The 72089-nt window shown below is 30.7% G+C and overlaps 1 protein-coding gene across 1 annotated transcript; it reads right to left on the bottom strand.

Annotated features, from left to right (window-relative positions):
* Positions 1-13730: 13730 nt before the first annotated feature.
* Positions 13731-71104, bottom strand: LOC148275450 (uncharacterized). Its single transcript, XM_088235698.1, has 6 exons — positions 70821-71104; positions 48782-49340; positions 37713-37748; positions 24402-24553; positions 15359-15420; positions 13731-15256 (listed from the first exon to the last, which is right to left on the bottom strand). Exons 2-6 carry the CDS (start codon positions 48875-48877, stop codon positions 13731-13733), a joined length of 1872 nt encoding a protein of 623 aa, XP_088091824.1. The 5' UTR covers positions 48878-49340; positions 70821-71104.
* Between the last annotated feature and the right edge of the window lie 985 nt (positions 71105-72089).

Raw genomic sequence — 72089 nt, 5'->3', positions numbered from 1 at the left:
CAGTATGATTTTAATCGCATCCCATTATTTCTGTTTATATTTCCGGAACTCTTTGAACCTAAGATTACCGGTTCTAATAAAAACTTATGCCCCGTTTCTGTGAGGTGTTCGATTTTTCGGGGTTACCATCAGAATGAAAAAGTCCGGTTGTTTTTTTCGTTTTTTTATTTGTTAATACACTATCAAACTGAGCCAAAAACAAACGTATTTTTATTATCATCGCTACGGTTTTTAAAAGTTTTTTTTTTTTTAATTCTCCGCACGTGACGTCACTACTTCTCTTCGGCAAGTTAACCTGATTGGTTGGTTGGCTTCCAGGAAATCGAAAACCTATCGCAACAGTCTATTATTAGTTGATTTACAAGAACTTAATACGTAGTTCAAAGTAGTTCATTTTTATTAATTTTATCATACATTTTCAAGAAACTTCGCTGTACAATTGAACGTCGTTATGCCGAAAGCAGCCATTCCACATCTTTTAAAAATAAAGATATTAGTGTTATTGGGTGCAGTAAAGTCAATTCTAGGTTCTGATAAAAACGTCCAGACCACATCTATACAAAAAACTGTAATAATTACAAATAGTGTCGATCACAAAAACGGCATTTCTTAATTTGCAAAAAATACCCCCAGCACTCAAAAAATCTGACGGTCGTTCAAATATCATTAAAAATAGTCAAACACATAATTGGATTCTTGTTTGTAATTTTAAACAACTAATTTATTTATTGTTTATATTTTGTCAAAAACATTCTAACTGTTAACTGTTGTGTAAATTTGATTATTCACTCGTTTCATAAAGGTGCTATTACTTTTTGTTTCATTTTTATATGGCTGGCTGCTTCACCACAATTTTTACCGCACGCGCACGTAAAAGAAAACGTAAGAAAACATTTTTTATATCAAATTTTTCGTTGCTCTTAACTTCCTCGTTGTTATGAGAGATAAAACCGAGTACCATAATTCGGCAGTCAGATGGCAGAAGGGACCATCTGTAATTTTCAAAAATGTTCAGGAGAGCTGAAATACGTCTCAATTTCAATACCACAATCCACAAACTGAAATATTTTAGTGTTGTTTTTCAATAATAAATTACCATTCTAAATGACGCTATTTTTTATTTTTTTTACTGCGTGTATTTACTGAAATATTAATTAAAACATTTGAAAACTAAAACATAGACAAAAATACAGATGGTCCCTTCTAACATCTGATTACCGAATGTAAATAATTTTCCCTGCTTGGCATATTACAGTTATTCTAAATCAATGTTTGCCTGGATAAATTGCCAGTTCAATAAAATAATGCAACTCACGAATCCTCATTATTTCAATGATTCCGAGAATTACTTTGTTATTTTCGTCAACAACGACACCGCCTGAAAACCTCTCGTCCTCTAAATTCCGTCAGATAAAAAATCCTTCCGTTTTAAGGACACTCTAATCCGCTAGAAATGCCGCCATCTCCGGGCCACTAGACGCTACCGTCAGATGATTTTTTATTTTTCGCGACTAGTTTTTAAATTCCTATCGTGGGTTGATCTTTTTCTAAAAACGGGACATTTCAGCGTCCCAAAGCTGTGCTTGGGGACAATGGGACAGATTACCTAAAAACGCGAAGATCCCGTTGAAAACGGGACGTATAGTCACGTATAGTATCTGATGTGTATATTTACATACCAAGATCGTGGGAAAGAACGAATTAAACTGGTTTTCATCTCGCAAATTATCGGTTAAATTGTATAAAATTTTCAATGTGTGAACCAGTATCGCAAAAATTTTTAGAGTCTTTTGGTTTTGTTTACAGTGACGACATACACAAACTATATAATCTACAGCATGGTAAAGATATATAAATACCACAGTTAAGGTTTTTGATTGTCTGACGGCCAATGATACCTACCAAAAAAGATATCCTAAAAAAGTTTCAAGTCAACAAAGTGTTACGTTTTCGACGCATTGCATTTTTTTAAACTATTCTCTTAAATCCCATTTTGTTGGTTTAGACAAAAAACAACAATTATTTGACAGATTTTTTAAAAAACTTTTCTTTTTTTTAAATCATTTTTTGGTGCAACTGCCTCTTAGAACGAGGTTTACAATTAGTTAGCATCAAATGATACAGTATTATCATATCTACACTAATTTTTGTAATGTACCGTCAACCGAAGAGAGATTTCCAATAAGGGGCTTTAGCTTTTTTGTAAACGTAATGACATCATTAATTACCGTTGTCACCATAAAACAACCTTTGTATCTAGATACGATTAAAAACAATATAACGATTTAAAATTAATTTTTAAAATTGAACGTCGCCACAAGATGCGGTGTATTATTGCTCTTGTATTATTTATTGTGAAAACATGTTTATATATTTATTTTTAAATAAAATATACGTTTTCATCGGGTTGAGTGCATTTTTGTTCTTTAAGTAAATAAATACCGTGCCGAGTAGAAATCTTTTGGGAGCATAAGAAAAAACAAACAATAATGATATTATACTTGTAAATCAATCAAAATGACAATACCTAATAATTAAAATAAAAATATGCATTTTCCTAATATCTTTAACATTAAAAACATAAAAAAGCTTTAGCTGAATTGTTTGTATAAATTTACAAATAATAGTAAAAAACTAAACTTTGAACAAAATACAATTTTGGCATCAATAATAAAGCAAAAATGTTAATTAATCTGTATTTTTTAAGAAAATACTATAATTTTTTTATTATTTTGATATCTGGATTGAAATGAAATATTTTGTAATGTATGTAAATATAAACAATTAAAACACAAATAATAAATAAATATACTTTTTTCACATTAACTATAGTTGCAATTTTATGGGTACGTATTTATAATAATTTATATGTAGGTGTAACCTACACTCACATCTGAACATAAAATAAACGACTTTATAGTGGTATAGCGCGGTTCAAAACTCGAAATTTCGATAATCAATGATAAATAAAAATAATTTTAAATCACAAACTTACGAAGAGTAGTGGTATGACCGGATGGCCCATAAAATACAGTCACGCATGATAAAGTATGCACCACACCCTACATTCATTATTGAGCCGATTATTCCGTGATGTGAAACGTTCCTGCTCACAATTAAGCATTCTGCCAACAATATTATGCTCTGTTGTGCAATTTCAAACATGAAATTATTTCGGTTAAAGGCCCATAAAGTTTCAACCTTGAGAAAAGGAAATATAAATTAATTAAAATGTATGTAAATTCGTCAAATTGTGGTGGATTAATTGTCCATGCGGATAACAAAAAACAGTTAAATGTGTTAAGTATTAGGTGTCAACATAAGATCTTTTAATTTTTTCCAAATTTAAATATTACCACCAAAAGTTTGGTAAATAATTCATTTGCGCGCGGTGATGTAATATCGCATTACCACAAGTAAAAGAGGGAATATTCTAAAGATATATTTTCAAAAATCCTTTACCATAACTTCATTCAAAAAAAATCTTTACTATTAAATTCAATCTAAGACTTTAAAAAAACTACGGTGTTTCAATAATTTATTCTACTCTAAGTTAATGATTATGATAAGATTATAAATAAACTTATGAATGAAACTTCTTGGTATAGTTTTACTTTTTATTATTTTGACCAACGAGCGCTTTCGCCTAAGTAGGCATCTTCAAGACTGGTGAATTGTTTACAACATCTACAGTTTTCATACTATTCTTAACATATTTTGGAGATAAGATCAAATAAATATTTTAACAGGGGGCAGAAACGTAAATATTTATAACTAGTTTGCTAAACAGTTCAGTTTTGGGAGTTTTTGGACCGAAATTGGGATTAAGCTTTTATTATTTAAAAGATGGGAAAAGAACAGATGGCGAAATACAACAGAGTGGTAAAAACACATTTAAACATATAAAGTTTGCACAATACTTAATTTTTGACAGGGAAGTTTACATACCTATAGATAATAATCATTAACTATTGAGTTTTATTAAGAAATATCAACAAAAAACATCAATAATCTAAGTTAGTTCTCTAGTTCGTCACCTTTTTTTTTAAACGCGTAATATATATTTTTAACCCTAGTTTAAGAGAAGTTTTGACGTATTTTAATCACAAATATTTATGAATACCAACAAATAATAAAAAAAAAACTAAAAAAATAGAGTTTTGAATTTTTTAAGGTAAAATTTTGGAAAAATCTCAATAAAGTATAAAAATTACATATCTCCCAAACTATAAAACTTTATACTGGGAAATTAAGGTCCAATAAATAGCAAATGATCTCCTCTACATGCGAATCTGCTATGGCAGGTTCAGTTCCAGTCACTCTGTATATCTACGAATATGTACTCAAATCTACCAATAGCAAAGCATTACCAGGTGCAGCTCGTAAATACTGATTATGACGTTTTCCAGCAGAAGCAGGCAGAAATATTATAATGATTTATTATTTACGTTCACACACTTTGCTTCCTCCACGTTCGTGAATCTGCATAGGAAGTCATTACTTTTTCCAAGAACAGTAATGGCGCGCTAAAATTCGTCGCGGCATATGAATTTATGTTATTCTTGTCGCCAGAGGCAAAATTAGCAGCACGCAACAGATTCCTAGATTTCACCCATTATTTTGGTTTAACAGAGAAACATTGGCATTCTGAAGATTATCCCAAATGTTTTATTTTTAATGGGCAAAAAAAAAAAATTGCTATTGGAGAATGGGAATCAGGTTGCGGTAGAGCGGGGTTCGAACCCCGGACCTCCGATCCGTGAGCCCTGGACCCACAACCCAGTTCTTATAAAATTTATCACATCATCATCATCATTCCCCTTTCCGCACTAGTTGAGCATAGGGCACTGCATTTGTTAACAAAATGCGACCTAATTCGATCATCTGTTTCATTAATGTGGGTGGTCAGTCTTACGCTTCAGGTATCAGCCCAGGAACAATGAAATATTGTTTTTTTTAATAACCTTCAAAAGTAATTGTTCACGTTCACCATGTTTTGAAATCAATTACTACACAGCAAGACGGATTTAGCTCCACTCGATTTCCCTACTTAAGACTTTTATCTGAGGGCAGTCATCGAGTCAAAAACACTCGTCCAGGGTTTAAGATATATTTTACACGCAGAACTGTTTTCTTTATTCGCCTTAAGAAAGAATTTAATATAATGTCTATGCATTTTTTTTTCTGTACAAATTAGCAGCTAACCCATCATAAACACCATTGCACACCGCATCTGAGGACAAAAGTCTCCTTGGCGGTGCCCACAGACACAGAAAAATTGCTTGTTGCCGAACGTGAAAAATTGCCCCAGGAAGTTCTGTGTAATCTGATCTTTGCTTCTGATCTGATCTAGCCTTGCCATCTTTATGCCGAAAGAAAGTAATCCAAAAGTACATAATATGCATTTTATTGGATTGTGGAAAAGAGGGCAGCAAATTCTTCACTGAATAGGATTAAATTGATTGGACATAATCAATTTACCGAAATGATAACAGAACTTTTTAAAAGCGACGAAATTATTTTTGGAATACACCAGATCTGTATATCCGACATGACCTATAACAGGGTCACGGATAATAGCAAAAAGCTCTATTCAGTATTCATGGATAGGAGGAAACGGATACGACCACATGATGTGTTCAGGAGATTTATGAGAATATCAGCAGCAGCACGAAGGGGAATCAATATAAAAAATAAAAAAAACATAAAATTTACCATGACCTGATAAAAACTAGGTAGTCCATTGATTAGGGATAACTTAGAAGATTTTAAGCGCTGATATGAATTAATAATTAACGTTGTAATGAATTTCTCGTAGCTACAAAAGTATAATTTTAATAATTAGTTTTTGTACGGTTTTTAAAGACTTATTATGACTCATTCAAATTTAATAATTAATAATACGCATTTGTGTATCATTTACATGTGGACATATACAATAGATATGACAATTTTGTCTTGTTCTAGCATCGTGGACAACTTCGATCGCGCACGACAGAACGCTGGGACAATACGAAAATTCGGCTACAGTTCGCACGTGAGCGCTGCGAAAATGAATACACGACGGCGGTTATTAAGAAAAAAAAAGATTATTTATTTTATATCAAGACGTATTGGAATTGTTAAAGAACAAACTAAATAACAAAAATAATATTTTTCTTCCTACATTTTCGGCAGAAAAAATACGCAGAAGTGACGCGCACACGTCTAGCAAATCGCTATAGTCATAAGGTCCTGTCCATGCGCGTTTACACGAGGATAATGCGGCCACGGGCCACCGCCCTTGGGGATAATCATTGTTCCGCGGAGAAAGCCTGCCCGTCTATCTCGATGACAATGACTCGGAACAATGTTTTGAACTTGCTGTTTACTTAAACAATGGTCGAGTCCTGGGACAAAAGAACATTGTATTTTCCATATGAAAACGGCTTTTTAAGAAAGCAAATTATAGTATCACAATTCCTTTTATAATATCGTCAGTATTTACATTTCAATAACTCTGAAGAAGCTACAGTACATCACAAAATCGATACCTTACAATTTAGAAGAATTATCAATAAGTTTTTCTTTACAAAATATGCAATAACAACTTAGATTGCCTTCAACTGCTTGAGAAAATTAAAATTCGTATCCCAAAACGTACAACTCGGCTGCAACAATTATTTCATGTTGGTATTTCAAGCACGAATAATAATAAGAATGGATCTTTGCCCAGAATTGTAAATAATTATAACACGTTTTTTGCTGAAATAAATATATATTTTCTCACTTTTTACACATTAATATTGTAATTATTTTCTCTTGTTTGAAAGCAGAAAGAAGGGAGAACTGATAGCTCCGTATGGATCCGCCGGCGAAAGGATTTTTATGTTTGAGTAAACAAAAAACTTTATTTTTATTTTTATTGATTCATTATTATTGTAATATTTTATTTATTCTTTACGTGTGGTATGATGCGGAGTGGCTATTTCAATGTACGCTTGTTATGAGATTGTATTTAGTATTGTATAAAAAAACTATAACTAGCCTATCATTATGGTTTATTTGTAAATATTTATTTTTTTGTTGTAATGGCTGTTCTTTTCTTTTATTGAATAAAATAAATAAATAAATATCAAGTCAATAAAGTAAAGAACGAATCCTTTGAAAATAAAATGATATGATAAATTTCAATCCATTAAATACTTATATCACATTTTGTTTTCAGTATAATATGGTAGTTAGTTTTGAATTTGAGTACGGTAAATCTTAATTGCATGCATGAAATATTTAGTCAGCTTACCTTGGTAATTAAACCACCAGCTAGCTTCCGGGTAGCCCAAAACTTTACAGTGGTAGCAACTTTCGTAGTACGAATTTCCCGGGAATCTATTATTCACACTTTCCAATGTTTTGCAGTTTTGCTTCGAATCTCCCTTCACAGATGTCGCGGAAAGTTTTCTAAAAGCTCTGGCGAACTTTCGGCCTAGCGAGGAACTGAACCTTTTTCTTTTTATCAATGAGGACGGATAAGTATTGCGACAGTCTGTCGAAGAAAAATATTTTTTTAAAATCCCTTTTTTTTTGCTTTCACAGTCAGAAGTATCGGTCGTTTCGGAATTTGTGGAATACGAAGGAAAAAAATCTGGCGATTTCCGTCGAATGCACAAGTTGCAGGGATAAAATTTCATGTTTACAGATTAAAACTCATGAAAATAATTGTAAACACTCAGTTTATCCGCCATTTTAATTGATTATGCGTCACTTGCTTTTGTTATACATATATTGTGAGTGCCGCGTTATAAAGAATACAATCTCGATTGTAAATGAAATGGAACTGAAGGAAATCTTCCTTTGTACCTTAGCAGACAGAAGTTTTGGGTCAGACATTTTACAGTTGACTGGATTCCGATTTACTGAGCATGTCAAATGCCATTGTTTCTTATTGTCTTAGGAAGTTCAGTGTGTGGGAACAAAGCGAAATCAATTATTACAATGTCGAGATTGAAATTACGCAGCGGAACTCAATACTAGTTATAAAATATGTTTACCTATCATTGAAAAATTCCAGTTAAAAATGAAGTAAACTTTGAGTTTAGCCTAACTTTTTTTACTAGCATAATTGCCAGAAATATACGCTAAGCAGATTTGAATGCTTATTATGTATTATATAATGAATGTACTGTTTTAAGATGACCAAAATAAAAAAGCAAAATAAATCAATTCAAATAATTGCTGTGTACTTTTGTGTTTTAAACATAACTTGTTTTGATCTAATTTAAATAGAAAAACTATAAATCCGCTTCTCAGAAGAAAATCAAAATTAATTTAAATGTTTTTTATAAGTTTTGATGAACATGTAAAGTTCTCCAAAACGTAAGCTATTTTCAGTAGTGTTCAAGTTTGGATTTTGTCTACGGAAAGAGACCATTGCAGGAGACTGCTGCGAGAAATAGCATAGATTAACATAGTACTTTTAAGCGTGTGGTCCAGATGTTTATTAAAATTTACAACAAAAAAATATATTTGCAGTATTCTTTATTGATATGTTGCATTCCAACTTAACACAGGGCTCTTGGGCTTATAGAGTTAGGGATACGTTATAATTTTTTTGAAACAAGTATCTTTTTATCAAAGTATATAATGAAATTAATTATATAAACAAAAAAAATATATAAAAAAGGTTTAAGCTCTTTAACTTCACAAACATCAACAGATGAAAGAATTGAAGGAACATAGATGTTCAAATATGAGCGGAATGATTAATGTTACACAGTGTGTAAAGTCGCCACTTAAACTAGCCAATGACAGGTCATAAGCCCTGTAGATGCCTAGACTTCTATATTACCTTCTCTAAAATTTCCTTCATCTCTGTTGTAATATGTTTTTTTTAATGAAATAATAGTGTACATAAAACAGTAGATAACTGTTGCATCCTGATAAATTATATTATTTAATATTTGTGTACGTCATTCTATCAATTAAATACGAATGAAAAATTTAAAAATAAATCCTTATACTATTTGACAAACCGGTTATTATCTACACTATCATAAGTGATAATTGTTTTTATTTTCTTGATTAGTAGAATTACAAACATATTAAATTACCAAATACGGTGGTTAGAATTCTTCAGTGTTTGAATCTAGTTCAAACAATGAGTGTTTTAAAACTAGCTCGAAACTTTATAGAATCTTTATCGTTGTATTTTATTTAGTTAAGTTATTACTTTGTTGTGGTGTACTTATAAAACTTATTACTTATTTAGTTCATATGTTATCTTGGAAGTCTTTGAAGAACAAACTTTTATATTTACAGGAACCTGGCAGTCTTTAGATTCTTCATTGAACTTAGAACACGTAAAGTTGGGAGTTGGAACATTAAGACGGTACATGTCTAAGTTTCTACTTACAAGTTTACCATTTTGTTTGTACGTGTGTACCGTTTGGCATGTGAGGATTTGAAAAACAGAGATGTTTAGTAAACACGAAGAAACCACAGAACCCAAAAGAAAATATAAAGTTAATCAAACAAGATCAGTAATTTATAGAAAAATGTTTTAGTTTCGATAGCTGTTTTGCCATGTTACCTGCTTGCACTTAGGTTTAATAATAAATCATCATCAGCATTCCCTTTCCGCACCTAATGATACATAGGGCAATGTATTGGTGCACCAATCGCAGCGTATCTTGATTATTTTTGTTACATGAAGGTAAGATGATCAGCCTTACGCTTCAGATGCCAGTCCAAGGACTTTAAAGTATTCTAGTGTAAAACACCCTTTTATTATTTTTTATTTATTTAATTCTACAATACGCCCAAGGGGCATTTACAAAAATTATACAGGTAAGTACAAATATGGTAAGTAATAATTTATTTTTTTAAATATTTTTTTTTGTTTACTAGTGGTAATAAAAAAACATGCTGCAATGCAAAATACAAAGTGAAACTTTGCAAAGTAAAAAAGAAGAAAATATGTTTATTAGAAAAATGTTAGAATTAAAAAGCAAATTGTTAACAACTTATAAAGAATTTAAACCAAAAATAATTTTAATTGTAATACGAGTATATACGTATAAATATGTATACATGAAAAAATGGTATTAACAAATTAATGTTAAAAACAAATATAAAAAATTAGTTAACAGTAAGAATAAATAAATTAATATTATAATTAAGGGTAAACAAAAATATTTAAATTAATTTCAGAAAGAGATAAGATAATAATACACGTCAAAAACAGAGAAAAAATTGCACAAAAAGGAAATTTTATTACGACTTTAATAAATAGTTATAATATTTTATATATTATAAAAAGTGATGCATTTAAAAAAGTTTTAAAATGAATAATTTCTGTATTAAAAATGTCTAAATCACAAGTAAATTGTTGGCTAAGGAATGTAAACACGGAATCAGCGAGTGTCGTGCATAGCTAGTACCTACGTATGTGCAAACAACTTAAAACTTTTAGTAACTCGATTCGGTATTTTGAAGTTAATAAAATTCAGCAGTTTACAACAATCGAGCTCCGAATTTAAAATTTAGAATAAAAAAAAGAAGGTCATTTATTTTTCTACGATCTTCTAGTAAAATTAAATTTAAAGTGTCTAATAGATACGTTATTTATGTTTTCTAAGGGAATAATATTGAATTTAAAATTTACGAATCCCAAATACTTTCTTTGAATTCTCTCTATGTTCCTTAAGTGTAATTTATACTGACGAGACCACACAGTGGAATTATATTCTAACTGACAATGAACTAGTGCTACATAAAAAATATTTATTACTTTAACCGAATTAAAGTATTTGACAATGCGAACCACGATACCTAATGTTTTCATGCTTTTGTTTGTTATGTTGTTAATATGGTTAACGAAATCTAGTTTAGGTCTATTATTTCGCTCACTCTTTCAAGCAATATGTAATTTATAGTGTATTCATACATAATAGGGGTTTTTTTCGACGGAAAGTAATTGATTTGCACTTACTTACTTTCAAAAATAAATTATTTTGTATGCATAAATAAAAGTAAATATTTAAAATATTAACCATGTCGGGAATCGAACCCGAGACCTATTGCATGGTAGGCAAACGCGCTGACCATCACATCACGAGGCTGACGTAATATTAATAATATATGGAATTACATAGGTATGTTTGCATGCAACGACGTATATAATATGATTATTTGGAAGATGCAATTAAATAAATAAAATGAATTAAATGTAAATAATGAAAGCAGTAGACACCATAATGTTATATAATTTTATAGATTGTGTTTTCTGAACCTTTTTTGTTTTTTTTTTATATTTCAATTTATTTTTAATTATTATTGTATTTTTCGTTTGTTTTTTGTCAGGCTGTAAGAAATTACTAGTGGCAATAAGTCCGCCATTTAACTATGTATACAAATGTTTGGTTTTGTATTTATCACATTGTATATTATGGTTAGTAAATATTATTATTATATATTAGGAGTATAGATTGTTCATAACTCCCCCATCGAAAAGTATTTTACACTAGATACAACGAATTTTGAAAACCCCACAAGCCATTTCTATCAATTTTTGACCTAAGCATTAATAATATGAGATTTCTTAAAAATGAAAATCGATGGGAATACAAGGTTTTTCATAGATTATAGCAATCTTTATAATTTTATAACACCCAGTGTAGTATAAGGCATTGCATTTGTAAACCAAAGGCAGCGTATTTCGATCATCTGGTACTAGAAGATAATGTGATAAGAAACATTACAGTTTAAACCAGCCTGCTAGGAATAGAACCCAAGAATGGTCGACAAACCGGCCGACTACTACACAACGAAGCGAATTTATTTCCACTCGATTTCCTTACGCAGGATTTTTACCTGAGAGCTGCCATCGCATCGAGTAGAAAACACTCGTCCATGGTTTCGGTTTAATTGCACACATAGGACTGTATTCTTTATCCGCATGAACACGAAGAAGTTCCTGACGAGCCTTTTATATTAATTTTTCTAGAACACCCTCCTTGTGAAAGCTATAAATACGTCGATGTTTTCATGTAATGAATAACTTCTGCCCTACGAGAAATTGGATACAAAAAATGTTTTCTTGCGCGCCGTAAAAATTAGAGCATTCAATTTTATAGTAAAACTTATTTAAAATATACGAAAAAAATAATAAAAAATATTTTAATAAAAACGCACTACTTTGAATGACGTCACTGGTTCATATGAACCATTCAATGATACGAGGACTTTAAAGGATATCCGGTTTGGTCACCGTAAACTCATAGAACAACTTCTGACGTCACACGCGGAGATATTTCAAAAATACAAAACTTTAAAAAAAATCATAACGCTGATAATAAAGATATATAAAAATTTTAAATAAAAATATTTGGCTTAGTTTAATATTCTATTAACAAATAAAAAAAAAAAAAAAACACTGAACTTCCTCATTGTGAAAAACGATAACTCCCCGTAGGGTTTTAATTAAAAATACATTACTAGTAAAATCATTAGCTTTTGAAACCGGTAAGATATAAATATAAATAAATACGGGGTGAATTTATAATTAATAATCTTTTTACATGCACACTACTACCTAATTTATATTTTTTCGCATTTTCTAATTTTAAAAAAAACCTTTAGGTTATGCATAAAGGCTTTATGAATTTTACATAGGTAAAAAAAAAAAACAAAAATACGAGAGTTCATTTTTGTATCTTATTAAAAATGTTTATTTAGTACCTTATTTATAACAGCGCAACTTTAAAAATTTGAAATGAAAAATGCTTTGTTTTATACTCATATAGTAATTATTATGAAAGAATATTTAAAACAAACTTATAAAAGCCATATTTTAAAAAATGATTTTGAAATCAGTATTCCTGTTAATTAATTTGAACTTTAGTGTATTTTCCATGGTAAATATTTCAAATGAACGTATACGATCATTAATTCTAACCGGTTTTTGTAATTAGGCACCTCGTACAATTAAACAAAATATTCTTCGGTAATTAAGTGTGACGAATGATACTAATGGCCGTTGAAAATTCAATATCAATTGATACTATGTGATCTCATCTTCATGAGATATCATGTGCTTGATCAATAAAGAGATAAGTCATAATTTAAGTGCTTGACTTTACCCATGGCATATATTGCAACAGTCTTGCTAAACGACCAATTCTGTCTTGTAAAATAACTTTATTTACTACTTAGTTCCATTTTACGAAGCTTACAAAGTTTCACAAGAATAACATTTTCAAATCATTCAATTTGATATATTAAACATGTTTACATTAATTTCATTAACGTGCACCATCCACGAGCAGCCCAGGCGAGAAAAAATGTAAACATGTGGATTAAAATTAAAATACATCTGCCTCCAAAAACTATTCTTACAATGAACCTATTAAATCGAAAAACAAAGTTTTTACATAAAAAACAGATATTGTGACATTTTACGCTTTTCGGTAAAAAAATTGTTAAACTCTTAATGTTGTTGATATTTCGAAACCAGTCCACGTATAACTCAAAATTCAAGTAGTTTATACAAATTTATGAACAAAAAACTGTAAAAAAAATCTACCAAATAAGGTATGTTTTTTTTTACTTTTTTATGTCACGTTTATGTATAGTTTATTGAAAATAATATGCGTGATGCTGGTAACGTGCTCAGAATTATAAAACTCATTTACCTAAAATGTTTGGTTAATTTTAAAACACGTTCAAGTTAAGATTTGTAAACATGAATAAAATTAACGTAACTTACCATTACAGCCCCCGTTCATCCTCAATGCACTCAGCGCCTTATCGAATGCTTGAGATGATGGCTCTTCGTATCCATTTAGAGACATCTTTTTGGTAGTAGTTACCTCTTCGGTTTCTGTAATGGACTGTTCTGATATCTCTGTTTTCGTAACTAAATACTCATTGGTGATGAACGGATTGGTAGATTTAATAGTAGTCGTCGGGGTAGAATATAAAAGGTAGTGAGGAAACTGCATCGAAGATAAGGAGCTTTTAGGATTCGATGGAGTCGAAGTCAAACCAATAGAGCTCTGTTTATTATTTGAAGCGTTCGAGACGTTAAATGGAGAAGATTGCCTATTAGTCTTAGTCGTTAGTGTAGAAGATATAGGCGCAGAATTAATAGTAGGTAAAGTATTAGGATAAGCGAATGGTGAGGTAGAGGCTGTTGTATTTAAAGGCTTGTGAGAATTAGTAACTGAAGAATTATTACTACTTAGTGGGAAGTATGAAGAAAATTGATTATGAACTAGATCTTTCGAAGGTGAATGAGATGCGTTAGTTGAATATCCATTATTTATTGCAAGCGTCGAATTCGAAGACACTGGTAAAGAAACCGTGCTCTTCGACCAAACATTCGTTGAAGACGTTTGACCACTTGCGGGTATGTACGGCATGGAGCTTATCGGAGAACGGGGAGACGTTTTAAAATCGGTATTATATGTTGGTATGTATCCTAAACTAGTATGCGTAGTATTCAAATCGGCATTAGAGAATGCCAAGTTAGGAGATGTTTGCAAAGATGTTGGGAATGGAGACGACGTAGAAGAATTCAATAAATTATGAGCATTGTATTGTTGAGAACTTATTCTATTACAATCCGATTCACTTGAAGCATAAGCAGGAAAAGATATAGTGGGAGGCGTTATGGTAGGCATTGTTATACTTGGTCGAATCGATGATTTCACAAAAGAAGTTGATTCTAATGACGCGAATGGAGAAACCTTTCTTATTGGAGAGACATGAGTTTTACTTGGAGAAGATCCAGAAATTGGTGGAGATCGCAAAGTAAGAGTTGCAGAAAAAGATGAAGGGCTTAATTTAGATTCAGTTAAAATATTTTGAGAAGATGAAAACGTATTAAGCTCGTTTTCAAATGGAGAAGATCTAAATGCAGTAGGCGAATGGTCAAATTTAGAAGGAGATATTTGTTGAATTAAACCGTTTTGTTGGGATACTAAGGAAGAATAATTTGGCGAGATGTTATTTAAGCTTTGGTTAGATAAAGAGAAAGGCGAAGCTGTAGAAGGAACTGTTTGAGATATATTTTGAGATGTAAAATGAGGAGGAATCTCTCGAAATACACTGTTGCTAGACGAAGTAAACGGAGAAGAGGAATTATGCATTAAAGCTGTTTGCGGTGGATATTCTATATTGGGTGTTGTCGGAAAGGAAGGTTTTGATTCAGGTCTTGTCAGTACGGGTGTTTGAGGAGTGGATTTTCCTTGAGTTTCGGCAATAATCTGTGATGGTCCTGTGAAAAAAAAACGAAATTAGTTTTGCTAATTTATGATACAATTTAACCTCATCAAAGGAAGGTTATTTATAAAAGCTAGATTAGTCAACGATTACGTACTTTTTAATTCTAATCCGTTTGATTTGCCAACACTTCTTCTTCGGGGTGAACCAACAGAATCTCTGCAAAAAAGACATTTCAAAATAAGACATCTTATTACGGGCAAAGGAATTACAAGGGTTTATATGGTAGTCTAGACATTTACGAAAAACGTTTCATTGCCTGGTTTAAGTTAGCACTTTACGCAGAAAGTGAAGTTCAGCATTTATGCTTTATCAATCAGTGTTTTTCAATTTTCGAAAGTTGCATAGATAAATAATGAACAGTAAAATTTTAACGAGCTTTTTTGTTTTTATTTATTTGACATATTAAAAAAAAACAACTACATAATTTTATTGTATAAAAAACTCATGTGTTAAATCTTAACTCCTCAGTGCTGTAGGTTTGTGTAATATCTATGTATTTTTTTTTGTGTAAACGTATTTTGTATCTTACAGTAAACTCGTAAATACTTCGTCTTCGAGGGAATTAAATCAAACTTCCAAACTCATTATCTGATCCCACATTTCTCATCATTTCATATGCATAACATAATGTACTTTTTTTATATTTTTATTGATGTTAATATGTCCAAGCCTTATCTTCCAATTAAACATAGCCGTTATCTTCTTTATTTTATTTTTTATTTTTTATTTTATTTTCACATACGTATGTATCTTTTGATATTTATGGTTTTTCAATACAAAATTATGACCGATCTCTTATTTTGACCAGTATGTGTTTTGGTTGGCTGGAAGATATTGCTTTTAGCAATTAGTCCGTTAAAATACTTATTTTTTGTATTTAAAGTCTTAAATGAATTAATACCAGTTTAAAAATTGGTTTCTTACAAATCGAATTTCAAATTTCATTCCCTATATTTTAAAATAAAAAACTATATTTTTACCATCTAAATTTGTTGCAACTGAGAGGGAAAACATTTTAAAAAAGAGAATAGAGAAGTCTTGGCCTTTACAAGGCTTATGACATGTCATTTGTTGTTTTTTAGTAGCCACTTTACTCACTATGTAATATTTACCTTTGTGCCTATGTTTAAACACGCACATTTCCTCAACCCTTATATTTGTTAACTTTTGCGAAGTAAAAGAGCTGAAACCTTTATCGTGTGGGTGAGATTCATATTATATCTTTTATATAAATATCATATAACCGTCATTATTATAATCGTTGTAAAAATGATAGGATTCTTTTTCAAAATACATAATAAAATCTCAAATATTAGAGTAGCTTTTATGCAACAAAGGGTAAGAACAGCTTTCTTTAAAACCATAAAAGTCTTTCTAAGCATGTTATCGATAGGAAGGTCCCAGTATCTTGTATCTTCGTACGAAATTCCTAAAAAGGCGTCGCGTAGGTGTGCGTATGAAACCTATGTGTATCGTGTAGAATGAGAAAACGGAAGCCTGGAATGTCTAAAGGCCTAAAGCCTAGACAACGAGTACTCCTTACCTATACATTATACATATTATTATAAACAGTTTAGCACAGTTTGCAAAACATGTCACAGCACCTAGATTGTTGCGCTAGTTCACAGCGACCTCCGAGAAGTATGCCCTCAATCTAAATACATAAATAAATACAGGAAAACCATAAAAATCCTACAAATAATCAAAAACTTTAATAAAAAATCTTGGTTTATTCATTTATGTGAAAGCTTTTTACTTTGTTGAAGCAATTAAATATGTTGAACAGTCGTAACTAATTTATTACTGTCAAACAGTAGAAAAATATGTGACTTTTTTTCATTTTTTTTTTAATGCATAAATTTCATTAGCATATTACAACAGAGATAAAAAACATTTTAGAGAAGGTAATACAGAAGTCTAGGCATCTACAGGGCTTATGATTTGTCATTGGCTGGTTGAAGTGGCCATTTTACACATTGTGTAACATTCACAATTCTGCCCATATTTGAACATCTTTACTCTTTCATTTGTTGATGTTTGTGAAGTTAAAGAGTTGAAACCTTTATTTATGCGGGTGAGATTCATCGCGACAACTACTATACAATTAGGCAGACTTATCTCCACTTATTATTCTCTAATAAATTCTAAAAACAATATTATATTCAAAAGGCGTGTTCATTGGTTAATGCAATTGGTTAATGCAGAGCAATAGAGAAAATTTTGAGTCTTAATTGTTTTAAATTGTGCACTAAGGGTAATTTTTAATTTAAACTTGTATTTTGAGAATACATTATCTATATATCTTGATTTATTTAACGATATCTTTTGTATGTATGTTTTTCTGGATTTTTATTCTATTGAATCACGTGTTATTATAATTCAATTAATTTTTGTTCACGTTTTATTTTTTATTGTTAATTATTATGGCTTAACACGGGCACAGCCTAAAAGCCTTAATAAGCTCATAAATATGTAAACGAATATAATTTTGAATGAATAGAAAATATATGAAAAAAAAATTCTAGATTTTTACGTGAGAGTAGCGATCGAGTCAGAAATGCTTTTTTATATATTTATTTGACGGACTTATGCAGTCCATTCTAACGATGGTAAATCCTTTTTTTTAATAATAAATACAGGTGCTGATAAAATAAAATCTACTAAATAAAATTAAAGCTAGGGCCGAAAAAATAAAAATTACTACCTCAAGACAAGATCCAGTCTATCTTAGTGATTTTTTAAATCTATAAAGACTTCAAAAAAGTCCAGATCTTGTCTCGAGTTTAAAATACGACACAATTGGAACATTGGTGCATGCAAGCCATAGTTTGTGCTGTGTTGATCAAGGAACAGGACATTATTATTTCGCAACCGGTGGATTGGAACATTGAATGCCACTCGTTCCAGTAACGATGGCACATCAATTAAGGATTATGGTTATTATTATCCAGGATTGTGGTTCTTTTTCACACTCGTGTTTTTTATCTGTCCGGAGACATATCTTTACTTATCGTCATTCCCCTTTCTGCACCCAATGGTGCATAGGATACTGCATTAGTACACCAACCGCAGCCTATCTTGATAACTTTTTTTGTACATGAGGGTAAGATGCTCAGTCTTACGCTTTAGGTGCCAGTCCAGGAACCAAGAAATATTATTGTGTAAAAACACATTTTTACACAAGAATATTTCATTTCAACCATGTCTGGAATCGAACCCGAGACCACTTGCATGGTAGGCAAACGCCCTGACCATTACAACCACATACAACATACTTTACTTACAGTAAATATATTCACAAAAGTCAACAGATGGAAGAGTTGAGGAAATATAGATGTTAGAACATGGGCATAATGGTGACTGTTACAAAGCGTGTAAAGTGGCTACTTAAACCAGCCAATGACAGATCATAAGCCCTGTAAATGCCGAGACTTCCATATTCCCTTCTCAAAAACGTTTTCCCTCTCTGTTGCAATAAATTTAAATATATGTGGATTTCACCCCCTCGGGAGTCATTGAGATTAACAAATTACAACAGGGATGGAAAATACCTTAAATGAGGGAATATGGAAGTCAAGGCATTTATAGGGCTTATGACCTGTCATTGGCTAGTTTAAGTGGCAAAATCAACAAATGGAACAATCGAAGAAATGTGGATGTTCAAACATAGGCAAAATGGTGAATGTTACACAGTGTGTAAAGTGGCCACTTAAACCAGCCAATGACAGGTCATAAGCCCTGTAAATGCCTTGACTTCCATATTTCCTTATTTAAGGTATTTTCCATCCCTGTTGTAATTTGTTCAATATATGTATTTATGGCATATAACTGACCTTAATGTTTTACGTTTAATTAACACACTATTTTGTTAAAGCAGGTTTTCTTTATTATTAAAATATTTCATTGTCTGTATTCTAACTAATAACCTTAATTCATTATAAATACATATACAAAATCTGAATATATGTACTTTATAAACATTGCGTATAAGCTGTCTTTCTGAGCAAAGTATCGTTCAAAGTTTATGCATATAAATAACTCTAATTTGTGGATACCATGAAATGCTGAAACAAGGGTGTACATATGCGTTCACTTACACTCCTCTTATTTAGAAAATTATCGTTGATAAGATGTACATCAAATAATATAATACACACTTGTTTTTAGCACTTTGCAACGGAATGAAGCCGACGCGATGTATTAAAAATGGGTTTGGCCAATTAATTGACAGAGCTCAAATCTTTGAATAAAGTAGCATTCGAAAGTTATTTGAAAAAAACAAATTTGGACGTTTGTTGCAGAACGGGGACGATATTATATCATTTTGTGATCACTTGAGCCAGAAATAGTAACAGGCCATGATTACAATTTCCCTGCACTGCTTTGGTTGTGCTACGATTGCAACGAATTTTGAGGATTTTTTACATGGAAGATGATGTGATTAGTCTTAGGTTTTAGATACAATTCCGGGAACGATGATATATTTATATTAGTCATAATTATTTTGTATTAAAATTTGTATATTTTATTTATTTATTTCTTAAGTAAGCTAATTTAGTTTACTTAGTACTTACTTAGTACATAAACTAATATTATTTTTTTTAAATTTATTTTTATTTTTTATTAATCAATATATTTTTTCATAAATGTTACATGTTTTTTTAATCTACAGAAATCTCTTTTTATAGATCTAGTAAATGTTATAACTTCAACTCACCAAAAAAAGAAACTAACTCTTATGCTTGGAGAGTGATTTACACTGTTATAGTTATTTATTAATTGGAATTTATATAATTTTGAATATACGAGTAAATAAGAAGAAAAAAACTTGTAGGAATTAAAAGAAAAATCAGAAAATAATAAAACATTCACATTATTTACATAATCTCACAGTAAACATAACATTTCGTTTTAAATTTACATAAACTTTTTTCATTCTTCATACATTCAGGCATTCCTTCATACATTTTTAAACCTTTATACATAATACAATTTTGGGATTCTTTTTTTAATTTCAGCTTTATTTCTAGTTATACACTTGTAGAAAAAACTTACGTCATATTATCAATTAAATATTTGGGCATTCGATTGTTCAAAAACAAGCATAAATAATATATATGTCTCATATTAATTGCTATCCAATCGAGTTCTTCTCGCATATTTTTATATTTTATAATACCTTTCTTTAGCGCTATTTTAATGGCTCTATTTATAAACGTTATTAAAATAAATGTTATTATTTTGTTATTTTAAATCATTCGATTTTTTTTTAATAAGAAACATTTGCGTTCTTATGATTTACCAGAATATTTAATTTTGAAGGCCATTTTCAACGAGTTGTAAATAACTCACTATTAGAAAATGGGAATCGAGTTGGGGCAGAGTGGGATTCGAACCACAGACCTTCAGTCCGTAAGTCCAATACACTAGCCACAGGACCACGACCCTTTCTTTCCGCATCTTTTTTTGTCAATTATAAGTTTTATTACAAAACGGTTATTTTTAAGAAAAAGCTAAGTTTTAAATCTCAGCTTTTCATGGAAACTGTTGGTTGATTCAATTTACCTTTTTATCACATACGTAGATATTTTTTTTTTTTACAGATGTTACTTTTCATTATAATTTTATATTTATGTTTACTTTTGTTTAAAAAAAAAATTTAAATACATATTACGTTTTTTGTTGTAATTTTTTCACCGCTGTTTATATAAATTTAGTAAATGATTAATTTAAAAGTAAATAAATAAACAGTCATAAATCTTAGAAAGTAATGCATTTAATAAAATTCTGTTTTGTTTTACTTGAATACCCTTGGCATAACCCTGCAGCCGCAGGTATACTGGGTGGTGGCCCGTACATTGTGCAGTGTGACGCTTTGGCATTTAGTCGATTATTTATTCCCTGGGAGTAGCGACAACTTCCGCTCGCCTAGCGCAAGCCGCGTACACGAATCTCACCGTGGGTTGACAAATTAACTATGTCGAATGTCCAATGCTCATGTTAAAATACACGAAGCCGGGCTGTAGCTAGAGGCGCATCGTTTACAGCTAAGAGTAATAATACGCCACCCGCTGACGGAGAAAAACCATTCCATGATTACGAAGCTAGCTACAGTTTACAGCAATACAACGGGCCGTAGGTACTCACGCCAAGAATATCTAGGAAGGTTTTTTTTTTATTTCAAAGTACTTGTTTCGATTGATTTATTTTATTTGACACTTTATATACATATACAATTTATATTCATATAAGGGCGGGCATATTGCCTTAAGGCAATTTTTTCCTACCCACCCAAACCGTTCAGTTTGAGAAAATTATAAATACATGGACATATTGAATCTTACAATTTTGTACAAAAATTAAAAGCAAAGATTAACAAAAATAAATTTATATTTTAAAAAATTAACACTATACTATGAAGAGAGGAGAGGGGATGGAAAGGAAAGAAGAAGGATAAAGGAACAATTTAAATATTTAGATAGTGACATCTCAATATTGACTTAAATGTAAATAAAGAAGGGGTCTCTAACATTAGTGGGTAGATTATTCCACACTCGAGCGGCTACTACTGTGAAAGAGGAGGCAAGAAAATTAGATTGATTTCTATTTCTCCGTTACATATACTTTTAAGTATTTATCTATTTTCTTTTTTTTCTCCATCTACATAATACGAAGGTGCGTAGATTTTCACAGTTACTGTTATCAACATTTATATTTTTTGGTGATCCTGTATAAGTTGGATCCGTTCTAACGTTTCGGCTACCATTGCATGAGTTTTAGGGTAAATTTTGCATAAAAATTAAAAAATACATTAAAAAAATATCTACTAAGACGAAAAACGGGATCACAAATGTAGAATAACGAATTTTTACAACTCTTTTTGTAAAAATAAAAAACAATTCAAATTGATTTATTTTTCAGGTCATAAGCCTTGTAAATGCCTTGACTTCCATATTTCCTTCTGAAAAATGTTTTCCCTCTCTGTTGCAACAAAGTTTTATATGCATAACTCCCTAATGAGGAAATCCAGCCAGTCTGCAAGCATTTGAACATACTCAAAACATTGTTGAAAGTAGAAACTATTGTTATCAATTTACCATTATAGTAGCTCAATCACAAATAACTGTCGACTTGCTTAAAAACATGCTAAGCATTTGAGCGATCACAATGAACAATAATAACATGCTTAAGTTATCGTAGTCATAAGTCAACGCGTGTGTAATCTCTAAGTCAACGCTCGTGTCGGTTTGTTTTTTTTCCTCGTAAATAAATACAGTTCACTGGCGAAAAATCAGCTTTTACTATAAAAAAATAATACAATATATTGCATTTGCAAAAAAGTAAGTAGTATCAAATACATAAATGCAATAAATAGCATGATAAACAATAAATTAATTAATAAAAATAGCAATATTGGAATATTTTTCATATTTACACCGGTGAAATTCAAATATGTGATTGCGCAGCAGGATTATACGTCGCAAACGTAAAGATTTTGACATTTAATATTAGGCGTTCACGGATGTTCCATTGTGATCGCGAATACGGTAAAAAACAATAGTGAGACATTTTAATCACGTCGCCTATTACCACGTCGATAGTTACTTGTGATTAAGCTACTGAATATGCATGCACAAGCGAAAGCACTTTTGAACAAAAAAACTTAACAAAGGAATTTTATTGGTAGTTATATAAAAATGGTTTTCTTTTTAAAAAAGCTCCCGAAAACGAAAATCGAGGGAGATTAGTTCTATATTACTTTTTTACCTAATGCTAAATTATCATTTTTTTCTAACACTACAGCTACGTGATGAATGGGGCGTGGTACTTGTAAGTACAAAGTACTAGTAGTAAACACACTAGTATTATACTATAGGAGACAGCGTGACTAATATTTCACAGGAATATTATAATAACCTGGATTTTTCACGGTGCTTAAAGACAGTAGTCGACAGTTAAATTATTCAATATTGGATTATAAAGGTTAAGTTAAATGTCAAAGGTTTGTACGCTTATTATTTTGGTGGTCTCAATTAGTTAAAGACAATGTGATATAATGGCCGTACAATGTACATGCACAGTTTAAAGCACAGTACAGTATTGTTTTAAGGTTCTGAGGAATTTTTTACTGATTGTTTTTTATTTACTTTTCAGGTAACTACATTGTAAAAATTTAGGACGAATATGAATGTAGCATAAGGAAGGGAAAGGAGAGTTTAAAAATGTACATTTTCAGTATTATTAAAAATACTAAAAACTGAACCAATGAACTAAAAACTATTTAAAATAATTTATCAATAAATAAATTTAAAGTTAATCTAAAGAAATTTTTTGAACACGTGTAAAAACAACATTAAATTTTAATTAGTATGAATTTATTATTGTTTTATGTTTTTTTTATATATCCTATGTTTTTTTTTTTCCATGTACTCGTATTTAAAATTATATAAACTCCTATAAATAAACAACTAAAACAGTGTAAGTCACTCTCCAAGCACAAGAGTTGGTCTCTTTTTTTGGAGAGTTACAGTAATAACATTAACTAGATGTGTAATAGTAGATATGTTTAGAATTTCACAAAAACATGTACTTTTATGAAATTTATTAATAAAAAATAAAAATAAATATACACGTAAATATGGTACACAACAGTACCCATACAAAAGTAAACATAGAAAGCACTATAATCTAAAAAATATAAATTACCGTTCACCATCTTTAATTGTGTAGTTAATTATAAACATTAAATAAACAAACAAAAAAAACACATTTCTAACAAACTGCTCAATTAGTTTAAAGTGTTAATTTTAGTGCTAACAGGGTGATATTTGTATTGTCTAAATCTTCCAATGTACCATAAACAAATAAACGTAAAATGTCGTACTATAAAGTAAAAAATATATTTATGTAATTTTTTAAAATATTTTGTTTGAACCCTGTCTCGGTTGCAAAGAGTATAATTTTGGATACATCTTTTTTATTGTCATGATCTCTGATCAGTGTAGTGAATTACGGGATCACAAGCAGGTTCAATTATTTATGATGAATCACGATTATGTTTACAATACGATGATCAATCTTACGCTTCAGAAGTAAACCCTTAGTTAAGATTAACATAATTATTAATATTTTCTTACTCATTTAGTCCAAGTTTAAGTATGTCCCCCGAGTTCTTGAGCATTGCGTGCGCCTGCGCATTGGTCAAGCTTTTGGCGGGAACGTTGTTTATTGAGGATATGACGTCACCTTCCCTTATTCCTGAAAGTGCTGCTTTTCTTCCTGGGTTTACCTGGGAACAGACAAAAATGTTATGAACCACAATGTAAAAAAATGTATATACAAATACATAAGAAGACTAATATCATTAAGACTGTAGTTTGATAAAATTCTAAAAAATCATTCGATTTTGATATTTTCAAAAGCCGTTATTCAAAATCACAAAAATAAAACGTAAAATTTTAATATTCATGTCTACCATTTGACGGTATCAATTTTACGTTTGATTTAATTGTGATACGAATTATTCAATCAATAAATAATAACGATTTTCTTTGGATCCCATTTTATTTTATTTTTAATTAATGTGGATTTTTTTTAAATTACCCGTTTATTCAATTTCTTTGGTAAATGTACATAAATGATAATGGATATTATTGGATATGTAGATATAACTTTCTAATGTCAGGTCCCGTAAACGGGCATTCACTTACACATTAAATGTGAAAAACAAAATGTCGGGATCTCATTGTAGTTTCAATGTAAAAAATGAAATTAAAATCTTTGACAAAACAAGCATGTCACGTCTATCACTCAAAAAATGAGACAGTTGGCTGTCTCATTTGGATTCAGAAAAATCTTTCTCAAATCAAGAATGTGGATCTTTTTTCTCTCTTCATACTATTGAGGACTATTGGAACGTAATTTATTTAATAATCATTGCATAATATCTTTCATTTTTGTATTGGTTATCCACCTCTCGGTTGAGAAGTTAGCGTGTTTGTTTATTTATTTAACTTTTCGTACATAATGTTATTTGTACATTGGCGGGCTTATTGCCAAATGGCAATTTCTTCCAACCAACCAATAAAATAATAGTTTTATTTTTATAATTCAAGTTACAGAACATGTTCAATGGAAAACAAAGATTAAAAAGCTAAAGATAAACAAAAAAATAAATAAACGTATTTGTTTATAAATTATTATGTTTGATTTCCGACATGCTTGACATGAAACTCACTGGAACCTCTTTTGCACGGGGGATGCATTTTATTACAGTACCGCGTAATGTAAGTATTGAAAAATAACAAAATTGGATAGGTTTCCTTACATAAAATAGGTTTTTAAAAAGATGGAGTTGTTTACTATTTATTAATCCTTTTTTTCTCTTGAATATAACATCAACCATGCGTAAGACCAATAATGACATATTTGACATCGAAGCAAGGGCAGACACAGTCAGGACTAAATAAGTATTGAGAACTTTCAAGACGAAAACACTGAGGGCGAGAATCTCTAAGAGGACGAGTGAGGAACACCATAATAAGAGAGATATGTGAGGCTGAGGACATCGTAAGACTGGTACGGTCATGTCCAAAGAATGGATGCCTCTTATGTTTCACTGCATCATCAGTCGTCACGGTACTTGTCCTCGTGGAAGACTTACCATAAGATGGTAGGACAACTGAGAATCCACCTTACAGGAGAAACAACACTGGAGAACAGACCAATAGATAGTAAGAAAGAAGATAACATCATAGGAAAATACTTTACAAATTGCAACAAAGATTCACCATCATATTTTATATTATACACCAAGTAAGTTAAAGATGCATTCCAATGACGATTTGTATAATTATATTTCTGTTGCGTATTGCTTAAATAATTTTCTTAAATTCATTTAAGTTTAATTTTCGGACCGTGTTATTTCGAAATCGTGTAAAATGACGTAACAGTGTTTATATTTAAAAGGGTGTTTTCCTGCCAAAAAATGGATCTATTTCCTTTTATTTGACTGGATTCGTATCATTTACATATCAGCACACAGTGGTGAAAAATGCACTGCATTGCAATTATCAAATTCAGCGTATCTGGAGCATTTTTTACTTAATAGTAAAGTGGTAAGCCTGAAGTTTTAGGTGCCAGTCCAGGGACAATGAAATATTGCATTGTTAACCACAATAAAATCAATATTTTATGTCGACCTTTCCGGGCAACTGCTCCGGGATCTCAAATGTGGAACCACTAAACAATGAGGCGTATCTCCACTCGATTTCCTTACTAAGGATTACCCGAGGGTCGAAAACTCTCGTCAAAGATCCTGATTCTTTTTCATTTAAAGAATGAGGAAGTCATGAATGAAATATTATGGATATATTAAAAAATGTTTTCCTACGCGCTGTACAAATTAAAGCGTTTAATTGAATGGGGAAGTTTATCGAAAATAGACGAAAAAATTAATAAAAATGACTTTAATTAAAATAAGCTACCAACAATATTTTGAGTTTGACCAAATGTTTATAGACAAGGACTGGATTCAACTCCCTGGGGAGCTGAAGATATGTTAACAAAATATAATATTGTTGATAAATTCACCTGGTTCATGAAGAAGTATAAAAATTGAAAAAATTAAATTTTCAGGTGTTGCCTAGTTTATAGGTGAAATAATTCAATTAGATGAATCTCACCCGCACAAATAAAGGTTTCAGCTCTTTAACTTCGGGAACATCAACAGATGAAAGAATTGAAGGAATATAGATGTTCAAATATGGGTAGAATGGTGAATGTTACACAGTGTGTAAAGTGGCCACTTAAACCAGCCAATGACAGGTCATCGGCCCTGTAGTTGCCTAGACTTCTATATTACCTTCTCTTAAATGTTATTTATCTCTGTTGTAATATGTTAAAATAAACTACTTTAAATTATGTCACAATTTCTTCTAAATCAACCTACGATAGAGTGTTGTGATAGATTTCCGGTTTACGGGAAGCCAACTTACCAATCACAGAAGAGAACTTGTGACGTCACAAGCGGAGTAATTTCAAAATTATAAAACATTGAATATATGCGCTATAACCAGTTTGATTGTCTAATAATTTATTTATTTTTAATTCCTGAACACCCTCATTGTTTTCTCAGACACGAAATAAAATATACCCACCAAATATCCCTTTCGTCTTCCACCAGGAGAACAAAACTTCAACATCTTGCACCAATTACCGAATTGGACAACTCACTACACTTTTACTCAAAACACGTCACTCGTAATAATTAAGTCATCAATTTCACAAAATTATGTTTAGTATCACTTTACTAAGGAGATAATTATACATTAAGAACTCCGGACGCCTATCATTAAAATTTAAGTTTTGAAATACTTTAATCGTGAACATAACACTAACATGCCACACAGTTTTAGTAATGCTTAATATCACACATAGCTTAAAGCTTAAGTTCACAGTTTTAGCATATTTCAGTCTAAACTTTCAACGTAATTTACATCAAAAAGCTATTAATTCTTTGCCGTGGAATAATTAAGTAGGTGAAATCTCTACCCGTCTTTTAATCTAACACGAAGTTGTTTTTTTTTTATTAAACGTTTTCAAATATTATATGTGTATGTATACATGTATAAAAGTGCGTGTACGTGGGTTTTTGAAAATATCTGTGTACTGAGAACTCTTTACAACTAATTGGTGCGAAGTAGACTCGAGAGTGGCTCGATATTTAGGGACAACATAAACTTACTGAAGTCTCTTATGATAGAAAAAAAAATTCTTAGATATCTCTACATGAGAAAGTGCGGGTATTATCCTCGGCTCTACCCGACCGAGTTTCTCCAGGATATGCTTGGCTACAACAGCTTAGAGACTAGAAGGAATGTTTATTTGACTACACATTTTTATCGATTGTTGCGCGGTATGGTCGATAATTTTGAGATTATGATGAGCATTGGTTTATATGTTTCTTATAAAAACCTATGACAGCGTTAACATAGATTGTTTCATATTCCGATATAAAATACCAACCTACAGATGGTTATGCCTGTTGGAAGGGCTACCGCTATGCTAAACAACATCGCTCTGGATTTTGATCTGTTCAATGCATCCGAAGTGGTTTTTCGGAGCAGGATTCTCCTACTACTTTGACAAGAGTTCCTTTATGTATTTTTTGTCTTTTTATTTATAATAGGTACGTCTTGAATTTCAATTTGTAATGTATGTGTTATTTGAAATAAATTCATCGAATTGAATTCAATCGAACTGGAATGTGTGTGTGTGTAGTATGAGTATATATCGATATTGAAAAGTAAAAAGTTACTAAGCGACATGTAGCAACTTTACAGTTATAACGTGTTGCTTAGTTTTAGCTTTTGCTTTACTTTAGTTTTTTAAAACTAACTTGTATATTACAAAAAAAAAGTTTTAGTACGGGAAAAACCAAAAGAGAGGAGTCTATAACAGCACTACTATGCACTATGCAGTGCTCACAGTATATGTGAGTTATTTATTATCAAAAAGGCTCGTCGCTTAAGTATTCATCAAGTATAGAGTAAGCATATTCATGGTCAATAAAAAAATAAGTATTTGAACTTAAAAACGAAATAAGAGTTGAAATTAATAAATAAAATACAACAATTTTGAACGCGGGGAAAGGGTTAAAACAGTTTTTGAACCATTTAAATAAGTTTTCGTCAAACTCTGATGGTTATGATTACGATAAAATTAAATAAAAAAACACATGAAAAACAAATAAAAAATATCACTGATTTTCACTTATTGTATCTACAACAAAAATATAATATACGTAACTGCATAAGTTTTTATCACTGAGTTGAAATATGTGAATTAAAAACGTAATGCACTAAACGGTTTTAAAGGCATCGTTTATCAAAAAATACTATTTACTTTATAATAATTCGATTGAGAACACGATTATGTTATATTTTGTTTTCAACTTGATAGAATTGTGTATTAGAGTTAGACGCCATCTAGTGATCCGTACAAGGACTTAATAACAACTAAAAGAGGACATCGGATTATCAAGTTTGAGTCAAACGTTGCCGTTGGCGATGTTTCTAAAGTACTTATATCAGATGAAGAGACGTGAGTGTTTTTGAAAGAGTTCTTAAGTGCATTCACGCATTTTATACGGTCAATACACGGGAGTGAGTTATCATAGGTGTGCTCAACCATAAAATATATAATTATTTTTGGCACATAATATTGTGTGAACAAATTTTTCGTATAGCCGGATATGCAGATGACCTAAATATTGTTGGAAGATCCTTAATAGCTGTCAAAAAAATCTTCTAGCCTTTGAAAACCGCTGCGTGCGAGGTGGGCTTGAGAATGAATGAAGATAAAACAAAGTTTATCTCTCAAAGCCGAAACCCATCCAAAAGAGCAAGAGATGCTTACAGTTCAGAGATAGTAACTCCTTTGAGGTAGTCGACCAGTTCTCGTACTTAGGCTCTCTTCTCACGGAATGTAACGAGTAAACTACATAAATAAAGAAACGAATATTGGCGGGCAACAGAACATATTTCTCCTTGCTGCCAGTGTTTAAGTCAAGAAGCGTCCATTGGAAAACGAAGATAACCCTATACTATATTCCACTTCTTGACTATGCGGAAGTATGTTATCCAGATGCCAACTCTGAATTACTCGATAAGTTAGAACGATTGCAAAATGTTTGTATGCGATATATCTTTGACCTTCGCAAATTTGACCACATAACCGAATATCACACTACACTGGCTCAGTATTAGGCATAGAACAAACATTCACATTCTATCACTTCTTTACAATATTTTAAATAATCCCACTTCGCCTGTTTATCTGAGAGAGCTCTTCCAACTTTTATCACAACACGGACTATCTCTTCGGTCTAGTGACGAGAGAACCCTTTTAATACCCTTTCATCGCTCTTATTTTCTTGCCTCCTCTTTCACAGTAATAGCTGCTCGATTGTGGAATAATCTGCCCACTAATGTTAGAGATGCCCCTTCTTAATTTACATTTAAGTCAAGATTGAAATGTCACTATCTAAATATTTAAGTTGTTCCTTTATCCTTCTTTTTTTCTTCCCATCCCCTCTCCCCTCTTTATAGTATAGTGTTATTTTTTATATGTCCATGTACTTGTTATTTTCTCAAACTGAACCATTTGGGTAGGTAGAAAGAAATTGCTTTAAGGTATATTGTATGTATATAAACTGTATATGTATGTAAATATTGTATGTATATAAACTGTATATGTATGTAAAGTGTTAAAAACAATAAAAAATAAATAAATACAACAACATTATTAGGACTGTATTGGCGTATGGATGCGAGGCACTGACCCTGACGGTAAAGTACGCTGAGATGCTGGACATATTTGAAAGGGGAGTTTTTCGACAAATCTGTGGTCCCATAAAAGATAGAGAAGAGTGGCGCATTAGGCAAAATGCCGAATTGTAAAGCATATATGAAGCCCCTAGTATCTCAACGCACATAAAACAACTCAGGTTGAGATGGGCTGGACACGTACAAAGAATGCCTAATGCGCGAGTAACTCAAAGAGTCATGACTAGAAATTCATGGGGTAAAAGAAGGATTGGAAGACCTAAACTGAGGTGATAGGATGAAGTAAAAAATGATGCAGCACAGCTTCTACAAGTTGCAAATTGGAAAATGGCTGCTGAGGACAGGCGGAGTTTGAGGCGAAAGTTGAATAAGGCAAAGGCTCGATTTGGGTTGTAGCATCATCGAAGAAGAACAAATGTTTATTACCAGAAAAACTATACTTCACAAAAGCATTTTAAATTCGTATTTCACGGGTCAGAAAATGATACTAGATCTTGGGCATAATTTTGTGCAATTTCGTGTACAATAATTATTGTGCCATTTTATTTAAAGTTTTTCACGAGGTTTCTGGGATTAAAAATTGTGTATAAACATGTTCAGTGCGTAGATGTTTTCGGTACAAACAGATAACGGACATTTTCGCAGTTGACAAAACTAGCTGTTTTGTGACAACGGCAATAGGACTACTGATAACTAATCTAACCTGCCAATGGTTATGCCTGATGGAAGAACTATCTCTATGCTGAACAATATTACTTCAGATTTTGTCATTTTTTACGTCTCTGAGGGAGTTTATCGTTACCAAATGCTCTTACTTTTCTAACATTATACTCGTAAATTCCTAATTTTAATGACGTTTTATTTACTTTTGATTTTATTTTCCATACGTATGAATTAAGATAGTCAAATTTGTAATGTACATATTTATAAATAAATCAAATTAATTGAAAATGTATATATGTATCTGCATTTAACCGTCAACAACAAATTGGTTTCTAAATTAACATGGGTGGTTAATCTTACTAAAAAGTATTTCTAGAAAAGAAAGGCAAATGTGAAGGGAAAAATGCGGTGAAACAAATAAGAAAGAGGCTAAATAATATGACACAAGCAACAACAATGCGTTGATATTTGATGTTGTAAGTTAGCAGTATCGAGGGCGTGAGCACAGACATTTAATGCGTGGAAAATCTCGGTTCAAATATTTGTTGAAAAATCAAACATATTACGATGGTTTTTAATTTGACCACAGATTCCACCCAACTCATGTATTACACGAGAATACTTATTGAACCAAATCTTGCAAAAGATACTGTACCACTTTTGGACCTATGTAATACGAGCCTTATTCGGAATGGTAAAACTAAAACGCGATCTAAACATACGTAGATCCCGATTTAAGCTTTCGATAATTACAGCAATTAAATATGTACCTTGAAGCTTTTTTTTGTGTTTCGATTTGTCACTATGATTGGGTTTACCTTGCCCGCGTGTGAAAAAAATTGTAATAAAATGTTGATGACCCCATCAGGCGCGGAGAATTACTAAATACAATCAATTGTTTTATTCCGACACGTCACGATTTTACGGATGGCAAGAAACACAATAACTGGCACGTGCTTCGAATATCATAATCACCTTTCTCCGGCAAAATCATTTGTAGCGACATATTAGGCCAATAAATATCAGCTAGCTTTTGTAATAAAACAAAGCATGTTACTAGTCCTGGATTATTTATTAATTAGGAAAAAAATATTTTTATTTTATTTACAAAAGGTCTTCCTATTGGTTTTGCTTATACAAAAAAGCAATGTTTTTTGTATGAGCTTCTTATTGGTTTATATATATTCTTATTGGTTTTCAGAGATTCTCACTAGCAATCTATAGTAATGTAGATATTAGAGACACCGCAGTTAGTTTGCAAATGTTTGCTGCACCATAATGCAGAAGTGATTAAAATTTGTTAAAGCAGATTGTCTTTGTGAAATACTGCTTAGCAAATTAAATTATGCAGAAATTTAGTCACGCTCATACAAACAGTAAACATACATTATTTTCTATAGGAGTCTTAAAGCGATAATAACAAGAAAATTATTTTAAGAACATAATTGTATCTGAAACACAGACGCACATCTAGCTTCCGCCATATTTACTGTATACGTAAGACCGTAAGACATTTATTTTATTTATTTATTTATTTATTATCATTATATTACATACACAAAATTATATTTATTTATCCGCATCCAATGTTTATAACGTACTGAATTAGTACGCCAATGGTTCCGTACGGTAATTTTTGTACATTGCTTTGAGATTATCTACCTATATTAATAAAAAAAAAATATTTTAGAAATATTAAAGTTATTTTTTTGCACCACAGTAGCTCAACAACCCAATTACAGTGGCGAATTACAGTACAGAATTCCCAGAATATTAAAAAAAAAGTTTTCGTGTTCTCATCCGGAATCGAACGCGAAACCTCGTTTATTTTTATTTTTTATTTATTATTTTATTTGGTTCTATGATAAAAATTGTCAAATGTAATATTTACAACAACACAATATATTTTTATTTATATTTTATTCAGATAAACAAATATACGTAAGTATAATATTCATCATCATCATTCCCTTTCCGCACCTAATGGTGCATAGGGCACTGCATTAGTAAACCAATCGCAGCGTATCCTGATCTTTATTTTTTTTTTTTTTTTTTTTAAATCTTAAAGTAGGGCACACATATTTTATTTTATTTTTATTTTTGCACCACAACAGGCCAGGAGGCCCAATTACAGTGGTGAATTACATCACAGAACACCCAGGCTTGAGAAAAATCACATTTAATTTTTGTGTTCTCACCGGGAATCGAACCCGGAACCTTCCGTCTGTGAGTCAAGCGTCTTGACCACTACACCACGAAGGCCGCCAATATATCATACATATTGTTATGTGTGTTCTAATAATAACATTGCAAATATATTTAATTTATAAATTGTTTATCACATATGTCTTGACCATTATTTTAAATTTTGATATGTTTTTTTCTTCATAAATATTTTTTTCCATTTCGTAATACTTTTTAATTGCTTTAAATAAAATTGAATTTTGTGACTTTGCCTTTTTCCTAAATGGAAGTCTACTTTTGTTCTTTTCTCTAGTATTGTGATCGTGTTCATGCTGGTTCCGATCAATTTTTTTCCAAAATTCTGTTTTTCATTAGAGTTTATTTGTTACATGAACATAAAATGGTCAGTCTTACGCTTCAGATACCAGTCCAGGGACTATGAAATTATTCATAAAAATGAAGTATAATACCACTATTAAATATTTTTTTATTTAAATTCAATACATATACATATTGACATTAACATTTGCCATTACGTAAAAAAAAAAACAATTAATGTGTACATAATGGGGAGTGACGTCTTTTGTTTATGAATATTTTCAGGATAACATAAATTGTAAAAAATAAAAATGGTGTTTTAATCAATGCCACACAAAAAAGAATTATAAATATTACTTTTTACTTATTTCTTATTGTGTTTTCTGCACCTTTTATTTTCTTTGTTCATTTCGTTTAAGAAAAATATTCCTTTGTAAGATAATAATTTTGTTCTGTTGTTGTTTTTATCGACACCTCTAACTTTATTTATTATTATTGTACACTTACTACCCTAATTTTTAATATTCAAACTGTTCTTTTATATGTTCACTTTTGAACTTTTATTTGTTCACTATTTTTAATATATACTACTACTACTACTACTACTACTACCATCACGCCATTTCCCCGTAGGGGTAGGCAGAGAGAATGGACCGCCACACACGTCTATCCTGGCATACAATCCTAGCCTCTTCCACATTCATACATCTTGTCATACATACCCTTCGGTTCTGTCTGCTTTTGACATGACCAGACTTAAGACTTATATATATTTTCAAACATATATAACTTAGTGTTTTTTACATTTATATATACTCTTTATATTTTATTTGAAATATATTTACTCTTATTTCGTTATGTATGTTTTCTGGCATTTCCTAAAATAACTTTATTCCCTTGAACATATGTTTGTAAATCAAGCGTTTTAGTCATTATGTATTAGGATTTGTATATGTCTACCGGTTTTGACACGTATTCGTCTCTTCGTCAGGACACTAATTACTCTAACATACTAATAACACTATGGGACTCGTGTTGTTAGCTTATAATGTGTTTATTGTACGTAACTGTTAGTATATTTAGTGTTTAGTGTTCTTTACTGTTAACTACTAACAGCATGTATCTTATCAGACGTTGGTTTTGTATTTGTGTGTAACTACTACTATTGCGAAGGCGTATAGTGGGATTTACATGCAAGTATATACAGTGTCCTAATGAAGAGACAGATGGGTAGGTCTCGAAACCAGTAGACACAGAAAAGTCGGAAAGTAGTTATGTACAATTATTTAAAAACATAATAAAATGTTTGACCATAAAGTTAATGCTTAAAATATTAAGAATATATTCCACTATGTTTAAATAAATTGTTTGAAACGGTTTGAATATGAGCAGTATAAACTTTTACAATATCTGTCTGTAGTCAACTTTAAAATCAATCAAAACTTTGAAATACCCATTGCGCCTTCTCATTCGCCCGCAAAACACAAATGTTAGGAATATTGAATGCTAAAAGGCGTCAAATTGAAAAGTGGTCACATTTTACAACTATTATTAAATTGATCTTCAAATTAAAATTAAAATAGTTTTCACGTTAGAACATTTTAGTGCAAACTCTTCCTATGCTTTTTCAGAATTTTTCTTTCCACTATAGGGATATAGGCCTCTAGCTATCGAGGTAATGTTGTCAGCTCGTCTTTTTGTGGCCTCCCAACACCTCTTTTGTTAGCTCATGGTTACCACTTTATCATTCTAGGTGTCTACCTGTCATCATTTTGTCTCTACAAAAATTCAAAATGTGGTTTTTCTCAAGCGGGAGAAATAATGCGCAGAAAGAATAAAAAAGGTGTCCTGCCTACTCACATTAGCACAAACTACATTTCAATTCTTTTTTTTTATTTAAATACTGTGTAACACTCAGGGACGAAGGAGCATATGAAGCAAGTGAGGCTGAGCCTCACTAAGAAATCGTTGCTATTCACCAGCACCTAATATGTATTTTAATTCGCATTATATCAACACATTATGAAGATAAAAATCTAGCAACCAATATAAAAATGCTCAAAGATGCCTACAAAAATGGTCCGTACTCTGTTATTTACTGTAGGTACCTACTTAACATTTACGAATATTATACTTATCTCCAAAATCTGAGCTTCACTAGAAATTTGGTATCAAAGACGCCACTGGTAACATGCCTTCATGCCTTGATGCCCAAAATCCTCTGTCAAACCAAGTCATCGAAAAGGTAGAGAATTTTTAGTGCCTGGGAGTATATTATATGTTTTAGAAAATAGAAGTTTTCAAAAATGCTGGGAGTACAGCAAGGAATACCAGGCGCATCATTCAAAAGTACGGGGGGTGTCTAGAGATTGAATATTCATTAAGTGAAAACAAAATTTCAACGCGTATCAGTTCATGGTTTACCTCTTCGTCCTAATTCTCAAAGCACTCTCTTAATACCCATCCACAATTTATTTTTCTTCTCTAACTCATATAGTGTCTATGCCGCTCGACTGTGGAATCATCTCCCATCCACTATCAAAGATGTTACTACATTATCTCAGTTTTAATCACGTCTGAAGAAACATCTCCTTTCTCTTCCTTAATCTGTCCTCCTTTCCTCTTTCCTCTTTTTTTATTTTTTCCCATTGAGTAATGGTAATGATTTAACGTAATTTATACACAAATACATTTATTTCTATTTTTAAATATCTTAACCTTTTTTCATCTTTATTTTCTTTTGAATATGTTTTTAACTTGAATAATAAAAATGAAACTTTTATTTTAATGGTTGGTTGAAAGAAATTGCCATTTCACAAAAAGCCCGCCAATGTACAAATAACATTTTGTACAAAAAGTTAAATTGAAAAGTATAAAAAAATGGGGCCTCATTAGGGCTTTAAACAGCGAAATACTAAGTTTCGAGAATAGATGTCTCAGAAGAATTTTGGGTGTGCGGTGTTCTGACTTTGTAAGGAATGAAGAAATAAGAGAATGGACGCAGATAACTCTGGTGACAACTGTCAACAAGCGGGGGTGAAACAGTTGGATGGGCCATACACTACAAATGCCTCCTAAGAGCCTTAACTAAGCTTGTCTACTTTACAAGGTATCAGGTTCTTGACGTCCTGGACGCCTGCTGCTGACTGTCAGACGGAAGTTCACATCAGATCTACGGGACGCGAGCCTGACTTGGGAAAATGTACAGCAGCTGGCAGCTGACAGAGACGCCTAGGAGCTTTTTGCACACATTATAATATGCTCCAACTGGGGAGCGGACATGGAATTTTTCATTTGGTTTTCTTTATCAACAATCATTTAAATGGCAATGTAACATGATTTTTAGCTTAGAGATTTTTATTAGTACTTTTCCGAAAAGTATTTTTTAAAATAAAAAGTAATGTTGATCAGTTAAAAGTTTATTTAGATTAATATTTCTCGCAGGGATGTTCCTTTCCAAATGAAATATATTTTAATTTTTCAAATTTCTACGCTTTGTTAACCATTTTACAATGCATTAACCCATTTTTTTTTTATTGTTGAAAACTCATTCCTAAATTTTTTAAATAAATAAGTTTAACTATACTATACTATAATATATGTATAATTACTTACTGACATGAATGTCTTTAATTTTTTATAAACGTAATATCAGTATTAAAAATACGCAATATAATAAAAACTTACTTTTTTTAAAACGTCATGTTCACATCAGTTGTAAATTTTAAAATTCATATAATCAAAACACAATTAGTGATGCAAATATTAGTTAAATTTAAATTTCTTTATAAATACAAACAGCATTCGTTTAACTACTATTCTTATTAGTACATGAGTCGTAATGAGTTAAAAGAATATATACACAAAAATAAATGGTGGCTATGTTAAAAACAGTATGGTTAGTCACAGCATTCTGTACGTTTTCATTAGACTTACATCCAAAATTCTCTCCAGGGAGTCACTATAGCGCTGCTGAAAAAAATTCGAAAAATCAAACAATGTTTAAGATTTAAAATAAAGTACAAAAATCAGTCAACAATCGAGAAAAAGCGCAGTTGGATACTGTTCTTAAAATAACATCTTTACCTTCAATAATTACAAAAAAAATAGCTGCATAAAGATTGTCCGATGTTTAGTATTTTGTTCATTCTTATTTGCTGAACACTTTGTGCACCGGCCGAATACACAGAATTTACCCTGTGCCCGGCTCATTTTTGTGAAACTTCATGCTTTGTGAAGGGTTTCTTAAAAGTGTCATAATTATGAAAATACTAAGTTAAATGAATCAAAAATTCTCATGTTTATTTGAAACAATTTAATAAGTCATTTTTATATGATAGTTTTGCCAACATTGGCCTTTATGGAAAGCCACATTGCAATGTTCGCACATATACAGGGCCTCACTCCTTTTTTTGTGATTTGTATCCCGGAGCCGTGTAAACACGTGATTATAATGTAATAACCACGCGTTGTGTGCCGGTCCCGTGTTTTCACATAGTTTACAGCAGCAAAAAAGTACTAATAAAAGTCACTAGATGTCAATAAAATTAACTTCTTTAGACAGCTGGCAAACCACGTAAAAACACGGGACCGGGACACAACGCGTTGTTATATAAGCACGCGTTTACACGGCTCCGGGATACAAAGTGTTAATTTACACAAGTTATGGATAGTTTTATTTATTTTTTGTACAAATTCCAATTTAATTTCTTAGCTCTCACAAATTGAAATTTTCTCTTCAAAGTTATTAAATTAATGTCCAAAATATTTGCACGGAAAAGCCGTAAACAATTTTTTTTTTATTATATTCTAAAAATTTTATTGGTTTATTCCAAGAATCTTTTTTCTGTCTATTTTAAAGCTTATTTATTTTTATATACGCCCAATGGGCGTATTTAAGGACATATGCATACATATAAAATTATTATAAAAGAAAGTAGAAAGATACAATGGTATATAGTGGAAGCAGGAGAGAGGTGTTTTTAATTTAATTTAATTAAGTGATTTTATGAAAGAAGACAACTTTTTATCAAAGAAATGAAAACTAGTATGTTTGTTGGCAGACCTAAGAATTCTGGGCATATGAAAATGAAAACCGTAGTAAGCTCTATGGTTATCGGTATGAAAAAGTAAGTTATATGTAGTATCGTATTTGATTGGCTTTTTCAGACGAAAAAATCTCATAACTTTGCACTTACTTAAGCTGAGATGTAGATTATTGGATGAGCACCAGGTGTTAAAATACAGTAAATCAGATTGGCATACTGAACAATCGGAAGGGTTGTCAATATGTTTGAGAATTTGAGTGTCTTCAACGAACAGCCAAATTGATAAAGTAGGAAAAACATTTTTTAGATCATTGATGAATAGATTCAATAGCAAAGGAACAAGGTAAGTACCCTGTGGTACACCTAAAGATATATGAATGCTCTTTGAGATGAAATTATTTACCCTTACAAATGGTTTTCTTTCAGTGAGACATGACTTAAAGAACGATAAAAATAGATTACGAATTCCAAACGTAAATAAAAATTTTTTTAAAAAGTCATGAAGTATTTTGCGAAAATCTACTATTTAAAATAAAATTAAATCACGTTTAAACATTTCGTTATTTGGACAAACTACTGTAACATTTGAAAAATTTTCAGTAATAAATTTACGATGATATAATGATATAAAAATTAATCATATATGTTCCAACTCCGTGGCACTTTTGCTCCGTAATGAGTTAAGTCTTCCGAAATTCACATTTTTACACGTGCAAATGGCCAAAAGTCCATAATTTAATATTTTTTATTTAATGTTATTACGCAACAATAAACGCAATACTATCAAACTAAATGTCGAATAGGGAAAAGATCAACCGCTTGAGAGCCTGGCAGTATATAGAATTCATTAATGTAACGTATTTCACTCACATATTAATTACTTATTCACATGATTAAGGTAGGTACCTAAACCTACCTCATTTTAGGTACCTATACTAACATACGCCTCCTATGTAACATGTTAAGCTAATTGGTTGCGGTAACTGTTTGTAGTTGAATGTTATACCGAGAGCGTATTTCTGATTTCAGCTCATTTCGAGTTCAATTTGCTATTCTATAAATCATTTCCATGAAACATATCAATTATTTTTTCAACTTTAATTTGTTGTCATTTATTTGAAATAATTTGATAACTCATTTTAAATAACTAGGTGTACTCAAATATTAACTGCGTTACGTTACGTTAATAAACCATTTTATTTTGTGACGTAGGCAGTAGATTGACATGTTTAAGATAAAATTTGGTGTTGAAAAGTCTTATAATATGTGATTCCTAGATGTGGATGAAAATTTATTCCAGTTTTATTTCAATATGTTTTAAACTAAAACAAATAAAAATCTAAAACAAATACACATCAAACAAACAGACAAAAGAAACTTCTCTTAAGTTGGTCGTTGTGAAGTTCAATTTATTATTTAATATAAGTAATCATCCAAACATTTAAAAAAAACTTTTTTTTCCTTTTTTTTCTCAGAGACCTCGTAATCAAATTTAAAACACACGTTATAAACTATTTGCAATTTAAGAAAACAATTTCTTTTTTTAAAAGGACACTGGTTTATTGAATAATAAAGGCATAATAAGAAAATAATTAAACTTCACTAAACATATACAGATCATAACTAATAAAAGCATGAAAACTCCCGGATTTTGTGACTTTGACTCAGTCTTTATAATGAAAATTTATATGTTGCTTTAGTACGTAGCCAACTTGAATACAACTAGGTTATATGGTCACTATATTATAAAGTGCATACAAATAATATCGAAAGAATTCAACATACATTTTTACGTATCGTTAATTTTAAATTAGGTATTCCAGTTGAACACATCAATTATACATACTAAGTCGTAGGGACACAGAGAGGTTGATGCATGCTTTGAATTGGAAATTCTAACTGGATGTTGAAAATAAAATATAGAGAAATAAAAAAAATATATAATCAAAAAGTTTCGCCCATATTAAGTAAAAAAAATGTGAATTCTTTATGTATATATTCATGTATAAATATATACAGGTGACTGGAACTGCACCCACTTTAGCAAATTAAAGGAGCAATATAAAGGAGGTCATTTGCCAATTATTGGACCCTACTTTCTTCAGCAAAAGTTTTATAGTTTTGGAGATATGTCAATTTTTACACTTTATTGAGATTTTTTCAAAATTTATCCTTAAAGCATTCAGAACTTAATTTTTTTTCATTATTTTAGTATTTTTTTTTATTATTTGTTTTATTATTTTAGTATTTTTTTAGTCATAAACATTTGTGATTAAAATACGTCGGAACTTTCCTCAAACTAAGGTAAAAAAATAAGCCATTACTCTTAAAAAAAAGGTGACAAACTAGAGAATAGAAGAATTTTTTTAAACACCGTAGTTTTTTTTTATTTCAAATTGAGTTTGATCGTAAATTTTTTTTTAAAGAGTAATATTCTATTTTTTAACCCTAGTTTGAGGGAAATTCCGACATATTTTAATCACAAATGTTTATAAATACCAACGAATAATAAAAAAATAAAAAAATAATGAAAAAAATAAACAAAATCTAATAATACAAAAATAAGGTCAAATTTTGGAAAAATCTCAATAAAGTATAAAAATTGACATATATCCCAAACTATTAAACTTTAGCTTGAGAAAGTAAGATCCAATAATTAGCTAATAACCTCATCCGTGTAATAATTTGCAATGACGGGTTTAATTCTTGTCAGCCTATATATGTAGCAAGTTTGTATTGTATATATCTCTTTTTTTTTAAATAAATTAACTTATAATCGATAATATATTTAAATGTAGTTGCCTAACTTGGAACGGGGTATGTACTCTTGTAAGCTGGGAAAAGTTTCTAATAAAAATATGTGAATTAGATTTGTTTTTTTTTACTTGAAATTTATTTATTAAATAAAAACCCTTACGGATTATAACATTAATTTTACAAAAACAATATGTACTTTTTTTTATTCATTCTCTGTTGATAATAATATTCGTCGGAGTATAGTCTTTTGTTTAGTTTTGTCTGGTAGTTTATTGTATAATTCTAGTCCCTGATTTATTAGTCTCGATTGTCCTTGTCTTGTTTTGGAATGTTTAATTGTTTTGTGTTTTTTAAAGAGATCTTTAGTTGTTGTTAGATAAGGGAGGTCATATACTAGCTTTAATATTTTATTTTGCTGTCGTTGTAGTCTGTTTATGTCATTTTGGTTTCCTGTTCCCCATAGTTGTAGCATATAACATATTTTAGATTTAACGTAGGCTTCATACACAAGAATTTTTGAGAGAAGTACATATTTAATGAATTAATATTATTAAATTCATCTATATCATTTATTGTCTTCCACATTTGTTTTATTTAACACAATTTAATTATTGTCTTCGGTATAAATATTTTTTGTGTGTGATGGATGTCCTACATTAATAATACAAAAAATGTACATATGCACTGTTTGTTTAACTAATAAAATAAATTAAGAAAAAGGTAAATCACGTCTTATTTTCCGTTTTCTAACACGGTTATGTACGGCCATCATTCTTGAAATATTTTGATGATTCCCAAAAACGCAAATATTAAAATTGATTTTACAATAATTGTAAAAATCTCTGTATTCTAGTTTTGTCGAAATGAGCAATTTTATGAAATGCAGCATAGAACCGTATTTGTGTGTGTAACTTGAGCAACGTTGTATTGATTTCTTCGGAGAACTACACAGTATATACTCGTACTTATTTCGAACTGTAATATATTTCCTCAGATCAAAGACAGCCCTTTCAAAGGTACACAGCAATGGTGAACAGTTTCTATCAAAATGTTATCGAAATGTCAACGAACTATTTTGAACTCAAAGCACCGCACACTGGTGTTATTCAACAACCCTAAACGAGGGTAAAAAGTCAATATTTCTCTTCAATTTGTATGTAATCCTTTGCCCAAAAAAATACGTTCAAAACTCATTTATCGATTGTAGCTGCTCTTAATTTAACTTTAATATTTTAAGTACTGAATTTTGTAATTTTAAAATACAACATTTTTGTCGGCGTTTAATTAATTTACATACCTTTAAATATGTTTATGTCATTACCGTGAGTTCGAATTCAAGAATATTTTGAGTATGTCCAAACGTTTGCGAGAAAGCTGTTTTTTTTTTTTTAGGATGTTATTTAAATCTAACATTTTATGATTATAATATGGAAGTCTAGGCATTTACCTTATTTGTTAATTTAAAATAATTATTTCTTTATAAATTTGGGTCATTTATTTATTTACAAATATTATTTTATTGTACATTTTTTGAGACATAAGTCTCAACTCCATGGGACTAAAAAAGTCCTGTGTTGAGATGGGACTGGCAATGGGACTGACACAGACACATGAGTATATTACCGCAAATGTAGGATAAGAAACATAACACTTTTTTTTTTTAAATACATATATATAAATGGCACATCAATATGGTAAACAGTAAACTCAAACATTCGGAAAACCATCAAGGAATTTGCTACTCAAATCCCTCCCACTAAGGAAAATCCAGTCCTTAACTACTTTCTTGAAAATAATTTTCGTCCTTGAGAGCTTAATACGCTCTTCCAAAATATTGAACACTCTCAGTGCGATAAATGAGAGATGTCTCTGAACAAAAGTCGCACGGGTTTTGGGTATGACATAATTCATGCTCTAGGAAAACCTCGTGAGGGCATTTTGCTGAGACCTCTCCTCATTGTTCGACCAGAAGTGTGTAAGTGCTTCCTTTAGGTACAGTTGTCTCATATCCAGCACCTTCATGTATTAGAACAACTGTTCTGACGGGTGTGGAAGGCGCCGAAATATTATTAGCTGGTTTAGGTGGCCACTTTTCACGCTGTGTAACATTCACCATTCTGTATACTATCTTCCATCCCCTTCTTAAAAAAAATTCCCTCTCTGTTGCAAAAATGTATAAATTTCAATCAATTGTATTCTAAAAATCCCTCTTCCTCACCCCTCCACTTTTTTTCTGATCTCCAACCTTTTTCCAGTGCTCTTTTTTTCTGTTCTTATTTTTTTATGTCTTTCTATTTATCGCGTAACATGTTGAATCATTATATTTGTAAGAACTTTAACAGGATGTTTGTACTGTATTTTTAATCGTTTTTTTGTTTAACCTTTGGGCTGTTTTTCCTTATTGAAATAAAATAAAACACTAAATTAACAAATTACCACAGAGATGAAGAACATTTAAGAAGAGATAAAATAGAAGTCTAGGCATCTACAGGGCTTATGACCTGTCATTGGCTGGTTTCAGTGGCCACTTTGTTGATAAATCCACCCGATCCATGAGAAAGTGAAAAAAAATAATTTTCAAGCGTTGCCTAGTATGTAGGTGAAATAACTCAATTAGATGAATCTCACCCGCATAAATAAAGGTTTCAGCTCTTTAACTTCACAAACATCAACAGATGAAAGAATTGAAGGAATACAGATGTTCAAATATGGGTAGAATGGTGAATGTTACACAGTGTGTAAAGTGGCCACTTAAACCAGCCAATGACTGGTCATAAGCCCTGTAAATGCGTAGACTTCTATATCATCTTCTCTTGAATGTTCTTCATCTCTGTTTTAATATGTTAATGTTAACAGCTCCCCAGGGAGTTGAATCCAGTCCTTGTCTACAAAAATTTGGACAAACTCAAATATTGTTGACACTAAATTAATTTAACTTTTATAACCATAATAGACCGATATATCAACGGGGACGAACGACTTGCCAAACGTAAGAGCGTAACGCTTATTTGGCAAAAATTAAAAAACATTTAAGGGGGTTAGAAAATGTAGGCATAATTCGATGACTAGAGACGATCCATAAAAAAAAAATCGGGAATTAAAAAATGAATATAACATACCTTTGAATTTTTTGTCGTATTACTAAAAAAGAAAAAAAAATGTACGCGAGTATAATATGGCTCAACATCACAATCATTTCCTTATCCGCATCCAGTGGTACATAGGGCACTGCATTAAAACTCCAGTCGCATCGTATTTAGATAATTTTTATTACATGAAAGTTAAGGTAATCAGTTTTACCTTCAAGATACCAGTCCAGCGTCAATAAATTATTGCACTGTAAAACCACCATAAAAACAAATATTTCACTTCGACTTAGCCAGAAATTGACCCGGGACCTCAAGATTGAAGATTGGTAGACGAATGCGCCAACCACTACACTGCGTGGCCGACTGTACTGTGACGAGAGTAGTATCGAGTAGAAAACGCTCGTCCAGGATTCTGGTACTATATCACACACATAACTGTATTGAAACTAAAAGTATATTTATTCCTTGTTTTATTTTTTGAAATACTAACGAAATTCTAAGAATATATTCTTAACTGGCGGACCCAACAGGCGTTGTAAAACTGGCAAGCCAACCTTCCCGAACGTTGGCTTGCCTGCTATTAGCTTGGAAAAAGTCTTTTCATTGATAAGTAAGTACTTGTTTGTGATAAAATTCCAAAACTAAAAATTGATATTATATTGAATTTAAGTAGGTATCTAGGTACTTGTTTATGGTTGAATTCCAAAACAGAGAATAAATATTTTTTCAAATATGGCATTCTTTTTGCAAACGTCAAACTCCGGTCTTCTCTCTAACAGAGGGGTGTACTTATTTAGGAATACGATTTTTAAAAATGTATTAAATTTATTATTATTTTAGTAGGGAAAAAATCCAGAAAAAATAAATAAATGGGTAGAAATTATAAGGAATTTAAGGAAAGAATCTGACTGAGGTCCACAAAAAAAAACAAATTCTGTTTGTAAACATTCAAAAACAATTTTTTTCTACACAAAAAACAACATTTTTCAATTTTTTTATAAATGCATTCTCCTCAAATGCAATCCTCGTAGATCGATGAATAAAACATGTATGCTCCTAACTTCCTGTTTCATATACTAGATTGAAGATCTACAAACACGCACAACGCAAAGATCTATATTTCTCTGAAAACCGCACGTAAATCGGTTAAGTCGTTTAGGAGGGGTTCGGTGACATCACACGTACAGATGAATTATATATATAAAGATATTGTGGTGGAAATGAATTATTTTTTCGAATTATTATCTTTGACATTGTTTTACAAAGACCGCGCAAATAAAAAAGAATTTTAAATTTATCGTAATAAATTAAGAAATGTTTGAGATGCTTTAGTACAGAGCTTACATTGAGGATTTATAAAAGCTTACATTGCATTCTTTGTAAAAGGGTTTCAGAGTAACCAACACAATAACAACGTGTAATTACATTACATGATATAAATAGTACATTTAAATTGTGCTGAGTAAATAGAAATGTATTCAAGAAACGTATTGATGTATAACAATATTTATGTATATTTATTGGTCTATGAAAATTGTGTTTCTCGAAGCCTCATTCATTTAACATTAAATATACTGTGTGCAAAAACTTTCTTGGGTCACTGTGTGGTAACGTGAGGTTAGAAAATGATCGCCTGATAATCACCGCCTCTTTTAATCTTATTCAAATTATATGTATATTTTACTTTGTGATCTTATTGTATAACATTTTTTTCTTTTAAATGAATGTTTTATATATTTTTCTCAGGGCGCTCGATATTTTTTTATTTTAGGAGATCCTGGTGAACAAAATATTTCATTTAAAATGATCTTATATACCTAAATATGTTGACGTTTACTTAGAGATATTAAAAAAATTGTTGTAATATTCATAGGTGTTGCGAAGATATTCATTTAGGTATTATTAATTGAAGTGATAATTAAGTGCAATTTGCAACTCCGGTTACATCACAGGAACGGGCTGGCATAGAAATTGAAGAAATGTTCATTTTTATGAAGTATCCCGCGATATTATTTTGGATGAAATTCAATTTCCATTAAGCTAACTTTTTTTTTTCAATAAAGGTTTGTTGTTTTTAATCTTGAAAATAAAAAACAGAAAATTAAATTAAAAATATACAATTTAAATTTTACATTTCCTTTTAGTGTGCTTTGCTAATGCTATTGTCATGTTTTATTATTATTTTGCTTGAAAAACGTCTGCCTTAAAACAGGTTGTACGTAATTAGTCAGACTTAACACAATCCAGAGAAATATAGTTCTACAAAAAACGTAGATAAGATAAGATTATTGTTATATTATGTAAATGAATTATTATTACGCGTATTTATTTACTTTTTTTATATGTTTATTATTTCATTTATCCAACAAAAACTTCACAAATGTATAAAATTTAACAATATAATTTACATTTTTCTTACATATTTTTAATTGTACTTTTTTAAAACAAACTTTCACACCATTTCCGTGAGGGGGTAGGCACAGAAGATATAACTCTGACTTTATTTGTCTTTTAATACAGATTTCGATTCGTCTACATCTTATCATGCACGACGATTATTTCTACTTTTGACTTGGACATCTTCAGGTATTTATTGAATTCGGTCATACCATGTAGTCTTTCTCCGTCTTCCTCGTTTTCTGCAGAAACTCTTTCGAGTCACTATTTGGTTACCTCAGGTTACCTAAAGTTAACCTTAGGTAACCTGAGGTTAGAAAATGATCGCCTCATAATCACTGTCTCTTTTCATTTTATTTGAATTATATGTGTGTCTTGCTTAGGAATTCTCGCTCTTCTGAGGAGAGAACACTTTCCATCCCTCGACATAGCACATCATTTTTCAGCTATTCTTTTTCCGTTCAAACTGCTAGACTTTGGAATGAGCTACCTTTTCATATAAAAATGCACCTTCTCTAGCCACTTTCAAGAAACGCCTGTAACATTATTATATATCCCCAGAATCATAAACTTCCTGAGTTTAACTACTTTTTTCTTCTTTTTCATGAATATGTATTTTTGTCCCTTTTTTTCTTTCCTTGGTTCTTCTGTTCCTCTCCTTTCAAACACACTATCTGATCCCACATTATTCATCATTTAACATGTAAAACATAATGTATTTTTTAAAATTTTATTTAAGTTAATATGTGCAAGTCTTGACTCCCAATTGAAAAACAGGGGTTATTTTTAATTAAAAAGGTTTTTTTTTAAATAATGTGTGTTACCTACATTTTAGTATACTCGTATTTTGATGTTTTTTTTTAGTACAAAATTTTGACCAATCTGTTTTGTGGTTGGCTGGAAGATATTGATATTAGCAATAAGTCCGCTAAAGCACTTATTCTTTGTACTTGAAGTTTTAAATAAATAAAAAAATAGATTACATCTCTTTTTCTTAAATGAATGTTTTATATATTCTTTCTCAAGGTACTTGATATTTTGTAAAACTATCTGAAATATTTAAAATGTGGTATGTTTTTTTTTCCTTATGTGAGGCTTACTTAAAGATTACAAAAAATGGTAAAATAGTCATAGTAGTTGCGGAGATATGAATTAATTGAATGCAATTTGCAACGCTGGTTACATCATCACAAGAATGGGCAAGTCAAAATTTCATACCCATTACCCATGCCCACTGACCTTATATTTCAATAATCACATAGACATGTTGTGTAACATATTAAAAACCAATCCATAAAAATAAAAGTAAGATTTTTAATTAGGTCTTCCTTCACAACGAATCTAAAAATGTTCACACGTGACTTTTTAGGTTACTTTTGTTACAAAAATCGCAAATGCAATGCGTATGCAAATGGGCGTTTCACCTGCATTCAAGAATTCAATCACAGAACGCTGTCTAATACAAACATCGATGCCGGCCATTTTGCAAGCAACTGCAATACTGCCACCTCTTAACTCAGAAAGTTACTAATGCAGTAGATTGTGGATGAAGGTTTAAAGAAAAACGCCATATTCGATTTTTTTACACACCTCCACTTCTTTGCGAGTGATTTTAAATTGTTCACTTAAATATCTTTATTTAAATATAAAAAAATAGGAAGCATTCGTTTTTGATTGACCCTCGTAATAACATAATTTTATTTTTATTACTCACCCTTGAAATCCTTAGGGGTTGATTGACATCTACGCCCCCGTGCATTCTAAAGCCCCATGGTGATCCTCCGGATAATTCTACGGTTCGTGACGTCATTATAATTGAACCAATCTGATTAAACACTCTTAATAAAAACTACGCACTACCACATCACTTGAAACTTTGGCAAAGATCTATATATATATTTTTTATTCTCGTTAATTTTTTTTACGCGTACTGTACAATAGTTATGAATAAACTTTATTGAAATAGTAATTAATAATTATCCAGTTAATTAATTGAAGCAATAATTATTACACTTAATTTAGGAAGCACAAGTGGTAACGTTAACATCACAATAATTATTCATGATAATTCATATTTTAATAATTACTCTTAATTCTAATGTTTTTCGTTTACATTGAAAATGTACTCGTTTCGTTTATGGTTTTAAATACTCGTCGTTAAATTTTGTAGACTAATTAAAATAATTATTACGTTTAATTTTATTGTCGAATCATAAGTTGCTGATTAATTAATTTATTCACTTTAATTTTATTGAGTTCTCAGGATGCCTTATCTGAAAATAAGCAAAACATACTAATTAGTTCTAGCATAGCCAATAATCGGTCATTTTAAATATGTTTAATCAATCAAAATGTCAAATTTTTTTCGAATATTTTATCAAATGAGCCCTACATCTTAACAGAGATGAAGGAAATAACTTTTTATAGGTAAGTGGACCGATGTGTAGGAGTTATTGGGGAGTGAAGAAGTATCGGCGTTTACAGGGCGTATGATCTGTCATTGCCTGGTTTAAGTTATCAATTTACACACTATGTAACATTCATTTTTCTGCTCATGTTTGATCATCTATTTTTCCTCAATTTTTGCATTTGTTGATTTGTATAAAGTAAAAGAGTTGAAACCTCTTTGATGTGGGTGTGATTCATCAACCATTTACATCAGCAAATAATAGATCATATACCCTGTAAATGCCTAGATTTCTATTTTCAAAAATGTTTTTCTTCTCTGTTGCAATAAATTTCAATCCTGATAGCTCCCTTTGAAGTAAAATCCAGCCATGTCTACAAAAATTAAAAAAAACTCATATTATTGCATAAGTTCTCGTGTTCATCATCATCATTCCCCTCTCCACATCCAGTGGTGCATTGGGTACTGCATGCATTGGTAAACCAGTTGTTGCGTATTTCGATCATGTGTTACATGAAGGTAAGGTGATCACTCCAGAAATAAAGAAATGTTGCAGTTTAAACATCCACCCTGTCAGGGGTCGAACCCAGGACTTCAAGAACGTCAACTATTTCAACGAGGCGGACTTATCTCCACTTGATTTTCTTTTTCAGGATGTTTAGCTTAGAGCAGCCATCGAGTCAAATACAGTAATCCTGGGTTCTGATTATATTTCAAAATCAGAACTGTATTATTCATTCGCCTGGACAGAGAACTCGTTTTATAAAAACTTTATAAGTGGTCGGCTAAAAATTTCATTTTCAGCATCAATTTATGTTTTAATAATCGCTTTTAATGTTTTCTGTAGTTTTTATGAGTTTTTAATGGATATTTGAATAATTCAAAAGACTGCTACTACACTACTCCATACAACAAACAGTTTCAGAAATAGATTCATATGTTCCAGATTATGAAATAGACGAATGAAATCATTAAACAGTATTCCAAAACAATTCCTCGAATACTGGTAAACATATAGAATTCTTGGTAACTAGAACTAACACTGCATGCATTTAATTTTTTTATTTGCTTTTTGTACAATATAGTTTGCATATTAGGGTGTGTATTGCCAAATGGAAACTTATTCCAACCAATTAAGGGGCTAGGACACTTAAGAATTTCATGAAAAACGTTTTTTTTTCTTCTATAAATATGATTTAGGAGTCTAGAAAACAAGGAGCAATAGTCAATAAAACTTTTTGGCTTAGTTTCACTTTTATTTCATTTTGACTAAAGGGCGCTTTTGCCTATATAATTACAACTGGTTTATATTATGTTATATATATGTTATGTTAGTTTGTAATTAACCCTGAAGAAGGCATAGTATTGCCAAAACTAATTGGTTCTCAAGTTATAAAAAATATAAGTAGTACATAAAGCAAAGTGATTTTATTTTATTTCATTTTAATATATCAAACTATTACATTTAGAAAACAAAGGGAAATGGTTTGATGAACTTAAAACATTGGAAATAAATAGGATAAAATTTATGGCTGTAGTAATAAACCAACAATCAAAATTCACGAACACCCCTTTACTTAAACTTTTATTTTAATTAAATATTGATAAATTCAATTTAAATGTCACAAGGGTTTTTCTCAGTAGATATTTTAATATTAGTTAGTTTGAGCCTAAAATACCATATGTGTCATTTTATTTATTAAAAAGAAAAATAATATAATCAACAAAAAAACATTACCAAAATTGTATTTTTTTCAGTTCGAAAACGAAATAAAGTATTTATATATGTTCCTTAAATATGTAAACTTCCCTATCATAAAATCAAGGTATTGTACTAAGTTAATCTGCTAAAAAGTGTATTTCCCACTTTGTTACTTTTTCCATGTGTTTTTTCCTCACCTTTTTAACACTTTGTATCCCGGAGCCGTGTAAACACGTGATTATATAACCATGCGTTGTGTCCCGGTCCCGTGTTTTCGCGTGGTTTACCAGCTGTCTAAAAAAGTACATTTTATTGACTCTAGTGACTTTTATTCGTACTTTTTTACTGCTGATAAACTACGTGAAAACATGAAACCGGGACACAACGCATAGTTATTATAATCACGTGTTTACACGGCTCTGGGATACCAAGCACAAAAAAAAATTGAGACCCTGTATAGGTCTGAACAAATCAATGCGCAATGTGGCTTTCCATAAAGGCCAATGTTGGCAAAACCATCATACAAAAATGACTTATTTATATGTTCCAAATAAACTTGAGAAGTTTCAATTGATTTAACCAAGTATTTTTATAATTATGACACTTTTATGAAACCCTTCACAAAACATGAAATTCCACAAAAATTGGCCGGCACAGGGATAATTCTATCCACATTTCCTCAACTCTTCCATCTGTTGACTTTTGTGAAGTGAAAACCAGCCAATGACAGGTCATAAGCCCTGTAAATGCCTAGACTTCCATATTCCCTTCTCGAAAACTTTTTCCCTCTCTGTTGAAATAAATTTAAATACGAACAACTCCCTAGGGATGAAATCCAGCCAGTCTGCAAGCATTTGGACATAATCAAACATTGTTGAATTACTACCTGGTAAAAGAAGAAGTATAAAAATTGGAAATTTGTTTCCAGGCGTTGCCTAGTAGGTGATTTGGTTCAGCCGGATGAATCTCACCCACGTGATAAAGGTTTCAGCTCTTTCACTTCACAAAAGTCAACAGATGGAAGAGTTGAGGAAATGTGGATGTTCAAACATGGGCAGAATGGTGAATGTTACACAGTGTGTAAAGTGGCCACTTAAACCAGCCAATGACAGGTCATAAGCCCTGTAAATGCCTAGACTTCCATATTCCCTTCTCGAAAACTTTTTCCCTCTCTGTTGAAATAAATTTAAATACGAACAACTCCCTAGGGATGAAATCCAGCCAGTCTGCAAGCATTTGGACATAATCAAACATTGTTAAATTTATAGTTTCATTTATTTTAACAAATACATAACATACATAATTGTATTTTTGTTCCCGCAAAGCCGAAGCTTGTGTATTGCTTATGTATTTTATATTATTATTTAATTATGTTTCAGGCGTTTTTAAAAATCATATGATATTTACTTCTCAGCACGGGGATTTAATAAGTTATAAAAGTTACGAATTTCTCTAATATAAAAGAACAAGTTAATTTAAATTAATTCAAACTTTTAACACGTTCTTTTCGTAACCATGTTTTTTTTCCATGTATATATTTTTTTTTAAATTTCTTTGTTTTGAACTGGCCAGACATTTAACATAGCAAAATATGCACTGATTCATTTAAAATGTTTCATTTAAATTAGAAACTTCTCTGGTCTATCTTTCAACCTAATCTTTATTATGTAATTTAATCATTGTTGACACGTTTCTATAAAATAAATAAATAATAATATATTGAAACTGAATTTTTACTTTGACAAAATGTTTGTACCTAGGACAATATTCACCACGTAATGAACTAAATGATGTGCTTGAGATAATTAAACTATTGAAAATTTATTATTATAGTCATTGCGTCATAAAAAAAGTGGGTGTAAATTTAACCAAGTACACTTGGCCATGGAGCCAAACTGATTTACATACACAATATTCAATTAGATTTATACCTTTATTATACTGTGAAATAAATCATAACTGTAATATTACGATAGTAAATATTCACAAACATATCTTTAAACGTCTAAATATATCAAATATCTGTTCACATAAATCATTAATATTTGTATTATCTAATAAGATATATATTTTTTTTAAAGTATTCGGTGTTATTTTTTGGACTTTTATTCGGATTATTGTTATTATATGTTATTATTTCTTGTTATTTCCTTTTTTCCTTCTTAATTATTACGGCTTAACGCGGGCCCAGCCTATAAAATCTTGACAAGTTCATAAATGTATGTACGATGTAACGTAATTCAACTGAATAATTTATTCCAAATATAAGTTTTCAGCATAATTTTTTAGATTTCAACAAAATACACAATGTACCCTACTGTACGGTTGATGTAGTTTTTTTTAATAAATAATCTTATTGTAAATCTCATGTACATTGCGTACAAAAAAATATTACAATGTGAGATTTCTTAAAAATCATAACCGAAAATATTCACCGGGAATCTATGAAGTATTTAAATTAATACACTTTCTTTAATTTCTCGTTATGTGTGTTGTGTTAAATTTTTTTACAGATACATAGTAAAATAAATTCTGCAAAATATCCATGACTTAGAAACAGTAATAAAAAACAGCAGGTAGATAATATATCTAAAATTCAAAGGTTGTTTAATCCAATACGAAATTCAATTATAATGATAATTTTGATCAACAAAAGAAGGGAAAATGACTTACATGATTTAAATCCGAGTGTAAATTAAACAAATTTTTAATCTTAACACATGAAGGTAAAATATTTTTGAAATTAATAAAAATGTTTTTTTTTTTTTTCCGTAATTTAAACTCGCAGGCTATATGATAATGTTATAAAAACAAGCACTTTTTTATTTTCTATTAGATGTTTACACAGTGGAATAATAAAAAAAACGCTGACGTAAAACATGATCCAGTCTAAAAGTTACCATTACTGACCAACTACTGACCCAGCCGATGGCAGACCAGAGACTTGAGATCTTTTTCTGTAGTATATGTACGGATATAGTATACATATATGTTTACTTGTATATAGGTACTGATGTTCTTCCAGAAAGCTTGCACATGTGGATTGTGGAATCCAGGCGTGTTAAGTATATAGTTGTCTTTGGGTGCTCGAATCATGTAATCTTGCAAATTGATTAATTAGCCGCATGATCCAAATAATCGAAGACCCGATTTATAAATGTTATTATTTTATAACATATAATATAATGATGTTAATGTTATTTTTTATTCAAAATGATAAAAGTCTTAGTCCTGGTTCAAACATTGTTTTTTAATAGGGGTTAAAAACATTTCATTGATTATTACAGTACACATATATTTTTTAATTAACAATTTTTTTCATTAGTTTATAGTTTTTCTCTCCATAGAAGTGTTCTTGTCAATAAGGAAATATCACCTTTTTAATAAAAAATGAAGTAAAAAGGCTCTGAAAAAAAATATTTTTTGCCACTTATTGGTAGAAAAATTTATTTTTTTAATTTGTAATTTTGGATTCCCGCAAAAACGGTCATTGTATTGGCCACGCCCCTAATACATAACGATTCATGTTCATTTTCAACTTTGTTCCAAACCATTAAAATCTTCATAAAACATCATCACAAATCTTGACGTCACAACTATCAATGCCAAACATGAAGCGTTTTTCTAGTAACGTATTTTTTTATGTTTTCTTTTTTTATATTTGTAAACATTTCTCCACAGTATCCATAATGATTTCGAAAACACATTTAATTATTTTAAATCCATTTAATTCATTTTTATTGGTATTCGTAGTACGTGATATTTTCCTATTCATAATTTAAAAATTTATTGGGATTGGGAAAAAAATGATATTTTTAAATGCTCCGCTTCAACGTGATGAAAATTAAATGTATCAATGAAATCATAAGATCTTTATGAAAGATAAATGAATATTTTTTACTGAATAATAATAACAAATTAAAACAGGGATGGAGAACAATTTAGAGAAGGGAACATGGTAGTCTAGGCATTTACAGGTCTTATGACCTGTCATTGGTTGATTTAAGTGGCCACTTTACACACTGTGTAACATTTTTAATATAAATAACTCCTTAGGGGGTGAAATCTAGTATTTTGTCTCTACACATTAGGATAAACTCAAAATATTGGAAAAGTTTTAATTTTAGAGTAGACACTGAAAATTCCTACAGTAAAAAAACGTTCTTAATCAAGTACATTGATATTCCGTTACTATTTTTTTTTTTAATATGCTTAAGTCATTCGTTTACCTAACCGATTTATTAATAAAACTGCAGGTATTCACATAAAAAAATATCTAAAAGGAATAAAACGTTATATCAGTATCCGGGCGAATTAATAATACAGTTTTGTGTGTGCAAAATAACCAGACTCCTGGATCTTTGATTTTGACCTGATGGCTACTGTAAGATATATATTTTTTTTAATTCGAGAAAAGTACGCCTCGTAGTTTGATAATTGGCGCGTGTGCCTATCATCTTGAAGTCTCGGAATCGGTTCTTGGGAAGGTTTACATAAAATATTTTATGCAATATATTACACTGCAATATTTCACTGTCCCTGGACTGTTACCTGAAGCGTGAGGTTGCTTATCTTACCTTCCTGTAATATATGATCAAGATTCTGTATACAAATTCTGTGTGCAGGAGGATACAAAATTCAGTTATTTGTGTGAAATAGATCCAGACGTCGATGGTTGCTCTCAGATAAAAACCCTGGATGTGAAAATCTAGAAGAGATAAGTCCACCTCGTCGTGTAGCGGCTAAAGCTTTCGCCTAACATTTTTGAGGTCCTGGAATCGATTCCTGGGAGGGTGAAAGTGGAATTTTATTTTTCTAGCCTATATTTACCTTACCTTTCCGTAACAGATGGTCGAGATATGCTGCATTTTAAATCATGTATATAATTGGCAGCCACCGTTATATAGTGGTCATGACGCTTGACTCACAAACGAAAGGTTCCGGGTTCGATTCCCGGTGAGAACACAAACATTTTATGTGATTGTCCTCAAGTCTAAGTGTTCTGCGCTGAAATTCATCACTGCAATTGGGCCCCCTGGCCTGTTGTGTTCCAAATAAATGAAATAATAATTATAATAATAAAACATTTAGCTTTGAAAAAAAAAAAATTTTGAAAATCATTTTTTGGTTGTTTTTTTTATAGAGGTACAACAGAGTACTAAAAAATAAAGAAAAATTACATGGCAATGAAATACATGTTAATAGTAAAAATAGTCTATGAAGTATCAACAAAAAAATCCCACAAAGGCATGGCCTGTTCGTGGGTATACATTTTGTGTAACATAAGAAAGAGAAAATAAAACATTTTGTAAAAGATTATATTGTATTTTTTTTATGGTAATTAAAAGGAAATAAAAAATATTAAAAAACATAAAAATATTCCTTAAAAAGGGCAACAAAATATATCATAGAAAAAAAGAGTCATATCTTTAGTTTGAATCCAAGATGGTGCGTGTTTTTTAAAAGAAGGAAAATTTCGAAAGTTTGGAATCAATGAAATAGTATCAGTAAAAAAAGAATTAAAAATTTTGGGCCTATAAAATATGCATGTCTCTGTGCAAGCCTCGTTTTGCATTGTTCAATAAGTCCACTTATATTTACCACACATTGTCACATACATACAATACTCACAAATCCATACACATATAACACACCCTCACATAATGTATATACTCACCCTCTCTATGTACAATAATAACATTGATACACTGAAATCAGTACTGTCTACAAATATTTTTATGTTATAATAAAAGTCTCATAGTGTAATTGAGACACATTTTAAATGTATATTTCTACTGACATATTAAAACTATTATTTCGATTCCATAATGTGTTTTGTTTTTATGAGAAAAATAAAATAAAATTAAAATAAAAGTAAAATACAACACGGAATAATATTTTTTCATTTACTATGCAGGTACAAATTAATTCACTGGTATCGTGTCGTAACGGAGTATATTATATTTGTAAAAACAAATAAATTTACGGGATCCCTTTGTTCATTTTTTTCATGTGAAAACGAGGGTAATTTATCACAGCTAGTGTTTATACTCGAAGGTTCTAGTGTAAAAGCCCATTCGCACAATCTGATGTGGAGCAGCCACGGTGCGGGCGACTAGCTTGTCAAAACCATTGCACTTTGCATAATTTACTGCACTCCATTATTGCGATTAATGCAAGCCATGCGGTGCCCATTGTGTGAAACGAGCGTCATGGCATAAAAAAGTTGTCCTATAAAAACAGGAAGACAGACTAGGCAGAAATAAAGCCGAAAAAATCAACAACTCACGTTGAATTAAAAAAATTGTATAAATTAGTCGTCCTTCTCGTAGACAACTCGATTGCTTACTATGCCAGAGGTCTCGGTTCAATCGCCAACATGTTTGACTTGAATTGTACAATGACTATACAATATTTTTACCGATGAAAAGTTTACCCAATCACTACTTTGAAAAATATGCAGACAATGGGTAGTGGAAAGAAACTTGATTTCTTTAGATAAATTGCCAGCAAAATACGTGGTTTTTTGTTATTTTTTTGTTTTCCGCATTAAAATATTTAAATTGTGTATTTTTTTATACATGTGTATGCATATTAATTGCGAACTGTAACTTACGATTTTTTTTTTCATAATTTCTAAATACATACATATAAGTAATAAAGTATATACATGGCTTATTTCCTTCTAAAAATGAATAATGCCAAAAATTGATGCTGCACCGAGCGGAGCGCCACTAAGACGGGTGGACGAAAGAACTGGTGTCATATGTCAACATCATACTATCAAAGGAAAGTGGTCCTTAGGAAATAATGTTTGTAATTCTATTCTCCAAATAAAGAAGTTTCAAATAATATCTGTAATCTGCGAGTGAACTCTGTAAGGAAAATATAACTACTGGGTTTTAAAATGTTCAAATACAGTACACATTTTGTACGAAGAATTTTTTTTTTTGGCAATTCATGTATGAAGAAATAAACTGCAATAATCAGCCATTTTTTTCTCCCACTGGGAATGGGTTGGGCGCTGGGTGCGCTTATATATGGTTATATTTATTTTTTGAAGAAGACATAATCAGTGACCTTAATTTATAATAAATATACATTATTTTACTTATTTTTCCATAGTTAAAACTATAACAAAACATTATTATTTATAGTCAAATATAATGGAAAGCTGCGCAAAATCAATTATATGGACGATTTGCCCTTGATGCGTACATACATTAAAAAAATTTAAAAAAGAGAAATACTTAAGTTCTTATTATTTACTCAAATATTAAAACTTTCAGACCATTTCCTAAAAGTCTTAAATAACTTGTGCTGGAAAAATGGAAATCAAGCTATGGTAGAGTGGGATTTGAACCTTGGACCTTTAGCCCGTGAGCCCACAATACTACCACGGGACCACAACCCGGTTCATATGTGGATGCAAGTATGTGTTTATATACACATGTATGTTGTGTATGGATACATGTATGTGCATGTATGTATCAGTATGTATGTGTATTTTTGTTCAGAAATTCGTACCGTCACGTTAAGCTGATTAAACCAGTATACCCACGCACCGACTATGCCTATGTGGGATTTTTTTCTTATCATTTTGTTCTATTGTTATTCACATGTACTGTAAACCTATGCAAAAAGTTCAATAAATAAAATAAAAAAAACAAAAAAAAACAGTTAAAAATTAGATTAGATTACAAATAAACGATGATTTCTTTTATTTTATGAATTGTGTATTTTACCGAACTTAGTAAAAACACAACCAAACAATTTTAAAAATTAACAAAAATAAATTGTTCCCTTCTATCTACCGAGGTTATTCATACATAATATTCCAAAATCACCTCTCATGACTGACACAGAAAATACCAATAATATTGACATTACCACAATAACATTTTATTACTCAAATACCGTCCATATAAGTTTTACCAAAATGAAAAAATATATACAACCCTCACTTTATACAGTCCACCGTCTCTAGATGTAAGTCTTTATAAATGAATTATAAGAATTTCTTAGATATACTGTTTTTTGGGAAGCATTGAGTGTTTATTTGTTCTTTTGAGTTTATTTCTTGTTTAAAATTAATACAATAATTCCAATAATTAGAAGTTAATATTGATTTAATTTACATATGTTCATGTAATAATTAAAAAAAAATTAAATACTTATAAGTATATTAAATGTTTTTTTTTTTGTTTGAATTCTTTACAAGTTATTTACAATTTGCTTTTTAATTCAATTACTTTTCTGATATCCATTTTTTTTTCTTTTTTACTATGTAAAGTTTTACTTTTTATTTTGCATGGCAGTATGCTTCTTATTGTTTCTACATGTATACAAAAAAGCGTTGTTGTTAAATATAACATTGTCTCATTCATAATACATGAAAGTAATAGAACATAAATAATAACCTAATTTAATTCACAATTCATTAAACATCAATATTAGCATCTAATAACTATAAATATTGTATTAATTTTAAAGTTGTACCCCTATAAATAAATATACTTCAAATAATGAACGGCTTTCCCAATAAACCCATAATGTACTTAATAAAATGCACTCAGTATACCCAGATTGATTTTTAATTACTCAACTTATCTTGGTTTATAAAGAAATTATCTATAGTTGCTAAAATCCCCCGATAAACTGTTAGCACCATACCATCATGCACCTATATCATTAAACAGCAATTAATGTTAGTTTTTAAGGAAACTTTGTAAATATTAAGGTTAGTTTGATAATGTCCTAACAAGATCAAACGCATCACAATACCTTCTTGTACATATTTAAAAAAATAAAAGTGGAAGTTAATCTAATAACGTGTGCTTATTTAATTTAATGTGGTAAGATTTGTTTTTTTTGTACTAATCGAAATGTTCAAAACATACATTGATTGACTGCAACATATATGTATTTTCGGTATGTTAACAAACAATTTGGCCGAGTTCTAAATCTTCGGTTCTTGAAAATCGACATTACGCAAATGTGTTATAATTCGGGAATTTGTAACTCGACCGCAGGAATTTGGGTGGGGCGTATTTATTTGATAATACCTATAAACTATATGTGTATACACGCAGTAATCAGTACATAAATGCACTCACACAAAAAAAAATGCATTTCACGTAGTGAATTAATTTTGCTTGAAAAAAGTTCATTATCGATTAAAAATAGTAGGTAATATTAGGTTATAATAATAACATTTATACATTTTTTTTTATTTTAAATTTATTTTCTCTTTTTGTTTCTATCATTATTAACTCAACCTTTTTTATTATGAGTTTCTTCAAATTTTTGTAGATATGGACTGGATTCAATCCCTTTGGGTGTTATTAAGATTGTTCAAGTGAAATAATTCAGTCGGATGAATCTCACCCTCAACTCCTCAACTTTACAAAAATCAACAGATGGAAAAATTAAAGGAATATGGATGTTCAAACATAGGCGGAAAAATGTATATTACACAGTATGTAAAGTGACCACTTAAACAAGCCAATGACAGGTCATAAACACTGTAAATGCCTGGACTTCAATTTTCGTTCTCTAATAAAATGTTTCTTACATTATTAGTAAATTTAACTATATTCCCCTTTTTTGAAAAAATAGTGTTTATAACACATTTTTTAGTGGTAAATAATCGTGTAAGAAAAGGGGAAACAAGTTGTGGTTGAGCGGGGTTTGAACCTTGGACCTCCTTGACACTACAGGACCACAACCCGTCATGATTTATGCTGTGATTTCATCACATTACATAGGTACTATGAACAGTTATAAAGGGTTAGGGGTCTAGCAACATTATTTAATCTTATATTTTCTTCATCTGTTCTTCATCTCTGTTATAATATGTTAATTATATCGGGTTGTGGTCCCGTGGCTAGTGTCTCGGACTCACGGACCAAAGCTCCGTCGTTCGAATCCCACTTTACCCCAACTTGATTCCATTTTCTAATAGTGAGTTATTTACAACTCGTTGAGAATGGCCCTCAAAATTAAATATTTGGGTAAATCATAAGAACGCAAATATTTCTTTTTCTTTAAAAAAAAAATATATATAAACAGCTCCCCAGGGAGTTGAATCCAGTCCTTGTCTGCAAAAATTTGGACAAACTCAAAATATTGTTAATAAATTACCTGGTCCATGAAGCAGTATAGAAATTGAAAAAATAATATTTTCAGGCGTTGCCTAGTATGTAGGTGAAATAATTCAATTAGATGAATCTCACCCACATAAATAAAGGTTTCAGCTCTTTAACTTCACAAACATCAACAGATGAAAGAATTGAAGGAATATAGATGTTCACATATAGGCAGAATGGTGAATGTTACACAGTGTGTAAAGTGGCCACTTAAACCAGCCATTGACAGGTCATAAACCCTGTAGATGCCTAGACTTCAATATTACCTTTTCTGAAATGTTCTTCATCTCTGTTGTAATATGTTAAAATTAATTTAATTAAAAACAAAATTTTTGCAAAAAAAATCGCAACCAGCATTTCTTTGGACACTTATACAGGTCACAATTAATAATTAGCCGCTTGATATTTTGTTTCGTGTGGTTGATGAGTAATGGTCCCACTTGGAAATATATCGGGATCAAGGTAAGGTATAAATTTTATTTTTGTTTGAGATCCTTCAAATTCTTTGATCATTTATTTAACTTAATTTAAGTTACTAACGGTTGTATAAAAACAAACATTTAAGTACAAAACGCTTAGTGATTATATAATAAAGCTGAAATGTGCATGCAATACGCTATTAAATGCACATGGCTCTCCATTTTGTGAAGGAAATTATACATAGTTGCATCACAGGAAACCGAAAATATTCTTGGCGTTTTACATCATATCATAAAAACAATTTATTTATTATTTGTTGATAGTTTATTACACTTAGCCAAAAAATCTGCCAAAGTATCTTATTATCACAGCGATGATTTTTTTGTTATGCATTTCTGATATTACTCCGCGTGTGACGTTTCAAATTCTCCTCCGCTTCTTTTCAGTCAGTTCTCCCGATTCGTCCGTCGACTTATCTTAAACCGGAAATCTTTCACAACTATCTTAACATTAGTTGATTCAATGAACTAGAAACGTCGTTTAAAGTAGTTCGTTTTTATTAAAATATTTTCGAGAAACTTTGCCGTACAATTTAATGCTGTATTTTTTACCGCGCGCAAGAAAACCTTTTTTAAATTCAATTTCCTGTTGAACTGAAATTCTAAACCATATTTGTATTTTTGTTGATAATTTTACTTAGATACTGAGAAAAATATGTATGCGCATAAGTTTCTCCTTTTGGAAAAATCATAGCTTTGAAAAATATTTCCATCGAAAAAGGTTTAATTAAAATCAAATCACTGTAACTTTTTCGTTACAATAGATATATGAAAAAAATATACATGAAAACAATTTTTCCCGATATTTATGATGTTTTTAAGGCATTTATTATATAAATAAGACATATTAAAAATATTTTTATTAAGAGCTTTAAAAAAAACCTGAATATCTAAGTTTTGAGTCTTAATTCATCAAACCGCTAGTCCACAACACTACTACGGGACCACAACTCGGTTCATCACAATTCACAATACAACAAAGATAATTTCAATATCGGTCTATTAAGTTTTAAAAAACTAATAATCCATTTTCACTACAATACTTCATATATTATTACTCAGTGGTCTCTAAAGGTCGTTGTTTAATCAAACCAGAATTTTCTTTTATGTCCATTCACAGGCTTTTTAGAAAAATTTATGAAGTAAATGTTATGGATATCTTCAGCAATGGTGGTGTAACTTCACAGTTATGACGGGATTACGGAACTAAAATATTCCCATCAGGTAAATATTTATTCTAGACCTGACCAGTAAAGCTGTTGGAAAAGATGAAACTGTTATAAGTAGGAGATCGTAATAACCGTTTGAGCACAAGGTACTCGGTCAGCATTTTTTAAAAGGAATAACCCGCTGAGCCTCTATTTCAGAGGCTTGTCAGCAGGTCAACAAGTTCATAAAACAATCATAATCTTCTATTCCCTATCCACATTGAGTGATGCATAGGACACTGCACTAGCATTGCAATTGCAGCGTACCTAGATCATTTTTGTTACATGGAAAGTAAATCAGTCCAACAGTCAGGTGAAATATTTCAATGTAAAACCACCTTTAAAATCAGTATGTCACATCCACCTAGCCAGGAATCGAACCCAGGACCTTAAGAATGCCAACCACAGCACTGAAACGATGTGGACTTATCTACACTCGATTTTCTTTTTCAGGATTTTTACCAGAGAGTAGCCACCGAGTTAAAAACGCTCGTCCAGGGATCTCGTTCTGTTTTACACTAGAACTGTATTTTTATCCGCTCGGACACAGAATCAAACAATTGACATAAAATTAAAAAATTCTGATCTTGTCACATTATCATATTTTTCCCCGATTGTTTAAAAAAAAATGACTAACAATAAAATTTAAAAAACAGTATTACAGGTAAAGTGTTATTGTTTAAATAAACAATAATCATCGTTCTCCTTTTTGCACCCAGTGGTCCATATGCCACTGCATTGATACACCAAATGCAGCTAATTTCGATAATTTGTTATAGGGAATTCTTTTAGGATATTATGGAACTCTTAAATTGAGGTATTCAGGTAAATCATAAAAACGCAAAAAAAAATTCCTATAAGAAAATATAAAGTACGGTCTTCGAGAGTTAATATAATTTGTTACAGAAAAGAATATTTTTAGACATGGCTGTAGGAAATTTGTGTGTAGGTTAACACGACTATAGGCAATGTTACTAAAACTAAACTTTATGATGTATGTGTTATGTGAACTGATTTACATATGTGGGTTTTTATACGGGTCAGAAGTCAAGAAATTAGCTAATGGATTCGGTTTATTGCTTCTGATTTCTCGTATAAAGAGTCTATTTGAGTTACAGTACACGATTCAAGGGTTGATCAATTCAATATGCCTCCTGTACCGATTAAATTTTAAACTGTAAATTCGTTACAATAACAAAATGAAGGACGATTGCCAACATTCTCGAACTTTTCATTGTTGAAAAACACTAATGGATTACGGGTCTCTCTAACTTTTTATATATTACAAAATCAGCAATATTTACATAGCGGTAAAATGTTATTAAAAACATTTGAGTCGGGATTGTAGAACAACGACGAATGTGCGAAAAATACATTGACTTTCTTTGATATTTGATGTTGAAAAAGTTATATCAAGTTGTGAAATAGTGCCAAAAAAATTTTAAACCGCTCTCACGTAAAATTTAACAAAATAACATGCTTCATTGTTCTACGATTCCGACGATTTATGTATTTGTAATTCACGCTGATTATTAATAAGAAGAGTTGACATAAATAAATGCATTATTTGACACAAGCTTGTTTACTGAAAAATACAAAAAACATTAATTTTTCTTAACTAATGTCACAAGAAGAAAGAAAATTGAAGTTTCTTTTTAATTAACTATATCATTATCTAAACACCATTACTCTGCCAACTCAGTTTGATTTACCAAAACTCTTTGCTCATAAAAACGCACAGTAAATTATTTTATGTTCTCGAAATCGAGTCAGTTTAAAAATATTCCGAACCATAAAACAGTTTATAAATGCTGAATAATATTATGATAAAGGAGAAATTTCAGATTAAATGCCTGATAGATGTTTTGATTATGAATAAGATTTAATTTTTTTGTTACAGAGACTTTTTGTTAGAGAGAGATTTTTGTCCATTTCGTGATGTGGTTGATATAAAATACATACCATTAAAAAGGAAGATCTAATATATGTTTTACTTTGGTATCTGAAGTTTTAGACTATCATGTATTAAAAGTCCCAATGTTATATTTGAAGATTCTTAAACGGATTAAAAATAATTTATACACGTTTCCAATATTATGAGTATCTATCTATAATTGTGTTATGTACACAATATACAAAACATGAAAAAACAAAAAAAAAACATTAAAAAACCGTAAAACATTTTAAATTATCATCATCATTCCCTTTTCCGAACCGAGTGGTGCATGAAGCAATGCATTGGTAAACCAAATGCAGTGTATTTATATCATCTGTTACATAAAGGTAAGGTGATCAATCTTACTCTTCAGGTGCGGGTTCACGAACAATTAAATATTGCAATTTAAACAACCTTTGAAATCAATATTTTACGTTCAAAGTACCAAAGGTAGAACCCAGGACCTCAGTAATGATAAGAAAACCACTTCACAGCCAGACCGACTTATCTCCTCTCGATTTCCGTATTCAGGATTTTTATCTGAGAGCAGCCATCGAGTCGAAAGCACTCGTCCAGGGTTCTGGTTCTATTTCACTCACAATTCATCTACTTGGACACGGTCACATCGAGTGGTACTCACTCACAAAGGTAAATGAATTCCTACTCTAAAGAATTCTTGATTCTGGCAACTTGGCAATAATAATTAATAAGAAAACCATCTAAGGTTCAGGGTGTTTCATCTCTAGTTGCGTACGCGGAAGTGTGTTTGTATAATCAGTAGCATTAGTATTTAGCCGTCAATCTCACGAATTAAATAAATCTCAATCAGATGGACGAGACGTCGGATGAGTCAGGATCCATTTGGTGTGAGCAGATGCTATTTTAGAAGGATTGGTCATCCGCTTCAACGTGTATTATCGAACTGGTAATAAAGGTTATGTAGCCAGGTACCCCGCGAGTGTTGCAAGCAACAAAAATAAAATGTAAACAGAACAATCTATTCTGAACACTTTTAACACACATTCGGTTTTCGCGCTGAACAAAATGGCCCGGTTTTATTCCACTTGATCAAAGAGATGTTACTCAATCAAAATTCGCAAGAAATTTTGAACTTATTTCTAGAAATACACACATACGTACATGTTACGAAATATTAATCCCACGTTATGTATTTCTTTTGTTGATTTATTCTAATTAGGACCCAAGTCAGTTACAACACTTAAATTCAGAAACTAGGTATGCAAGAAATTGGACAAAAAGAAAATAAATATCTGCACGTAGCAAAAACAAACAAGGACAATATAATAATATATATACTGCATCAAAACTTCCATTCCGTGTGCCATCTAGACTGACAAGACAAAATCTTCTGTTTTAGACAGACAACGCGTCAACAAAATATTTGAAACAATCTACAATACCTAGAATATACGACCAATATAACAATAGATTTACCGAGGCTGATATTTAAAATTTATAACGTCTAAAAAATTTAAGTAAAAAACCATAGAAATATTGAAAAAAGCAGACATTGAATTATTTTTATTATTATACCTATACATATTTTTTCATTTCTTATCTTTTACAATTGTTATTTTTAACATAATTTAAATTATTGTCTTAATTGTAAAAAATTCTTTTGGTGTGTGCATGAGTGTCACTACTAATATAATGTCATACACTAATATACAAAGAAATTGAAAATATTGTTTGAAAATGTTGTGTATGTACCCAATAAAACAAATTAATTAAATTATATCTATTTATTTTATTGGGTATACACACTGAATAGTTTATTATATCTGTGGGTATACATATATGACTTCGGGCTAAGCTATGCCAATCCTTCTTCCCACATTGTGCTAGTGGCGATGAGATCTACAGAAAGCAGAAAGATCTATCCTGAAAAAACTCCAAATTGTGTGACGGATACACTTTCTGGACGTTGATTGGGGCATAAAAACATAATTTGCTATTAGAAGATATCATAAACAGAAAATTTTGACTTCTGGTGACATGATAACTCTTTTTCTCAAACCATGGTGTACTCCCGTAAATATATTTCACCACTGTAATAAGGTCAGGTTTCTTGTGGCCTGTTGTCGTAAAAAAAATACTATATTTGAAATGCCCAACAGATTACTTATTTATTTAAAAATATGTTTGTGTTAAAGTTAGTGGACTATATTTTAACCTTTAACATCCTGTCTGAAAAAACTCCCTCCAGTCACTGTGTGGTAACCTGACGTTAGATAACCCGAGGTAAGGAAGTGATCGCCCGATAACCACTATCTTATTAAAATTATATGTATGTCATGCTTACTGATTTAATTAGATTATATCTTTTTCAAATGAATATTTGAAAGAGTTGTAATCTAATAAATTGAATGAAAGTTATAAAGTTTATATTTGAAGCACTAACTTTGTGGTTTTCATTTTAATAAAATAAATTTTTAAAAATAGTTTTTAACCACTAATTTTTATTTTTCACCGACCGGTTTTAAAGCAAACAAGCTTCTTTGTCAAGGTTTACGTAACTAATGAATGAAAGTTATTTAATATACCTCCTAAACATTTTTTTTCTTCCGTGTTAAGCATTACGTGAGAATATCAAAATAAATCGTGGTAACATTCATTCCTAGTAGTTGCCGAGACATAAAGCAATAAGTGCAACGTGCAACGTGCAACGCTGGTTACATGACAGGATTGGGCGTCATAAAAAAGGTAAAATAAAACCACGAACGGATACTTTAAGGCGATAGTAAAATTATACAATTTTAGTAAGTTAAGACCACAAAATGGAGAATTAGAAAACATCTTCTTTTTCTTATGGTTCCTCTCCCCGATGGAGGTTGGAAATCATCGTTGCGATACTTACTTTATTGACAGCTGCCCTGAACAAAAACTGAGTGCTGCAATGGAACCAATCGCGCAAGTTCTTAAGCCAAGAGATGCGCCTTCTACCTGCACTGCGTCGTTCTTCAATCCTTTCTTGTAGAATGACTGGTAAAATGTTATATTTTTCGCCTCTCATCACATGCCCAAAGTACTCACGTTTTCTTTTCTTCGTAGTCTTCAGTACCTCTTTATCTTTTTCCATCCGTCGGAGAACATCATCGTTTCGGACTCTATCCACCCGGGAGATTTTTAATATCCTCCAGCAGCACCACATTTCAAAGGCTTCGATCTTTTTTGAAGTGTTTTGGGTGAGTGTCCACGTTTCGGCGCCGTAAAAAAGTACTGAGAAGACGTAACATTGAGCAATGCGCATTCGGAGGTCTAAATTAAAGTCTCTACTGCAAAGAAGGTCAGGCATCCTGAAAAGCAGTCTCGCGCCATCTCTATTCTGACTTTGATCTCTCGCGAGTGATCCCATTTATCATTCAGCTAGCATCCTAAATATTTATATTGATGAACTTGCTCAATAACCTGCGCTCCAAGTTTTAAAGTCATTGGGAAAGTTTGTGGCTTTTTCCGAATACCCATACATTTAGTCTTGGAAATATTTATCTCTAGCCCTTTATTCAAACTTGCCGTGTGAAATTTTGTCCAATAATAGTTGCAGGCTTTCCATACTATCCGCTAGAAGGACAGTATCATCCGCTTATCGGATATTGTTTATAATTTGTCCATTTATGCTAATACCGTTTGTTAGTTCATTTAGCGCATTTCTAAAAATGGCTTCCGAGTACATATTGAAAAGGAGAGGAGACAGAATGCATCCTTGCCGGACTCCTTATTAGAAAACTAAAATAACTTTTTTATTTTATGTCATTTATTTGACAGTATTTTTTCTAAACAACTCATAAACATTGATTTATAAAAACGCAACGCATCTTATTAATATGGAAATAATTGTAAAATAATAATGTGTTCATATAAAATTGTTGATTAGTATTTTTATACTAAAAATAACACCCTAAAACATCAAAAAATTTCATAAAATATTTGAAGGGAAACATTGACCGTTTTTTAAAACATCGATTTTTCTGTAAATCCAATTCTGGTTTTTGCTTGTAGATAAAACGTACTGATTTTAATTATAGTTAGTTGTGTAATTACATGCAGTGACTGCAATAACGAGTATTATACTAAGACAACTTCTCAGCACGTGCGTTTATAATTAGCTTTTATTTCAGTTTTATTTATTTTTATTTTATTTAATTTTACAATACGCCCATGGGGCACTTACAAAAAATATACAGGTAAGTACAAACATAGTAAGTAATAATTAAAAAGATAAACAACGCTTTTTTTAGTACATGTAGAAACAATAAAAAGCAAACTGCCATGCAAAATAAACAGTGAAACTTTACATATTAAAAAAGAAAAAAATATAAATGAATATAAGAAAAAAAATTGAATTAAAAAGCAAATTGTAAATTACTTGTAAAGAATTTAAACAAAAAATATATACATTTACATATACTTATACGTATAAAAAAATGGTATTAACAAATTATTGTTAAAAACAAATAATAAAAAATAGTTTACAGTAAGTATATATAAGATAATAACAAAATATCTGGTACACAAAAATATTTGATACATTCATTTCAGAAAAATAAAATAATAAATAATAATAATACACAATTTACTAATGAATCAATGTAAAATGTTAGCACTTTATTTTTTGCCGATAATTTACAATAACCTGTGTTATTCCATATTTTTAATACGTCAATTAAAATGCAATACTATTGTGTTATTTTTCCTTTTTTTTACTTCGCAGAAAAGTTATTTTAGCAGTCCACTGAGTAATAGCGTAATTTAAATAATAAGCGCTCTACAATCAATTTAAATATCACGCGCCATACATTAAAGCACTGAGGATTCTTATATTATGCACCCTAGAATAATACCTAGATTCAAATATTTACGAGGTTTTAAAACTTAAATGCTCACCATTACATTAAAATTATTAATAATTATAATATCTACATTATAAATAAACAGAAATATGCAATGTGTTTCTTTTTTGGGTGATACCGTGTCTGTTGGATTTGTTCCGACGTTTTGGCTACCATTGCAGAAGCCATCTTCAGGGTAAACTGAGTGAAGATGGCTCCTGCAATGGTAGCCAAAACGTTGGAACAAATCCAACAGACACGGTATCACTCAAAAAATAAACAAATTGATAACAGTGACCATGAAAACCTTCACACCTATTTAGAAATATGCAATTTTGTAAAGTCAATTTGGCAAGCTAGCATCACGGGTTCATTATTTTACTTACATATATATTTTTAATAAGGTTTAAATTTTTGTATTTGTTCCGGTAATATTTCAGGCTCATTATTTTTTCATGTGCGTCATAATTTTTTTTTTTTTAAAGTTAAACGAATAACGCACACAAGATAATTTTATTTGGCAACATGTAATACAAATATACGTTTAAAAAATAAGGGTGTACTATAGATTATTTATGTATAAATATTAGTTCAATAAATCACGCGATGAAAATGATTCCTATTAAAATTATGCCCTTTGTATTAAGTTCAGTATTACGTTTTCACAATAATCATTTTTTTTCATATCAAAATATTTATTCGATATAAATTAATTTCCAGACAAAAATATCATATTTATTGATTACTTGTTTATTATGCGTAAATTTGAGACTTCAAAATAAAACAATTTTGAAGAATTAATAAAATAAGTTATTTTGTGTAATTTCGATGAATTTTTCAATAATACTTGTTGTGTTTTGTTAAGCTACCGACATTGAAATATTTAAGTAATTTATTTATTTAAATACGTCATGGAAATATAAAGTTCCATGAAGCTTGAGTAGATTTTCACTCAAATTAAAAAAATTATAAATTGACGTATTGAAAAACTATACCCAATTTATTTAATATCGAATTTCTTACCTTAAATTTCCTTCACGACATCGTGCACTTAGTTTCCATAGTGTATTTGCAACGGATAATTATTGCGCGAATCTGTTTGACAGTTAAGTGAAAGGACACCATTTATAATTAACTTGGGTATTTAGCCATAACGGGACGCTTACTAGTTCGGAATATTTACAATGAACTAAAAGAAGGATTCACATTCGGAAGACATGGTTTCTTTTAAATAGAAAATAAACAAAATATACTTATAGTAACGAAGTCAGCTGCAAATGTAGCAGAGACGCCATGTTTCCGCGTCTGCGCATTTTCGCCATGCGTCGGGACGCTCCGGCTCGTGGTGACAAAACTAAACAGAAATCTAACATTAAAGCGTAAACTTTAAGTATTTGAAAAACGTATATATTTAAGCAGATAGGGACATTTTTGGAGAAGAGATTTGTCATTGGCTGTTTCAATGGCAATATTTAGAATTAAATTTAATCCTAAAAATAGTGTGTTCTTGAGAAATTCTTGTAGTTTGTAATTTTATGCTGCTTGCTTGAGATCTAAAAATAATTTAAGGCTTAAAACAAATGTTATATTTTTTTTTGTATACTTTTCCAGAAATTCAAAGGTACACTAAACATATTTGTACTTAACATCCCATTTATAGCTACATTGGTATTATTTAAAATAAAATAAAAACTCATTAAATGCTATTCCTATTTACCTAAAAACAACATTCAACTTATATTAATATTCAACTCATATTATAATAGAAAAAAGTGTAGTTTTATAAATCGAATTTTAAATACCGCTTAATTTTAAGAAAATAAGACACAGCAATACAGTTAAAGTTATTTAATAAATGTTCCGTCATTATAATATGAAGGGTACGGGATATAAAAGACGAATGTCGCAAAATGAAATTTTGAGATATGACGTTTTTAAGTTTTCGAACCCCGAAATGAAAATATACTTATCGGTATACAGGAATCTGCTTCACATAAATATCCTTTACTGTTTTTTTTACCTTCTAAATTGGTTTTAATTCATATTAAATTATTGCTGTCCAATTATATTGGAAAGTAGAGCCTTTATGACAAATTTTACTAAACAGAAATAAAGATCATGCCAACTGCCGTCAGATGGCATTATTAGTTTAATACTCACCATAAATATTGCTATCCATCTTTAATATTTTGTACCCTTCCTGTGCATAATTTAAAAAGTAGAAATTTTGTGAATTTTTTTTTACTGACCCAATACCTTTTATTTTTAAAAATGGTTTAAAATAACGTTGTT

Source organism: Micrasema longulum, unplaced genomic scaffold (assembly GCF_059751315.1).
Source record: "Micrasema longulum isolate JH-2025_06_02 unplaced genomic scaffold, ASM5975131v1 h1tg001417l, whole genome shotgun sequence".
NCBI lineage: Eukaryota > Metazoa > Arthropoda > Insecta > Trichoptera > Brachycentridae > Micrasema > Micrasema longulum.
This window is presented reverse-complemented; position numbering and strand designations above follow the sequence as displayed.

Excerpts from the sequence above, each read along its gene's own strand:
- LOC148275450 (XM_088235698.1), bottom strand. The coding sequence starts at position 48,877 with ATGACGTCACGAACCGTAGAATTATCCGGAGGATCACCATGGGGCTTT. Across the intron at positions 37,749-48,781 it reads AACCCCTAAGGATTTCAAGG|CAGCGCTATAGTGACTCCCT; the intron begins GTGAGTAATAAA and ends AATTTTTTTCAG. Across the intron at positions 15,257-15,358 it reads AAACGGATTAGAATTAAAAA|GACCATCACAGATTATTGCC; the intron begins GTACGTAATCGT and ends TTTTTTTCACAG.